Source organism: Drosophila obscura, unplaced genomic scaffold (assembly GCF_018151105.1).
Source record: "Drosophila obscura isolate BZ-5 IFL unplaced genomic scaffold, ASM1815110v1 contig_192, whole genome shotgun sequence".
NCBI classification, from domain to species: Eukaryota; Metazoa; Arthropoda; class Insecta; order Diptera; family Drosophilidae; genus Drosophila; species Drosophila obscura.
In genome coordinates, this window is record NW_024542781.1 from 4,536,006 (window position 1) to 4,604,088 (window position 68,083).

Sequence of the window (68,083 nt, forward strand, 5' to 3'; positions counted from 1 at the left end):
GCTTCTGGGACGCGACTCTACTTATACCCGTACTCAGTCAGTATATACATTTTTGAGCATGATTTTTTAGAATTTTAGAATTAAAAAAAAAATTTTACATTTTACATTTTTTTGCTACATTTGTTATCTACATCTCATCTACAATGTCTATTCTACATCTAACATGTAGATTGTACATGTACCATTTATATTCTACATCTCCTCCGCTAGGGGTTGCTCGCGCACTGAACGCGGCAGAGTGTGCGAGCGAGAAAGAGAATCAGTAGCGTCAGCAGCGCTGGAGAAGGAGAGGGAACCAACAGAAAATTAATTTCCTCATTTTGGCTATAATTATGATCCGATCTAGTTCAGATTCGGCAATCTGGTAGATATGGGCATTCTCTACTAGAGGTGTCAAACCATCGAGGGCACTATCGATAGTATCGATATTTTACTGCTAGCCTCTACTATCGACGGTTTTGCGACTATCATAATAGTATCGAGCTACAGTCGTTGCGCTTTTGATATGTTTGGATTGGCTGCTATAAAATACGAAGACACATTTGTAAAAAAAATCGAAGGGTGGCATCTAATTTGTACAATGGACAAGTTCCTAAAAGGCTTCAATGGTTTTTTAATAATTATTTCAGCCCTATACTATCACGATAGTATCAATTGTTTTTTTTTTCAAAACATTCAACGTAATATTCCTCGATTTTGATATTCCTTTTAATATTACTAGCTAGCTGGGACTCTCAGCCCTAAACAAATAATTTGATCCAATTCCTCAATGAATTTTGTTTAGGATTGGCTAATTTTCAAAACTATTTTTAATGGGATTGTTTAGATAATCGGGTTCAAAAATAAATATTTTACTTGATTTGTTTTGTCAAGTGTGACTGGAACCTCAGAAACGTCATTTTCAAAATATGCCGATGGCACGCCATAACATAAGGGCGAAAACTTAACATAACATAAGGCGAAATCATATCTAACAGGCCAAAAAAAACTCGTCAAAAAGGAAGAAGAAGAAAAAAACTCGTCAAAAAGGAAATAGAAGAAAAAAAGTCTCAAAAAGTGTAGTGTGGCTTGTCTGGACGGCCTAAAAGTATGTTTAGGGAATGGGATGGGCTGGCCAAACTGAAGGCGGACTTCTCTCACGGACCTTTGAGTGAAAGGCATGGACAGGGGAGGTAATTTCCCCAAAGTGGATCGGGTCGGAGAGAGTCGGGAGTTTCGATCGCGGCCTGAACGAGAGAATGAGGCAGGGGCAGTTCCCGAGGAGTATTGAGACAGTTTAGAAGTGCGCGCTCGAACAAAATTCAAGCTAGTGAAAGCAAAGAAAAGGGCGAAATATAAAAATCAAAACAGCCCATCAGCATACCGGCAGCGCCAGCAAACAACCGCGCGTTCAGCTAGACGCGCTTGCCCAGCTTCATCAGGCAGCGCTAGGCCGCCAACAACGGCATATAGCGGCTTTGATCGCAACGGCCGCGCTCGCCTTATTTTCATCATCAGGCAGAGAGCGCCCAAGCAGAAGCCAAAACTGCAGCTCTAAGACAACAACAGCGTCAGCGCGCCATCCACAGCGTCTGCGCGCCAACCACAGCGTCGGCGCACCAGCAACAGGGCAACGCACCAACAACAGAGTCGGCGCACCAGCAACAGTGGCAACGCACCAACAACAGCGTCAGCGCGCCATCCACAGCGTCAACGCACCAACAACAGAGTCGGCGCACCAGCAACAGTGGAAACGCACCAACAACAGCGTCCACGCACCAACAGTACCATCAGCCGCAACAGAGCAGGCGAACGCCGTAACGGCCCTTTAGTGTTTAGTTCAGCGCCTTCCGCGCAAGCGAGCTTAAATTCAAATTAAAGGGAGGGGAAAGTAAAGCGGGAAGGAGTATAGGCGTCAGGCAATGCTGTAGAGCGATCCAGCTATTCCCTCTCCCATCTAATTCCTTTATTCCCTCTCATACCTAATTCCTTCATTCCCTCATCCACCTTACCAACAACTCCCGCCAAGCTAAGCATAGCGTAGCTTGGAAGCATATCGCGAAAGCGAGAGAGCAAGACGCTGCATCGGTGCGGATGAGAGTAGGTGTAGAGAGAGCGAGTTAGCGCTCTCTTCGAGGTATTCGCTTTTATTTCTTTACAGCCGACGTCGAAGCGCTTCTACGTTGGAGAGGAATGAAGTGGGCATATAACTGCCACTAAAAGGTACCTGTAGTAATTTTCAGCCCTCTCATGCCCTATATCCGGCCTATGCCGTTCAATGCCTCAGAGTATCTTTTTCCTTACCACTCCCTCTCCCACATAGCTTAAGCAGCTGATCCAGCAGCTTGCGCTTGTAGCCATTACAGCGGGTTAACATTTAACATTTAACATTCAGTTTGCCTTTTACATTTTTTTTCTATGCTCGCTCATCGTTTACAGTACACATAACATAACATAACATAACATCACGTTACATTTACATTTAAGTTTTAGATATACTTTAGCGTCGTCTTTATAATGTTTAGTGGGGTCCCTAATGTTAGGTTTTTATGTTAATTAAATTAATAATGATTATGATGTGTTAGTGTTTTCAATGGGGAGCCATGCGTCGATTAATGTTGCTGTGTAGGTAGATCGTAGTGGCGTAAGGGATCATCAAAATTTTGGAAGTGGATAGGATGATCATGGTCGGGAGGGCGAAGCGCAAGCAGAACATCCGCTGCGAAGATGTGCGCCACTGTGAACTTGTCCGTCTTTGAGATGTGTGGTAGTGTACTATGTTTTGTGGATAGGGTCTTGTAGCACGTGAACAATAATTGTAGCTTTAATGTCAGCGAGCAAGGTATCGGCTCGAATTTTTATACCCCAACCCTTCTCTACCGAATTTGGAAGCCGGAACCAGCACGTGCTTTCGGGTCCGATACAACCCCCACCAGCTCGTCCGCATAGGTGGTATACTACAGTATCTATCTATATAATATTTAATTAAAGATCATAATTATTTGGCGCCCAACGTGGGGCACGAAGCTGTTGTAATGACAGGTCCATCCGGTATGCCCCGATCTCATTAATGTAAAAGTATACGTCCATAACATCTGACGATACATCTGTTTGACATTTACCTATCCACAATAGTAGACCCTCATTAAATAAGTACACGAGACTCGTACCCTTAGAATCGCAGTATAAGTTTTAGCTACCCGAGCTTTAACACTGCAAACAAAAAGGGGAGTTGATGCTAACTTGTTTTTTTTTGTTATTTAGATGTCGTTTATTGGTTTCTACGCGGACAACTGAGCTGTGGCCATCCCATCTTTTGACAATTAACACTGATAGCGTTGGCGTGTGTGTAGTTTGTAGCATTTTTTTTGTATCTAGTCTGTTTTACTTGAGTGTCAGTGTCACGGAAGTCCTTAAATCGACAGAACCAAATTGTTGCCGTTTGCCTTTTTGTATTCTGTGCGTGTGGGTTTCGTCAGTTATACGTAAACTCGTAATAGTAATAGTAAGATCAGTTCATTAAATGTTAGGTGTGATTCGTGAAGGTGTTTTTGTTAATATACGTTGTTATTGACAAGCCATCCTCACATGTAGATACACATACCGGAGGTACATACCTTTCCCATGGACGGATATAGGACAAGATTTATGTAGAGGACAGTAACGGCAACCGATTGCATGGCACCCAAATTATAGACTTTTTGATTGTTTCATATCTCTTTTTTTTTTGCGTTTAGCGTTTTTATTTTGTTCATTAGTACCATATATTTGTATTCCTATTAGTCATACCATAGATAGGCACAAAAAAGAAAAAGAAAAACCATTAGTTATGCCCCTCGCTCGAAGTACTGAGAATTTGTCCACATTGCAAGACACGGGAAAGATCTGTTTGATTTGCTCGGAAGGAATTGCCTTTCAAGCCCAATTGATAGTTTCTAGCTGTGGTCACGAGTTTCATAGAGCTTGCTTTTCCTCCCAAGCGGGGAGACCTAAAGTCTGCCCCGTGTGCTCCGGTGCTCAATTGAGTGCATCTCTGGAAAGTTTGACCTCTGACCTGCAGCCTTCTGGTTCAAATCAACGAGCTCCTACAGTTGCGCATTCATTATTGACGCGAGCACAGAGTAAGAGAAAGACGGAAGCCAATATGTCGAACCCAAATGTTCCACCTACGGCACAAGCCTCGACTGGTCCATCATGTGATAGTCAGATTTCAATGGTGGATAGCATGAAACAAGCTATTGCTGAGGCAATGGCAACGGCCATGGCACAGCAGACAGAGTTCTTGGCAGCGTCCATGATGCAGCAAACGGAAAGGTTAGCTCAAGCCATGAATACAGCCTTCCAACGAAATGCTCAACATGCAGCTTCTCCTGTTGAACCAATCCGAGAAGTCCCCCAGCAGCATATGTTTCAGCCAATTGATCCTAGAGCGCAGCATCCAGAACTGCAGCCCAACCAGCAGTCAGTACGAAGTGATAACCTATCACGCGGCACTTCGACGAGTTCGTTGAGGCCAGATAAGGTCACACAGATTATGACGAACTGGAAACTTCGGTTCACAGGAAAAGGTCCAATGGCAGTCGAAGATTTTATTTACAGGGTCGAAGCATTAGCGGCACAGACCTTGGAGGGAAACTTGGACTTGGTGGCACAGAATGTCAACAACCTCTTTGAGGGTATTGCCAGTGATTGGTATTGGCGGTACCACAAGAGTGTTACGAATGTCCAATGGCATGCCTTGTGTTCGGCATTAAGAGGCCAATTCATGGACGATCGTACCGATCGGGATATTCGATCAGAGATAGAGCAGCGTAAGCAGCGATCGAGCGAGTCTTTCGATGAGTTTCATAGAATCATAGCTGCATTGGCTGACAGGCTCTCACAGCCAATGTCCGAGCAGTCTATGGTAGAAACCTTACGGGCCAATCTTCTTCCCGAGATCCAGCTCGAAATTTTGTATGAGCCCTCAGCCTCTGTCACTCAACTGCGAAGACTGGTCAGGACAAGGGAGATTTTCATGAAAACCATAGGGAAATCGCAAGGGGCAGTACATCGGCCAGTGCAAAAACGCCAGGTATGTGCAGTACAGTGCCAGGTCGAGCAAATTTCGGACTCTGAAGGGTCCGAGGAAGATTTTGAGGTGGCAGCTATGGAACTGGTATGCTGGAATTGCACTGCCAAAGGGCATAGATACCAAGACTGCACAGCAGATAGACGCGTCTTCTGTTATGGGTGTGGCAAGGCAGAAACCTACAAGCCCAGTTGCAGCAAATGTAATGGCCAAAAGTCAAAAAACTACTTAGGGCGTGCAGAGCTGAAAAAGGCACGCAAACCAATGATTTCGAAGGGAACGATGACCGATTAATTGTTGTTTCCGGCAACCCAAACACCAGCCAAGACCACTTATCAATTGTCGATTCACCACCTACGCATATTGACTCTCAGGGAAGCAGCATGCCCCGCGGTAAATCACGCAGAAGTAAATTTACAAAAATTCAGAAGGCCGAACGCAAACTCCTTCTTTCAGCGATTGTAGGCCAACTTAGTGACCTACGACCTTACGCCCAAGTCCAAATACTGGACAAAATAGTCATTGGCCTGATGGACACGGGAGCCACCGTAAGTTGCATCGGGGGAAGCCTAGCAGCCGAGCTGCCAGCTTTAAATATGCCGTGTACTAAATTAGCCGCTACCATCCGGACGGCTGATGGGCAATCCCAACAAATCACAGGGCGCTTAACAACCGACGTGACCTTCCGAGAAGAACAGAAAAAGCTCACTTTTTACATAGTTCCCTCACTATCAGGGGATCTGTATTTGGGCATAGATTTTTGGAAGCATTTCAACCTTTTGCCAGAATTGTTTTTGCATAAGGGTCACGTGATTTCGGCACTAGAAGACCCGCTGACCCGACCTTTAACACCATCTCAGCAGCAATTGCTGCAAGAGGTTATTAGGGTTTTCCCGTCGTATGCTGAAAAAGGATTAGGTCGTACACAGGTGATCACACATTCCATAGAGGTTGGAGAGGCCAAGCCTATTAAGCAACGGCACTATGCCGTCTCACCAGCTACAGAAAGACTAATGTATGCAGAATTGGATCGAATGATCAAATTGGGGGTAATAGAAGAGTCCACCAGCGCATGGTCGTCACCTGTAGTTCTGGTGCAAAAGCCGGGGAAGGTGAGACTATGTATTGACAGCCGGAAACTAAACGAGGTAACGGTGAGGGATGCCTACCCAATGCCATTAATAGAGGGAATCCTAGGAAGGCTTCCAAAGGCGGAATTTATTACGAGCCTAGATTTGAAGGACGCCTTTTGGCAGATCCCTTTAGATCTAAAATCACGGGACAAAACAGCCTTTACAGTGCCAGGCAGACCCTTATATCAGTACTGTGTCATGCCGTTTGGTCTATCCAATTCTCCACAAACAATGTGCAGGCTGATGGACAAGGTAATCCCACCTGAGTTGCGCAACGAAGTCTTCGTATATTTAGATGACCTGTTGATCGTATCAGATACCTTCGAGCGACATTTGGAGGTTCTTACCGTGGTTGCAGGTACTTTAGATAGAGCGAAGCTGACCATTAATGTGGAAAAGAGCAAATTTTGTCTCGCCGAAGTCAAGTACTTAGGCCACATTATTGGTAATGGCACAATAAGCACAGACCCGACTAAAATATCAGCTATTGTTGACTTTCCGGCGCCACGTTCCTTAAAGCAGGTGCGTCGATTTTTGGGCCTGACCGGATGGTATAACAAATTTATCCGGAATTATGCAGCAGTGGCAGCCCCAATTACGGACACTCTTAGGAGCAATCGTAAGTTTGTGTGGACTAAAGAAGCCCAGGAAGCATTCGAAGTTTTGAAGAACCAGATGTGCACAGCACCTGTTCTGCACAGTGCTGACTTCGATAGGGCCTTTGCGATACATTGTGACGCAAGTAACACAGGCGTGGGGGCGGTGTTGATGCAGACAGATGCAGAGGGAAATGAGGTCCCTATTGCCTTTATGTCAAAAAAATTGAACCGTTGCCAAAGGAATTATACAGTCACGGAAAAAGAATGTTTAGCTGCGGTTCTTGCCGTGAAGAAGTTCAGGGCTTATGTTGAGGGACAAGAATTTTTAATTGTCACGGACCATGCTTCGCTCAAGTGGCTAATGTCTCAAACAGATCTGAGCTCCCGGTTGGCGCGGTGGGCCCTAAAGCTACAAGGCTTTAAGTTCAAAATCCACCACCGCAAGGGAAGTCTGAATGTGGTGCCAGATGCTCTATCTAGAACATTCACAGAGGATCTCTCACTTATTGAGATAGCCAGTCTGATAGATCTACAGGCCAAGGAGTTCGACGACGTAGATTATGTGGCCCTGAAGGAAAAACTGAAGTCCTCCAGCTGTCAGATATCGGACGTGCAGGTGAAAGATAGGTGCATCTATCGTCGAGCAGAGCACGCGGCGGACGAAAAATTATCGGACGACTCGTGCTGGAAGTTGTGGATACCCAAAGGATTGATTCCGGAATTATTAAAAAAGGCCCATGAAGATCCGTTAGCTTCACATTGCGGAATAGGCAAGATGCTGGAAAACTTAAGGCGTTATTACTATTGGCCCAATCTGGTGGTAGATGTAAAGGAATATGTAAATAATTGTGATGTTTGCAAGGCAACCAAACATCCTAACAAAACCTTAAGGCCAGCTTTGGGGAAATCAGGCTCTTCCGAACGGGTCTTTCAGCGCTTGTACGTAGACTTTTTAGGCCCATATCCGCGAAGTAGTTCAGGGAATATCGGACTGTTTATAGTAGTCGACCATGCGTCTAAATTTCCATTTTTGAAGCCAGTGCGGAAGTTTACAGCCGACGCCATAATCCCTTTTCTGGAGCAGGAAATTTTCCACTGCTATGGGATACCTGAAACGCTAGTGTCGGATAATGGGGTCCAGTTTAAGTCAATAGTGTTCAATGCTTTGCTGGAAAAATATAATGTCAATCACATGTATACAGCATTATATGCTCCCCAGGCCAATGCGTCCGAACGAGTAAATCGTTCTGTACTAGCGGCCATCAAGGCTTATATACACCCAAACCAAAAGAACTGGGATGAGAGACTCAGCAGCATCTGTTGTGCGCTACGCTCAAGTCTGCACTCAGCCATCAGGACCACCCCCTATAGGATGTTATTTGGACAGCACATGATAACCGATGGGAAGAGTTATCGAGTATTGAGGGAATTGGAATTACTAGAGGATAGGACGGTTCAGTTCAGCAAGGACGATTCCCTAGATCTAATCCGTCAGTCAGCCCGAAGCTCGATGCAAATGCAACACCAGCGTAACGAGCGAGCATATAACCTGCGCAGCAGAGAGGTGTCGTTTTACCCGGGACAGGAAGTGTTTAGGCGTAATTTCCAGCAGAGCAACTTTGTAAAGGGCTTTAGTGCCAAACTGGCGCCAGTGTTTGTGAAGGCAAGAATTAGACGTAAACTGGGGTCCGCTTATTATGAAGTCGAGGATCTACAAGGCCACCTCATTGGTAAATACCATGCCAAAGACCTGAAGCAGTGACGGATGTCTGACAAGCCTGGATCTCCCTTGGGTGAATTCTCTTCCCCGCAAGTGGGATCTTAGTGGGGGGGAAATTGTAGTGTGGCTTGTCTGGACGGCCTAAAAGTATGTTTAGGGAATGGGATGGGCTGTCCAAACTGAAGGCGGACTTCTCTCACGGACCTTTGAGTGAAAGGCATGGACAGGGGAGGTAATTTCCCCAAAGTGGATCGGGTCGGAGAGAGTCGGGAGTTTCGATCGCGGCCTGAACGAGAGAATGAGGCAGGGGCAGTTCCCGAGGAGTATTGAGACAGTTTAGAAGTGCGCGCTCGAACAAAATTCAAGCTAGTGAAAGCAAAGAAAAGGGCGAAATATAAAAATCAAAACAGCCCATCAGCATACCGGCAGCGCCAGCAAACAACCGCGCGTTCAGCTAGACGCGCTTGCCCAGCTTCATCAGGCAGCGCTAGGCCGCCAACAACGGCATATAGCGGCTTTGATCGCAACGGCCGCGCTCGCCTTATTTTCATCATCAGGCAGAGAGCGCCCAAGCAGAAGCCAAAACTGCAGCTCTAAGACAACAACAGCGTCAGCGCGCCATCCACAGCGTCTGCGCGCCAACCACAGCGTCGGCGCACCAGCAACAGGGCAACGCACCAACAACAGAGTCGGCGCACCAGCAACAGTGGCAACGCACCAACAACAGCGTCAGCGCGCCATCCACAGCGTCAACGCACCAACAACAGAGTCGGCGCACCAGCAACAGTGGAAACGCACCAACAACAGCGTCCACGCACCAACAGTACCATCAGCCGCAACAGAGCAGGCGAACGCCGTAACGGCCCTTTAGTGTTTAGTTCAGCGCCTTCCGCGCAAGCGAGCTTAAATTCAAATTAAAGGGAGGGGAAAGTAAAGCGGGAAGGAGTATAGGCGTCAGGCAATGCTGTAGAGCGATCCAGCTATTCCCTCTCCCATCTAATTCCTTTATTCCCTCTCATACCTAATTCCTTCATTCCCTCATCCACCTTACCAACAACTCCCGCCAAGCTAAGCATAGCGTAGCTTGGAAGCATATCGCGAAAGCGAGAGAGCAAGACGCTGCATCGGTGCGGATGAGAGTAGGTGTAGAGAGAGCGAGTTAGCGCTCTCTTCGAGGTATTCGCTTTTATTTCTTTACAGCCGACGTCGAAGCGCTTCTACGTTGGAGAGGAATGAAGTGGGCATATAACTGCCACTAAAAGGTACCTGTAGTAATTTTCAGCCCTCTCATGCCCTATATCCGGCCTATGCCGTTCAATGCCTCAGAGTATCTTTTCCTTACCACTCCCTCTCCCACATAGCTTAAGCAGCTGATCCAGCAGCTTGCGCTTGTAGCCATTACAGCGGGTTAACATTTAACATTTAACATTCAGTTTGCCTTTTACATTTTTTTTCTATGCTCGCTCATCGTTTACAGTACACATAACATAACATAACATAACATCACGTTACATTTACATTTAAGTTTTAGATATACTTTAGCGTCGTCTTTATAATGTTTAGTGGGGTCCCTAATGTTAGGTTTTTATGTTAATTAAATTAATAATGATTATGATGTGTTAGTGTTTTCAATGGGGAGCCATGCGTCGATTAATGTTGCTGTGTAGGTAGATCGTAGTGGCGTAAGGGATCATCAAAATTTTGGAAGTGGATAGGATGATCATGGTCGGGAGGGCGAAGCGCAAGCAGAACATCCGCTGCGAAGATGTGCGCCACTGTGAACTTGTCCGTCTTTGAGATGTGTGGTAGTGTACTATGTTTTGTGGATAGGGTCTTGTAGCACGTGAACAATAATTGTAGCTTTAATGTCAGCGAGCAAGGTATCGGCTCGAATTTTTATACCCCAACCCTTCTCTACCGAATTTGGAAGCCGGAACCAGCACGTGCTTGGGTCGGGCCAACCCTCCTCTAGCTCGTTCGCATAAGGGGAAAAAAAAAAAGAGAAGAAGAAGAGAGCGGGTGTATTTAGTTTTATATTTAGTTGAGGTTGAAAGAGCCACCTAGCGTCTTTTTTTTGCCTTTGCGAGCCCCTAGCGTCTTATTGTTGCTCCTCCCCCTTTTTTTTGCGGGGGGGAAACCCCCCCCCCCCCCCCCCATTTGGAAGCCGGAACCAGCACGTGGCGCTTTCGATTCAAGTTGGGAAAATTTTATTTACCTCCCATATTCGTTGGGTTTGGAGGGTTGATGCCATTTCAGTCTTGTCTTCTTCCTGACAGATCTGTTCCCCTATCCGGAAATCTATCCTGTTTTATGTTCGACTTGGCCTTTTTTAACATTTTTTGTTTTGCTAGAATATGCTTAAATTTTATCCAATATTAACAATGTGGCATCGCAATAATACATTCTCGAATGGCATATTGCATAAAGCCTAGTAATCAAATCCAAAAACTTTTTGCTAGCAAAAATCTGTCATATATTCTTCTAGCGGCCCAATATTTTATTGGCAAAGGAAATGGCAGCAAATGGCGAGCCTCCCTTGCCACTGCTGGCACCATCGTGAAGAAAACATGTTTTCAAAACAATATTTGTTTTATATTCATAAAAATTAATAATAATAATAAATTACAATATTCGTTTAATTGTCCTTCATATATCTGCCTTATCTTCATTATTTAAATATTTCATTTGGTTTTGTTTGTTCTAACCTGAACGCTGCAGCTATGCATGGAGGAGATCATGTGACTTATTTGAGCACATATGTCATCCGCTGGTGTTGGAATTCGGATTTCTTTGATGGGAACATGGACAAGGACATACATACATAAAGAAACCTTTGTCAAATATTCAACTCGGTATAAAAGATAAAATATGGCTTTTGATTTTACCAGTTGAACGACCCTAACCTTAAATCGGGAATTTCTCGGAACTGGCATTATAAACATTATAAAACGTAAAACGGGCTTAAAAACAGCACTTACAGAGGCGTGGGGGAAAATTACGCCATAGATCGCAGTAAAATTCGTCGAATCGATGAAAAAATTGCTGAAAATTGCTACAAACAATAAGAGGAACTTAGAATATATAAAATTATATTTTAAAATTAAAATAGAAACGAAAAGAAGTTGTTTAATTGGACAAAGGGCACTAATACCTTTGCGAAAAAGTTGTGCCGAGGACTAATAGACATCAATAAGAATAAATACGGACAAAAAAAAAAAAATTTATTTTTAGCTGTAATATTCAAATATTTCTTAAAGAACCTAACAACTGTACGAATAATTGATGTGCGTAAAAAAATTACTTTTGGCTTCAGTTAATTTGTATAAGGATAGCATAGTGGAAAATTAAAAGATTTTTTTTGTGAACTGATAGTAGAAATGTTGATCTTCGATACTTTTCTTGTTTAACTTAAACGTACGCCAAGTTATAGGTGTTCAAGCTAGAGTGATGAAGGTGTACGAATAATATGCGTGCTTATTCACAAACGCACCTCAATGCCAACGCTGGAAAAAGAGGATGGACATGTAGAACAGGTCAAGGATGAGGCATTTGTGCTACACCCACCGCAATCCCAAACGCATGAGGTCCAGCTTTTCCATATTGTAGATGAAGTCCTCATTCAGTATGAGTGTCATTGAGAACTCATCAATGTCCTGCTGCGTTAGCCACTGCTCCAACTGCTCGTCTACCTCGTGCAGACCAAAGTTGTGCTTGTTTAGCTGCCGCCTGGCATTCCCAGACACTGCTGGCCGTGCGCTGCCTGCTCCTGCTCCTGCTCCGCCTACTGCCGCTGCACTGGGACTCATTCTATGGCACTTTTTGTTGAATCCATTGATGGTGAGTCTACGGAAGGAGATTCTTTGGTTATAAATACATTTTAACGAAGTCTGAAACTCCCCACCTTAATCTCTTCCGGCCACCCATGTAAATGTGGGCCAGCTCCTGGTTTATGGTGTGCAATGCCCGCATGCTCTGGCGCTGCTGCTCCATCATCTGGCGCTGCTGCTCCATCATCTGGCGCTGCAGCTTGTGCTGGTTCTCACGGATGTCGCGCAGTATGCGCACATACTCCACAGAGCTGTGGAGTGCACCATCGTAGCCAGGGTCCGAGGGCAGTACGCCGCCAGAGCTGCTGGTGGGCAGGACTTTCTCCAAGCACTGTTGCTTCTCCTGACTGTCCGAGGAGCCGGCATGCTGCAGCGGTGAGGTCTGCACGCTCTCATCATCCTTCCCAGAGAGATCCTTATCCGCCAGATTGGCCCCCAGCTCCGGGGAGAAGATGGTGACGGCTGCCTGCACGGCGCGCTTCACGAGATTATCCAAGGCGAACATCCAATGCGGCTTGATGCAGTGGTACCTCAGCACACAGACGACTGCATCCTGAAAGGAGTACAGCGCCAAATGGAGGTGATCCGAGGCCAAGTGCTTCTCGTTCTCGTTCATAATGTAGTCCCTCAATCCGCGTATCAGCAGATCGCTCTTCCGAATGGCAATTGAATTCTGATCCGCATCGATTTTCTTGGACTCGTCCAATGCGAGCACTTTCGATAGAGTGGTGCGTCGCTGCGAGTCCTTTTTCAGCCTATAAGGCCATCCGTTTCGCTCGTCTCACTGATGCTAGTGCGCAGCGAGAGAGCAGAAATCCGGAAGAGTAAGCTCCAGCAGGCTGGGCAGCTCATCAATATCCACAGAAGATGTGTGAGTAACGCTAAAAGGGAGCATTACGCATCAGTTTGGCTGTGAATGGGAATTAGGGGTAGGGGACGGGGACTTACTCCAGTTCTGGTGTGGTGGGCGTATTGCAGGTAGTATTGTAGGTCAATGGAGGCGTCGTCTTGTGTATCAGGCGATCCGCTGGCACCGAAATGCTCCTCCCAAAGTCCGTATTAATGGGTAAAGCAGGTCTCGGTTTGCGTGGTTTGCTGTAGGAATCAAATAAAAATAATAAATCAAGGGAAAACTTCAGAGTTTATCCAAATAACTCACTCAGCCAGAAAGGGATCCTCCAGCAGCTGCGAGGCCGATGGTCTGTCCAACACGCTTATGGCAAAGCAACGCTGAATAAAGTTCTTGGCATTGGTGGACAGCTCTACGGGTATATTCGGATGCTTCTTGTAGTACCCGACCTTGAACATGGCCGCCTGGGCGCAGCCCAACTCAATGAAGGGCGGCTTGCCGGTGGCCATTTCCACGTTTGTGTAGCCAAACGACCAGATATCTGCCGCCATGCCATAGCCACGCACACCCTGATCAATCACCTCGGGCGCCATGTATTGGAGGGTGCCAGTGAATGTTTCCGTCATGGGATTGATGCGCGCCAGCCGCTTGGAGGTGCCAAAATCGGAGATCTTGACGACCCCACCAGCACATTGTCGCCCTTGATGTCGCAATGGACAATGTCCTGCTCACAACGTCCCGTCTCGTTTTGTATCAATATTTGCCACTTAACCACTATTTTTAAGCAAACTATCAACTCTATACCAAATGAGGATAAACATGTATTAACATTTTCGAAATCCCAAAAGACCATACGCACAAGTGCCGCGATGCTTGGCTAAAAAGCAAAGAATTCAAGACTTGGATTCGCAAAGATGACACAGCTGGCAGCTATTTCTCTCGAAATGTTATCATTGCCGGGGTCAAACGCAGAATGTTATAAATGGGTTAATCTGGTTAAGTCTAAATTAAGGAATTCAGTGAACCTATTAAGTATCTCACTTTACTAGACAAATTAGTAAATTACGTTTTTTTTAAGGTTTATTTCTTAAATTTTTCAGTGGCAGCCTGGGACCAGGGTTCCGTTGTGACATGAATCCAGGACGGATACTGGCGCTCGTACTTTTGCCTTTTTTCGAGAGAGACTTTGGCATCGATCGTGGAGTGGATGTTATGTTCTCTCCTCTCTTAGTTTGACGGCCCCTTCTAGTCACTCCTTCTGTTATTCGTTTTGGTATTAACTCCGTTAGCTTTACAGACTCTGCTGCTCTCCGTGGCTTCCCACCAAATACCCCATTTATTATTTTAATAAAAATTATACAATGTATCCAAAGCAATACAAAACCTTGGAGGATGAAATATTAAAGATCTATGTATCTAAAATAATAATTTATACCCGGCATTCGAAGAATTAGGTTAGGCGATGTATTGTTTTTAATTGTTATTGTTCTATTTGGAAATATTTCGAAATATTCCGTTATTGTTGAATTAAGTTTTTAAATTATTTTAAACACCCTAGAGATGAAACTTAAATCATATCAAACAATAAGTTCGATAAGTTAGATGATATGTTTGTTGAATGGAGCGGATCAAAATTTGCGACCAATAGTCGCGATGGTCTTGAAAAATAGACAAAAAATTGATCAAAAGTTTCGCCCCTTCTTGCTTTAATAACATCAAAATACTGAAGAATAATAACAATAATGAATAAATATGCGAGTAAAGTGATCAATATCTGTAAATAGAAATTATTTTTTATTAATAGTAATTATAGTCGATGCCATAATATAATGTATATACCTGTAGTAGTTAGCTTTGAAAGGCCCGGCCTTGTTTAATCCCATGAACTTGGCTTGCTCATCTGTCAGCTCCGTCAGGTGTGCTTCAAAAGTGGGCAGGTGCAGACTGGCTACGTATTCATCTGGTAAAAAATTCAAATTTAGGTTAGACAAGCATGTCTGAATGCAGGAAACACGCTAACTTACCCATTTTCTTTGGCAGCAAGTAAACGTCCGACTTGTATCTTCCAGGTGAAGAGTAAAGTTCTATCAGCGCAAGAGCCTGGGTGGAGGAAGCCACGGACACAACAAACGACGAAATGGTTGAGCAGGAGAGGTTTACAAGTCGACCCTCGGCCAGCAGGATAATCATTCTTTTGTCTGGCCAAATTATGTGGTCTACTTGGGAGCGCACTCGTTCCCAAATCAGTTCAGGCGTGTGTAAACTGTTCTGGAACCAAAAGAAATGATTTTGAATTGTCAATGGGAAATGCTTGTCGAACGTCATTCACCTACAACATCTATCTCGGAACTGGAATGGCCCATGTTGCAAAGAATGCAACCGTTCTTCATGCGATTCATGTTATCACGAGTAATAACGTTCTTATTGCCCGTGGCCGTGATGACCACATCTACGTCCCGAATGACTTCGCTGAGGCGCACCACCCTAAACCCGTCCATAGCCGCCTGAAGAGCGCATATCGGATCAACCTCGGTGACATAGACGATGCATCCTTGGCCTTTCAGTGATTGTGCACAGCCCTTGCCAACATCCCCGTAGCCGCAGATAACGACCTGCTTGCCTCCAAACATTATATCCGTGGTGCGCTTTAGACTGGTAGTACCATAACCATAAATAAGGAAATCCATCGATTGCAAGCTACACCCACCTGTCGAGAATGGAATCGCGGCAAGTGTAGAAGGTGTCAAACTTGTTCTTCGTAACCGAGTCGTTCACGTTGATTGCCGGGACGGTCAGTTTTCCGGCCTTTGATAGCATGTACAGCCGATGTACACCTGTCACGCTTTCCTCCACAATGCCCTTGATTGACTTGAAATATTCCGGATACTTCTTCAGCATCAAGTGTGTGGCATCGCCGCCGTCATCCAGGATCATATTCGGCTGCCAGCCCTCCTTGTGGATACACTTGTCCAGGCACCACCAGAAGTCTTCCTCGGTCTCGCCGTGCCAGGCGAAGATCGGCACTCCTGCCTCAGCCAACGCCGCAGCCACCGCGTTCTGGGTCGAGTAAATATTGCAGGCCGCCCAGCGGACGCTGGCCCCCAGCGCCACCAGGGTCTCAATGAGCACCGCCGTCTGGGCATTCACGTGTGTGCAGCCAACTATATTGGCATTCTTCAGTGGCTTCTCCTCGGCGGCACGCTTGCGCAGGGCCATAATGCCGGGCATTTCCGACTCTGCAATATCGATCTCCCTGCGTCCAAACGCACTCTTGCTAATATTCTTTATACAAAAATCGGTACTGCCGCTGGAGTTGCGCAGCCTGTTATCCTTTGGGGAAACTTCGTCCTCATCTGAACTGCCCGTGAAACAAGCTGATGGAAAATGTAATCAGAGATCATTTAGGTTAGGGGTGGACTTAAAAGAAACAACTTACTGGAGCTAAACGAGCAAGTGGACACATCGGAAAAACGTCGAGCTATAATGCTCGACTTCTTAACTGCAGTCTGTAAAAAAATGTGAAAATAATTACAGACAATGTATTTGAAGAAGTGAATTAATCAGAAGCTCAGATAGCTATCGTACACACAGTAGCGGACAAAATGAAATGTGGACATTCTAAAATAATTGAATTTTTTTGGTTTTATACAATTGTTGTATTTTTCTCAAAAGGCTTATTAAAAGCTTATTTAACCAAGCTAACAATATAAAAGAAAAGAAATATGTAAAAAGTTTAAACCCAAATGTCTTTGTTTTCAAAAGATTCCTTAAATAAAAAAATAGTGACTTTTGTATTCATTCTTATGTTTGTACAGAAAAATTCACTCTAATTTGTTGACGTAATAAAATTGATCTTGAAGAGTATATAATAAATAGGTGGAGTGATACTTTTTCCAACATCCTGTGTGTTTAAAAACTAATCTTCTACGGGAAAGCTTGGTATCTACTAGATTTCAGAAATTATACCATATTTTTATATTTTTTTAATAATAATATTTTCCGATCAAGTTTTCAGTCCCTGCTTTCATATAAAAACATTGATAATGTGCTAAAGATTATTGATCGGATTCATATCAGTACTATTTCCCGGCCAGTCCCACGTACTAATTCGCACCATTGCTAAATATTATTTTACCTAAAAACCGCATCGTTTTAAAAATCAAACTGTTTGAATAAATCACAACACAATTCAATAAAAAAGTCAAAAAAAATATTCCTGACCAATATTGCACTGTGACAAGGAGCAGAGCCGCCGTTTAGCTTTGGTTCTAATACCGATTCCAACCGACTAAATAAACTCCCTTCCTATATCTTATAACATTTTGAACCGATTCTCGACGCTCAAGCGTTTACGAATACGATCCTACTTTGAAGGCCCTGTTGTCATTTATTCTAAAAATAAAGCTAGACCTCTACAAATTTGCACAAATGCTCGTTGGACTTAACTAGAATTTCGAAAAAAAATGTTGTCTTTTTGACCACGCCTTCTTTCCGCCTCCGCCATTTATGAAGTATTTATTACACAAAATTGGTTTAAATCATTAATTATGATAAAAATACTTAAACAAAAGCTTGAGCTTAAAAATATATTTTATTGATTGATTGATTGTGATTTTATTTGAATCGCTCCAACATGCGATTGTATTTCAGTAAATGGTTGTTTACATAGGCAATAAATTGGCCTTCAGTCAGCTAGTTTTCATCAATTTTTTATAAAATATAACTTTTTACAGCGTCTGCTTCGCGTTTGTTGTTGATCCGAACCTCAAGCAGCGCTGCAAGAGTGAGCTCATAGGCACCTGCAAAATGCAATATTTCCCGAAAAGGGGCAAAAACGGGCCGAAAGCATTAATACCATTTGGTTCTATATTAATTGGTTAAAAACAGCTAACTTGAACCTTGGTGATTGGTACAAAAGTAATATTCTACAGAACACCCGTAACTTTGTTGGTATACAGCTAAAAATACACTCGAACAACACATGGGGAAATTCAATAACAACACATAACTATCTAAAAACATGTAAACAATAAATCTACTTTCAGTTAATATTTAGGATCGAGTCAACATTCAAGTTGCAAGTAGTTCAATGTTTTCCAACATTTTTTACAACTGAAAGCACCACTGAATCAGCTGATTTTGAAAGGGTATTCCTTAAAAATGTTCTAATATTAGTTTTGTTCTATCTTGTTATTAAGGAATCGAAAAATGAAAACCGCATTAAAATATTTAACACAAAAAAATTACATAACTGCCAAAATTTTCGACTTTTTTCCCATAGTGCATCGGTTAAACTTTAAAGTTAAATAACTTGAGTGTCCACATATCAAAAAATCCGGACAGGCAGAAAAATACACATTTTGTTGATTTTTGAAAACACACATATGTACTCGTACAAGTTACATAGGCCTAAGAAGTGTAGATAATATTCGTATGTACAGCTGCGGTGCCAATATGACTTTACAAATATCCTCAAAAAAAGAACTTACGAGCACTGCCCCATAATAATTTTAGTTATTTTAGAGACTACCTTATTTGCAAATTGTAAAAATAGAAAACAACTCATAATAAACCATCAACATTTTCAGAAAACAATTAAAATGTTGAAGTACCTCAAAAACGGGTCGGTCAAAATAATAGTTGTGCAACTTTTCATAAGAGACAAACGGTCTCACAACATTTTCTAAGAGTGGTCTTTATATAATATATTAACAACAGTAAGTTCAAAGCTAGTTTAAAGATTTATTTTAGTAGCCTATGCCAGCTCTACCGTCAGCTCGGCTTTGGCATGGAGCTAACTAAATTTTGGTAGCTTTCTACAGAAACCCTCCTCCAGGACCTTTGCAAAACGTCGCAAAGTTGATTGTGTTATTTATGAGACTTTTCCTTTCATATAGCATCATAAATTCTCTATTATATTTAGATCGGGTGATCAGTCCGACCATTGCCGAATAACTTTCTTGACTTTGAATAGCTAAACAACCAATAATATCTGGCATCTCAAAATATTACTTTCCTACTGAAACGAGCAGTTTAAGAACGAACCTAGAGTGTTTGCCACGCCCCATGACACCGGTACCAAATGACCAAAAACGAAACTAAAAAAGCTTGAAACTGTTCAATAAATCATTCTAGTTTTGTTTAACAACGAAAGTTAGCACTACTATTATTTTGACCGCATCAAAATGTTGATATTTATCGAAAAATCTCGAAATATAACGGAAAGAAATGGGACACGCTTGTATAACTTTATAATCAAGGAAAGAAACGCTTAATAGTTGTACGAGTAAAAAAACCAAATTCGATTGTTGAAGAAATCGCGTAAAAAATTAACAATATTCAAATCCATTAGTAGCACTGTACGTGTGACCCAGCGAAATCTGTGTATTAATTCTAAGAAAACCCAAGAGGGGAAAATATGTGAAGCCTGTCACTAATTGGCATCGCTTAGCATGCGAGCGATAATTCGTCACGCCAATTGACCCAGGGAGATGTGAAAACGATCGTCTAGATCGGATATCAATCGATTGCTTCCCAAGGTGTAAGTAAACAGACGCCATTTGGAGGCTACAAATGTTTACCTTATCTTGGGTATTCGTATCTATTATCAGTTGCTTCAATTTCTTTGACCGTATGGAATAAAAATGAACTTGTTTCCACATAGAAACTCGTATGTATTGTTTCAAACCGCACATTTGTTGTAATCTTTCAATTCATTCTTTTAGTGGGTTATTTTATAATTTTCCAAAGAAATTATTCAGGTCAGTCATCGTGAATTACGAACAGTTTATTCGCCCAGATGAGGTTATCATTGCTATTATTTAAAACAGTCTAATAAAACGATGACCTTGTGGAATTTTTTTGAGTTTGAAAGCCACAGATAATTTTTGGAAGGAGCGTACTAACAGCTTCGGGATGCTTGAGTTGTCCTACTCATTTCTTGCTGCTAATTTTCTGATTTTGTTTACCTTTCGAGTCGTCCGTCACGTGCTGTTTTCTGTTTAATCGTCAAGATCAGTTATTCAGACTCCGCTGTTGTTTATTCTTTATATGATACCACAAGAACTCGTTAGATAACTTTAATGCAATACTTGCCTTATCTGCCAAGCTCAGGTCAGCGAAAGTTGTCTCCGGCACTTTGGTCATTTCGAAGCCAACTAAACTGAAATGGAACAGCCAAAAACACAACAAAATTGCTTCAACGTCAAACATTTTTAAAAACTCTTCAAAGACCGAGAGATCGACCTTGGGCGACTTACATTTAGACAGATTCGAAACAGGTTATTTGCTTCTCTCGGACTCTGCGTCACGTTTGGGATTTGTTTGCTTTCTGTTTTCGATTTATTATATTCTGTGCCCCAAGAGACTGGCTCTAATCAACAACTGCAAGTGTTCGGTTTGGTTGTTGGGTTATATATGTACATATGTATGTATGTATGTAACTTAACCAGAATGGCTCGATTTAAAGTAAAGGCGGAGGTATAGCGTCAGCTCCAGTGGAGATCAGACGGCAGACTAGGTCGGGTTTACCCTCTGATCAATCGCACAGCACAGCGTTTGAATCTCAAACGAGATCGCAATGTTGGTCTCGAGCGCTTTACTACCGAGCTCTCTTTCTACGTATGTATTTGGGGCGTACAGCAATCTTGCTCGGCAGACGTCCTCACTCGGCTGGAGCAAACAATAAACTGATTCACATTCCCAGGTATATAGTGATCAGCACGATCGTATAGATATAAAGAAATAGTGCAAATAAAAAACAAAAACCGAAGCGAAGCAATGAGACGATGCGAGTGTCAGCACCAGCTCAAAGAAGAAAAATTCGTATGCAGCAACATGGGAATCTTATCATGGTTCCAGCTTTTATCGCATTCGCCCGTCGAGCTGTTAGATGGGCTAACCGAAGCCGAATCCACCCGTCGTCGTCATCCTCATCCGCGTCAAAGTCTTATCAAGATCCAAATTCGCTCATTGCCGTCCCGTCCAGATAAGCCAATTCAGCGTAGGCCAAGACAGAGAATAGAATGCCACTTTATGTGTGTTGTGTGTATTCATATTTATAAGTTCGTTTCCAACTCTAAAAAATTACCCTAAAGCTACATATATTAGAGATCACGAGTTTAGTGTTAGCTCTACTTTACCCTCAGGCATAATCTTTTCGATTACCGTTTCCATTAATTATAAACATTTGGAACGTTTTTTTAAAGATCACGTGACTGCAAATTAGGATACCGATAATTTTTTACATACGTAAACGGTAGAACAATTTTCCTGCTCCTGTCCAGCTCTCAGAAGTCTCAGAAGCCTTCATTGGCAACGTGCCCAAAAAAAAAAAAGAAAACTTAAAAAGAGCATTCGGATGGGATAAATGCTGACTCGCGTCTCACAATGCTGATGTTTGGTTCATGCTGGATATAATAATGATCCGATCTGATCCAGATACGTCAATCTGGTAGATATGGTCATTGTGGATCCACAGATTTAATAAATTTGGTTTCTCTATTTTTGATAGTCTCAGACGGTTAAGCATTCTGATATTGGACAAAAATTTATGAGGACATCTTAATTAGATTGCTCCCATATCCCAAATGATATTCCTTAGATGAATTTTTTGTCTATCGCTAAGCAAAATCAAACGTGGTTGCACAAGAAAATTTTAGTTGGAGGTTTACCCCAGAAAATACTAAACTTTTTAATGCAAATGACCTAATCAGGCTAAAAGTAACATAGGCCAGAAACTTAAGTAGCAGCCCTCATATATTTGAACTCAAATCCCTTAGAAACGTTGCCAGGATCTTATTGAATCAATGCCATGACGGTGCAAAGCGAGAAACTTAATAGATATGTATGTATTGCGAAATTATTATACATGTGTATGTACATAAATATATTCTGCATCAGCACTCATGGCCGTTATCACAATCTTCTGTGCTATCCAACTGCTAAAGGCGTAATAACAATTTTTTCACTCTCCCACGATTTTGAAAATAAAACTCAGAATAATGGGAGTGAACATATCTACCTTTAAAGCCCGAATAAAGAAAAAGATTTTCCGTTGCTGAGTCCCCTGGCACACACTCCTTCCTCGTCCAGTATTTGAAGCACTATTCGAAATTTGATCTAGTGTGATATCACAGTAGATATATCACAGCAAACAAAATTCACAAGACAGACAGATGGACATGGCTTTATCGACTTGGATCTTCAAGAATATTTATATATGTACAATGTACACAGTAGATGAATGTACTTTATGGGATCTAAAACATACATTTTCGAGATATTAATACTCCCATACTCTGTGAGCAAAAAATAATTTGCGAATTTAAGCAATTTTGGCCTCTTACAGTTGTTGGCTTCGATTTTGAGCCAATACATGTAGTCACAAAACTGTTCATCATACATGCTACATATATTATATTTGTCTGCTTTTTCTTAAATTCTTGGTGGTTCGATGAATGTGTAGATTCCAATTAATTTAAAAAAGAGCCAGCTGGTTTATTGTGAGACCGGGTTGGTCGTTAAAATCATTTCTTTCGTGCCGTTCCGCCATTTTTACAAAAGATACCCAATGAATTAATAGCGAACAATTTTATGGGATGTAAATGCGCTCTTTTAGCGTTGCCATAAACCACAAGAAAATTAATCAATCCGCCGAGATAGCATTACACCATCAACCCTACCCTCTCCAGGGGCGCTGTGAAAAGGATGCTTCATATGCGGGGGATGAATGTGATTGTTCCCCAAAATGGCCCGTAACCGAGGGATGAACTGTTCCTACGGTCTAATTGGTTGTTGCCGCCAATTCCAAGTATTACCTCAAAATAAAATGATCCGCAGCATTGTGCTGGAGAAACATTTTGTGTGCTGCCTGAAAGTGATGAAAGGACTTCGTGCTAAGACACAGTAACAAAAGGCTCCACTTAAAGGCAAGCATGTATTTTGTTTATTTATTACATTATCTTTGTGATCTCCTGCAACAGCATTTAATCTGGCATCAGCTGCACTCAAAATTATGAAATGAGGATTATAGGATCCATAACTCTCATAATTAATATACATAAGTCACATCATTAACAAAAACGCTCTTTCAGCGTATAAAGTCATATTTACAATGTACGGTACGCACTATTTACATTTAAAACTAATTTAAATCTATGTTGTATATACACAAAAGTCTATTTAATACCGTCACGGATCGGATGTGCGTACATATTGTACATAAATGTAGTTAAGCCCTTTACCGACAGCTTTCATATCGAGCCAACTCTCTCCATAAGATACCAGGGCAAAAACACTGTTGCTGCCACAACGGCAACACACGTGGCGCACAAAGCAATTGTCGTCGACAGATTTGATATTGAGAAGTGATCTTCCTTTTCCTCAAGCTCTTCATGTGGATGCTTTTCAAACTCCAGGACCTCGACATCAAACCGAAATCGAACTTTAGATTCTGGCGACTCCTTGCGCCAAACCAAATGTCCCGACGACTCGCGTCTCTCCAGGCTCCATTTCGGATCGTGGACTGCAAAAAAAAAATAGACATTGCGCTATTGATTAACAAGAAAGGATGTCTTTTTGATATTCTAACAGATTGATAGTTTCTAAGTTAGCAAATTAATAAATTCATCCGATTTGGAGGGTATTTTGGAGTGAAGTATGATTGATATAATAATAAAAGCCGCGAATGAACATACATAAATATGTATGTATGTGCGTATGTATATTTACATTTATTCCTTATAACTGTACGTGTGTCTGTTTTAATGACTGCTAGTCTCTCAGTTTTGCAGTAGGCCGCAACTTACCATGGATCATTCAATCTACTGTAAGCTGTATACATACATATGTACCTATACTATTTCAAATGTCGTCGATCGGATGGCTATACCACATAAGTTAGTATGGAAACGATTCGTGGAAAAACAAGATATTCGTGAGAAAAAGTCTTTCTTTTCTGGAGATAATTTAACTAAATTCTGAAATTATACAACTCAGCGAAAGGAATAACGAGAAGGAACGTGTGAATCGCTTCTGGGGACGCGACTCTACTTATACCCGTACTCAGTCAGCATATACATTTTTGAGCATATGATTTTTTAGAATTTTAGAACTAATACAAATATTTTACATTTTACATTTGTTTGCTACATCTGCTATCTACATCTACAATGTATATTATACATCTAACATGTAGATTGTACATGTTCTATTTAGATTCTACATCTCCTCCGCTAGGCGTTGCTCGCGCACTGAACGCGGCAGAGTGTGCGAGCGAGAAAGAGTATAGGTAGCTGGTCTCTAGCAGGAGGGGGCGGAAGAACCAACTGAAAATGAATTTCTTCATTCTGGCTATAATTATGATCCGATCTGATTCAGATTCGGCAATCTGGTAGATATGGTCATTCTCTGCGTTTTTTAATGCCTGCCAGAGATTTTCGTCCTTTGTGGGGGCGGGGCGAAATTTTGAAATACACTTGTAGCAGTGTGATATCACATGAGCCTTGAAACCAAATTTAGTTGCCCTTGCTCTTATAGTCTCTGAGATGTAGGCGCTCAACAAGACGGACAGACAGACAGACAGACAGACGGACAGACAGACATGGCTATATCGACTCGGCTATTGATGCTGATCAAGAATATATATACTTTATGGGGTCGAAACGTTTCCTTCTCTGCTTTACACACATCCACTTTTACCACAAATCTAATATACCCCTTAACTCTTTTTTGAGTACGGGTATAAAAATCGTATAACTATGAAGTGCATCCAATTTATACCTTGCAAAGACTGTGTATTTTGATACTTTGATGTTCAGAGTTAAATATTTAAATTTACCTGATCCAGTCATTATGCCTCTTTCACTTGGTGATATTGTTTAGAGTCTGAAAAAACACAAAAGTAATATTAACGAGGTGGAACGGTAATTACCGTTACTGATTATAATCAGTCAATCAAATTTTAAAATATTTTATCTGTTTCCATTCTTCCGCGTTCCTAATTCCGCTACATCTGTCTCTCTCTCTCTTGTTACACCAACACGCCGTTCTCGCTCGTTCCACCCTGGCAGAGGGCGCACACTGCACGAGGCACGAGGATGCCACAGATGTTCGTCCATTGCGGGGGCGTTAAGGGGCGTGGCAGAATTTTGAAACAAACTTGATTCAGTGTGATATCACATGAGTCTGGAGACAAAATTTGTTAGTTGGTGTAGTTAGATACATATCTATCTATGTATGTACTTGTTTATGTACATACATTGTACATGTGTCTAACTCAAAACGATATCATGAAAAGTATTTCGAGAAATGTGCTGCCCGATAACCTCAGGCAGTACCAGTGAGTTGATAGCCATGACAACGACAACTCACTCGTTCCAGCTGAAGTTCGTCCATCTCATTAGAATTTCCCGCACACTGTCAAGCTTTACCCAACAGGCGTCGATTGTGTGAAACAGTATTGAAATGTGACTTAACATATCAATGCCTGACCCTGTCCTTCACCGTTCAATTGTCTCCAATGAAAAAGTTACTGCCGATTGGGGCAGTGCCTAGAGCGAAGATAGTACATGAATTGAGCCCGTTTAGACTTTGAGTTGGTTGAAATTCCAACTTTTCCGTTTACTCACACAAGCAGGTCGAAAGACACCACCTGACTTTTAACACCCACTATACGAGGGTATATCGTTGCTATTAGCCTATTCATTTGACCGCCTAATAATTATTATTTAAAACGAAATGCGACTGAAATAAATATACAACGAAAATTGCCCAATTCTACATCATGAATTATGAATAAATAAATTCCTGGTGTAGACAAAACTAGCTAGTTAGGCTTTTCTTGTCTCAGATATATTGTTCAGTACATCAGTAAATATGTAAATAAAATTCTAAGGCCCAGGTATCTTTATGTTGAGGCACTAGAAGCTAGGGCCTAGAAATAAACGTTCATTCTTCTTTTGGTGCGACACTTGAAGCCACAACAATAAACAATTAATTACATAAAATGGACATTCTGCACAAGATCGAGTAAAAACGCGCAACAGGGTACATATCGTATATCGCAAGCAGGAAAAATACTTTCAATACTTTTATATACATACATACATACATACATATGTATGTAGGTATGTGCATACTTACATATATAAATCCAAATAAATTTTGATACAAACTAGGATGTTTATGTTGTTCAAGAATACATACGTATTTGTATGTATATTTGATGAGTATTAATGATCATCCTGGTTCAATACACAATATACCCTCTCTACTATACGAGCGATGGGTACACAACATAGTGGAATGTTTCTTCGTTTTCAATGTCATTTAGCATATATCACAAAGTGCTCGAACTTTGAAATAACATGGGAAGGTCATAGTGCGAAATTAGCATTCCAACGATGGGGTTGGCCTTGAATCTTGAATGCCAGCAAAACGAAAGCATAAAAACTCGACCTAGCTGCAATTGAATAGTACATCAAATTTTAAAACGATCAACAAGTAACAACAGCTGACGGCAGAACAAAATATGTAGATATGCAATGTTATTTATTTTTTACTCATCAACACAGAACACATCGACAACCTGCTTCTGGACTTTGCTCCACACAACGCGCTTTTGCACAGTGCAATTCCCTACAATTAATTCCTTTAAAATAATACGATGCTTACAATTACTTTTGATCGTCTTCCGATAACATAAAGCCATAAAAGAAACACACGCCACACAAATGAGTTCCTCTCTGGGGACCTATGTACATATAATGGGATTTTTTCATTTTTGCTGCTACCGCTCTCTGATAAGATTCGCAAAGAAAGAAACGACAACGTCAGCTCAACACTTTAATCAATGAACTCACTCAGTTGGCCGCTACATAGAGTAGACCACTCAGCTGATTGAGAGCTTTTGGCAGACGCCAGTCCGTTCCACTGCGAGCACTGGTACAGTAATCACTTGTTCTAGCTAACAGAAGAGTTTTGCTATGCGCAATTACAAAAAGCACATCTCACAAATTATTTAATAGCCAAAAAATATATATGTATGTATGTACATATACAAATATACATACATATGTACTGTAGCTTCACTCTTCACACATTGTTATTGTTTTTGGTTATGACAGTCAGAGATCCCGCGGACTCTGGACCACATTTACACCACCTGCTCCTATATTAATCACAACAGAATCAGAGTGCATGTCGCACAAGCCAATGTCCACTGTGCTTAAAACGCAGAAACAAAGGTCGAATGGTTGGGTTGCCACAAGTACAACTACTATACATTTCCTAGGCACTAAAATTCACTGGAGGTACACACAACACGCGCCACCGACAGATAAGAGCGGAAAGACCCTCGTTCGGTTAATTGATGTACATTGTACATATGTACATACGCCTAAAGTGTTTATGAATATTCTGGCATACGTCTATATGTATGTAAATATGTATGTGCATAGATCGAAAATCGTATGTTGTCAATTAATCAATACGTTTAATGTCAATGAATGTACAGGAGTACATGCCCCATGCCAATCGATTGTTCAAGGGTAGGAAAGTGGAGCCACTAGCAACCGAAAAGACAAACAACAATACTATTCTTTCTGCAACTTTTGTTTTTAAAAGTCGATGCTCAGCTGCAGTTTATGTAAAGCTCGACGTGTTTTTGTTATTACCGCCTTGAGTGATTTGAAAGCTCATCAGCGAGGCGAGGCCGAGCACCGATTGCGGATTGCGGATTAGTCACACAAAACAGACAAAACACACTCTGCCACCGGTGTACAGCGGACGTCGCTGTTGATCTTGCAAGCTCTTGCCGAGTGTGCCCGCGCCGAACTATTGAAGTCCATGTATGAAACCAGACTGCCGATACCGCTCCGGCTACATTCCGTCGCAGCGCCAACAGTAGCAACGGAACGGGAGCCGCCGGCCCGAGAGTCACTAGGGGGCTCGCCCTCGCCTCACACCATTGTGCTGTGCTTTTTGCTACTGCTCGTACCAACCAGAGTGGGGCCAACCAACTACAACTACCCCACCACTACCCCACTCGTTTCACTCATCTTTGAATGGAATATGCTTTTAGATGTGCATATTTTGATTTTTATTCGCCTTTTATCTCACTTTACGACTGTATAAATGTTCAACATAGTGTACATTAGTAATTGCTGAATCCGCAGCGACCATCGACAACGTGCAAGAAGTATTATTAATTATTATCATTACCAAATAAAGTACATATACATACATATGTACATAATACATATATGTTCATATATATATATAAGTATGTACATATGTATGTCTGGCTCCATAAAGTATATGTGAATATACATAGTATATTACTAGTCAGCATGAACCGCCGAATGGATAAATGCTTAATCATTTAGCAGCCATTGCAACGATCGGTAACCAGTCGAGTTTAAATTTGTAAGCAGGGTATGAACTATGCCCAAGCTAAATTGTCGTCAACCTTTTCGATCGCGTCTGATTTTAGAACATATTTAATAAATAAATACTTGCAACGGAGGGTATTATGATTTTGACAAATCAATTGTTCGCAACGCCGAGACTGAAAAATTTCTGGCAACCCCAGGCATTTGTGGATCAACTTAAATGTTAAATTGGTCTGTGTATTACATATACTTATATATGTATGTATGTACAAGTATTTTCATGAAAACAAATTCAATATACTCCCATACTACCCGTAATTGATTACCTGGTATAAAAATGGATATGACTCTGTACAAATGTAGTTCTTAGTTGGGCAGTGGAAATTAGTGAATAATTAAATCCACTAATTTCAACTGTCTTTCTAGTTTTAAATATTCCATTTAGGATTAAACAAAAGTCTCGTGATCTACATATGTACATATGTATGTATGTAGATAGTGAGGTGGACGATCAGCCATTTCGTTGTTGCTTTCCCTATTGGTCTCAATAATTAAAAGTAATGTGAAAAAATATTAATAGCTGACATACATAAATAAGTACATATGTATGTATATACATATGCAAACATTTTTAAAAACAATCGATCTGTGTGGGTATCAAAAGCTTTGGGCCCGATGCTGCCCTCCAGATCCGTTGTTTTTCAACAATTGAACATCACACAACTGTCGAATATATGTAGAGTAGGTTGTTGTCATGAAAAAGAGTAATTGAGACCAATTGATCCCTACGCCTACCGTAATTATCATACCCAGCCGATAAGGCTTGTGCAGCATCAACAAAGAGAAAACAATAGGTACTGTTCTCTGGGCTTTATTTGTCGCTGTGTGTTGAGTGATACTGTCTGATTGTACTTCCAGTCCGTAGTAATGACAGCTCTCTTTCCATACATATGTACATTCTTACACAAGTACGTAGAAGTATGTATGTGTGTACATATGTATGCATGTATGTATGTATGTACATATTATATTTTGTTTGCACTCTGAGCGGAAAGACTCAGATTATCTGCGCGGCGCGAGAATGAATTATCATTTTCCCTTCGTCTGCCCTGATCATTGGACCAAAATAAAAACCACCAGGGCGCTCGCGGAAGACTCATTATGAGCTCCAGACCCTGAATCCCAAGCAAAGAATAACATCGTAATCAGAGCATACATATGTACTTATATGTATTTAGTTATTCTGTACACTTCCCTGTTGTAAGTATCAAATAAAGTTATGTCCCGAGCATCGACATCTGAACGTTCTAACTCTGAAGACAGGTAGGTAGGTCCCTGCGCGTCAGCGAAGCAAATGATTTTTGTATCTTGGTCTCGCACCCTGACATAGCCACTCACAGAGTTGCTTGACCGAGGTGCTCAGGAACTGTGCCGATATTCAATCGCTGGAAAGCTTGAGCCTGCCCCACAGCTACGACTACAACGAGCGGAAGATGATTTCCCCAAACCCGTATTCCTTCAGCGGGAACGTGTCGAATAGCAGCTGTGCCAGCGAAGACGTTTCCTTCACCGACTGTATACTTGAGGACAATGGCCGTATTTCGTTGGCCTACGAAAATCTAAGAAGTATTCCACGGCGACTTGCAGACAAGTTTGCAGCGCAGACCAAGTGCCTCGATCTTAGTCATAATGACTTTCGCGATTTAAAATTTCTCTCCTTCTTCGAGGACCTGGACACACTGATCTTAGACAGAAATGTGAATTTGGACCTGAACACACTACCATATCTGCCAAGCCTTAATATATTGTGGTAAGTCTTCGTCATCTGCATTGAATTCGATAGCCACATCGACACTTTTTATCTTCTAGGATCAACAACTGCGATGTCTCAAACATAACCGACTGGATACACCGCATCGAACGTCACTGCCCAGCGCTGGAACAGCTATCGTGCATGGGAAACCCTGGAATCCGCAACGTCTTCGGCAGTCAGGGTGCCGAAATGGCTGTCGCCCGCGACTATATTCTTCAAGTATTACCCAATCTTAAATATCTTGACGGTGTGCCGGTGCCGGTATCCCAGAAAAACGGTAACGGAAGCCATTCTGCTCTCTCCCCATCCCAAGGGCAATGCCAAGACTCAACGAGCCACTCGGGCAGTGGGAAAATTTCCACACCGACACTCGCGTTCAAGAATCTCTTTCGACTCAAACAATCCCCGAAGCCACATGGTCCTGGTGGAGTGCGAAGCGAGCAGATGTTTGGAAACGGCTCCTCCACAAACTAACGTAACATTCGGTTCGGGAAGGGTACATATGTACATACAATATATGCATGTGATATTTAGCCATCCACGGAATTATCAGCGCTGCACTCATGGCTTCTCCCCCAGAATACTGCAGCCCTGGATTGCACCTACATAACAATGGATGCAATGAATGTGTACGAGTATATGATAATTGTCATGAACTAAATATGTACACATATGCTAATGTTAATAATGCACGAGCCAGCCCAGCAAAAATAATCTAGTGTCATAAAATGAATTTTACAATGCAGCGACTGAACCACATCAATAAATGTTCTTTATTAATGGCTGGGATTATTATATATATGTATATTCGTGCATTCACAATAATTTTTCATATTTTTTTTCATGGTAACTTTTTTATAACTTAAAGACCACGTTGTTCAATATCTAATCAGCACCTGTTTCGATTATGAATACTTCTTTGAAACGTACATAAAGAAGCTTTTCAGGCACCATTAAACGTACATATGTACATATGTATGTATGTATATTAGGCTGGTCCAAAATTTGATCAAACAATTTTTTTTTCAATCAGATCTGTTCTTTTTAGTTAATAAAATTATTTAACTTTTTTCAAATTTTTAGTTTAATGTTTTGGGGTTGCTACTCCGAAAAGAAAATAGACGTTTTTTTTTGTTAAATATATGTACATACAAAAAAAAAATTTAATTCGTTGGTTTTTTCAAATAATATTGAAATAAGGTACTTTTTTTTTTTTTTAGTTACTGTTAAAAATTTAACGACTGGTGAATATCAGGAAGTTCAGCTGAGGTTGATATATTTAGTAAACTTGTTCGCAAAAACTTTGTTTAATAAAAATAAAAATTTAAATATTACTATCAAACCAAAGATAACAAATTTTAAAGGGTGTTTAAATTAAAAAAAACAAACATATTTTTGGCTCAACCTAACCTAAGGGCAAGCAACTGCCCAACAATTCTTTATTTATATAATAATGATCCGATCTGAACCAGATCCAGAACCAAATTTGGTAGATATGGTCATTCTCAAAGATTCTGCGTTCTCGTATCTTTAAAATTGTGGATGCCACAGATTTTCGTCGTTTGCGCAATGGGGCGTGGCAAAATTGTAAAACAACCTTGATTCAGTGTGATATCACAAGGGTCTGGAAACGGAATTTTGGGTGCAGACAGACGGACGCAAGGACAGACAAACATGGCTTTATCGACTCGGCTATTGATGCTGATCAAGAATATATATACTTTATGGGGTCCGAAACGTTTCCTTCTGTGCGTTACGCAAATCCACTTCGACCATATCGCACATATATCATCACATATTTATATACTGACCGAGTACGGGTATAAAAGTAGAAACGCGGCCACATTAGCGACTTACAACTTTACTTCTCGTTTATAATAGATACATTTGTATGTACATATGTATGTATGGAGCTATCATAGGTCGAACATAAACGTTTTTATACCCAGGATTCAAAAAGGAGATGATAACTAGAGGCATCGTACTAGATCAAGTTTGTTTCAAATGTCTGAAACTTAGTTCCTAAGAGTGACAGACTCTCTCGGCCCGCTCCTTCTCACCGGTTTGTAAGGTAAATACACGAAGAGAGCGCACCACTCCGGTTCCCACCCACCGCATACTCACGTGCAGTGGCACTCGTAAAGTCACCTGCTATCCGTCATATCTTAAAAAATGTATTTATGGCAGGGAGAATGTGTACAATGTACAATGTGTATTTTGACTCTCTTTACTGTAACGTATGTAAATTGGATCAGATTACAGCTGCCATGGGTATAATCAAACGAATGTGAATATGAATAACCTTTTTTGTTACCAAAATTCAACCAGATTCAGTTTTTTTCATAGCTAACTGTATGGTATTTAAATCGGATACTATATGTATCATAAAGCTGAAGCAGGAGCGATCAACCTGCAAAGGTATTTAAATCTTCAGCCCACAAAGCTAGCATTTTTTTTTTATTTATGCTTTAAGCGCTTGTGTAAGCCGTATGCTATGTTGTTTACTATATTAATAAAAGGGGAACAAAAAAGTTGCAATAACATTTTTCTGATCTTTCCGCACAGTTTATTGCTGAACTATCTTCACGCAGTCAATTTAAGAGTGATTTGATGAGCAGGATTACCGAATTGCTAAACATGATAAATATTAGCTTGGATGCACTGTTTGACTAAATTCTAATTTACACCCGGTATTTTTTTTAATATTTATATTCTTTAATTGTTGAAAACTTATTTTGGAGAATATTTGGAATTTTTTTTAGACACGTTGCATAAATGAATCCACCAATAATTGCATCTTTGGGTCAATTTGACTTTATTTCCAAGTTTCCCAATGCTGCCTCCAATGAGAGAATTAATTTCTCATTGTTTTTGATCGAAGACTGCTTGGCGGTATGGGACGAAACTTGTTCCAGGGCCCACTGTGCCAGCTTTTGCGACTCTTTGCGCTTGGAACTTACTGCTTTAGAATTGGCCAAAAAGTTGCAGCTCAAATAAAGGCCATAGAGGGCACGCAAATTGTGAGGATTCAACTTAAGAGCCTGCGAATAGTACGTACGAGCTGCTTCAACATTCTCAACGCCACCCTGCAAGGAATACAACTTATTGTCCATGTGTTTTTATCGCAAATTATGGAAATAGCTCACCATAGTGTAACGTATCTCTGCGAGTCTCTGATGTATCAAATGGCTGTGGGGATTGTGCAGCAAAACTTCCTCCATGCAAAATGATGCCTTTCCGTACTCGCCCTCGGCCAGGTACATGCTGCACAGCTCGTGCCATGCTTCCTGATCGGACATGAACCTGCAAATACAAAAAATTAGCGTGAATTCCTTTCCACTGTATTATGCAGAAAGTGGTACTTTTTTAAATAATCGTTTAGTTCCTTGATGGCTTCCACTCGACGACCACGCGCCTTAAGTATAGCAATTTTCCGTTTCCGGGGCGCAGCATTTGTCTCATCTTTGGCTATTATGGCATCCAGCACTTCATCGGCCTCGTCATATTGTTCGAGTGCTTCATAACGCATAGCTTTGAACTTCATCACGCGCAGACTACCGGGAAACTCCAGGCTCAGCTGCTTGGTGCAATTAGTGGCAATATCGAATCGCGCCGTATCCAGTGCCGCTATTATCACCTGCTCCAGAATCAGATGTCGCTCATTGCCAGTTTTATGCACTTTGTCCTCGAGTACCGCGACCCAAAGCTGGACAACCTCCTCGCTATGTCGTCCGGTTTCCTCGCGCCACTTTCTAAACTGGTCTCGCACATCTGAAAAGAAATTGGATACGTTTTTACTTTGATTTTCCAGCAGATTTAATTTAAATATTCCTGTATAAAATGTCATTTATATGTGGGTACACATGAACATAGAAGAGACATGCTTAATTCAATTAAAGTCCGATAAAGCCCGATTACTAAACGAAGCACTCAAAACTTTACCTGACCAGCTCATTTCTTCGTAGTTCAGTGACATTTTTACTGAAACGGCTTTCTCAAAAGATAAAATTTAATTTAATTTTTTTTAATTTATGTCAATTGAGAATTGGACAGTGTGACCGCGGACTTATCGACAAAATATACCTTTTGGTCCTGATAAATATACCGAATATTCCCTATTTTCAAAATATACCGTAAATAGACCGATAGAAAACTATTTATTTTTACATTTTCGTTCGAACGAAAGTGACATATTTCACTCGGTTCCCAGTGTGGTCACTGTTTTGTTTCTTTACAAATGGGATCTGTTAAAATTTTAAATTTTGTTTTAATGGAAGGCCGTCATAAACACAAACTCTTATAATCTAAGAATAAAAAAAATTAGATCGTTTTGAGAGGGCAATCTCTTGCCATTTGGCACTATTACTTGGGACATAACATGGGAAATCTTACTTAAAATCTGTCGCTGAGCCTCTAGACTTTTTCCGAAGGGTTGCTTTGTCGGAATTGTGTTGGATGTTGACAGCTTTACATTAAAAACGTCAAACCAGTCGTTTACCAATTGAATGAAGTCTGCCGTTTCGGATGCGCTGCATACATCCAAGCCCAATGAATAACAGTGCTTTAAAGCACTGGCTGTGGTATTTGATAGCAGCTGAGCTGCCAGCTTGACTTTCTGTCTGCCTGCATAGCGCACGTTAAGGTGTTCATTCGTTACTTTCAACAAAACGGAAAGATCCGATGAGGAAGCGTAGTTCAAAGCTTGCCTCACGGCCTGCTGAGATATAACTTTCCCATTAGTCCAATGTGGATGCAGTCATTGGCTTATCAAAGTCAAAATATATCGGGTGCTTCCAAGACTTCCGCAATCCTTGTGCCATTGCGACTTTAACGTAGTCCGATGGCTCTTGCTCTGCTTCCAGAGAGTGACCGTTCCCGTAATTCGACGTGACTTTCATCTCGTCGAAATAAATTATACATATTTTGTCCTCCTCTTCCATGTCGACGTCATTTTCCATCAAGGAGATGACAAAATCTAAAATGCCCGGCTGTATTTCTACTGAGTGCAACCATCTGTCCAAAGTGGATAAGGATGGAAGTGGAAACCCCTTTTTGATCAATTGCTGATACGCCCGGGGACCAGCTGCATGGAGACAAATCGCATTGGACTCTTTTTCCGCCGTTATCAAGTTTTGGGACTTGCGATTTTGTGAAAATGGTATTAAGGGAGTTTCAAGGAGGAGCTTGTTCAAGGAGCTTATCATTTTTGCGTTGTAAATCAGAAACTTTCTTTTGCAAACGCAAATTTTCTAAGGCAAGTCCAGAATCAACAGCTTCTTGTCTGCAAATTACTCATATTAATAACCATAAAATTATAGCTGATATGTATACATACTCGGTTTGCGAGTTGAAATCAGAAACATTGTCACCACAAGCTGATGACCTGTGCTCGGTGAACACTTGTTTAGCTTCTAGCCTCTGCGGTGCGGCATTTGGCATCAGTCGTCTCCGTTTTTTTTTGCATTTTCAGACGAATTGTAAAAAAGTCCGAGTCCTTGAAATTTTTGCTACAAATTTTACTCGTATTCGTACTTGTAAATTTTACGCTGGTGCTCTTTGACCACAGCTCCCTTCTGCTTTTGTCTTGGTACTGAAATATTCCCTACCAAAGTTTTTGACCGGCATAGCATACAATATTTTGTGGACATGTTTATATCTAATAAGGAATTAAAGACATATATAAATAGTACACACAATTTATTAACTAAATGACGAGTTTATTCGTAAGAAATGAAGAAGACAATGAAAAGAATCTTGCGCTAGACAGCCTCTTTCAATAACGTTATATCCATGATCCATGATGTATATAAGGTGGTGTGGTTGAAGGGCAAGTTATAAATAGAATATAGAACATAGAATTTGATTAATTGCAGCGCATAAAAACAGTTTGTAAAGGATATAGCAACCCTCTAGTACCAGGCAACTAGTTCGATACCGGTGCCGAACTAGCTACCATTCTCATGTCCCTAGTTCCGCTTCGTTTCCCCGACAATGTATTTCAGCGGAGAATTTAACACATGCATGTCCTAGGGCGTAACCACCCCTGGGTTCCCGATCGATTACCAGTAGCTAGTTCCGACCTAGTTACCAGTAGATCGTCAGGAACTAGTTCCCGATCGATTACCCTTCGATTACACTAGTCAACACGATTTTTCCTCAAGGAACAAAACGAACTTTTTCTTAAAGATTTGGGGCTTAGAAATGGTTTGATGATATTTTTTTTTTCTATGGCAGAACTTTTTTTAAAGAATTTTTGAAAACTGGTATTTTTTTTAAAGCTTTTTCAGAGGTAACGCTTGTTTTTTTCACATAACTCTAGTATTTACGTCTGGTTGTTAAGAACTTTGCTATTTTGAAAAGGTAATTAAAACAGCTAGAAGTTGAGCCCAAATACTTTGTGATTACCGTCTGGGAAATATAAAGCATTGAAATGCAAAAATGATGATTTTCGTGGGGTATTTTTAACGAAATTTTGACTTTAAAAACTCAGAAAAGTCGAAAAAAAATTATATCTTGTGTTATCTACGACACTTGGAGCTAAAATTCGTTAACCAAACCTAAAATATGGAAAATGAACAAAAATCCTGAGGCGGGCCCAACTGCCAATTGGGAACAAAGGAACGCGATCAGGTACCAAATGTACAACCCTTGCTCGTTTGCTTTGTTCCCAATTGGCAGTTGGGCCCGCCGCCTTCAAAAAGGTATTTTTGTTCATTTTTTCCATTTTTTAGGTTTGGTTAACGAATTTTAGCTCCAAAGTCTCTCCATAGATTTTAATGAGCGATACCTTAAACGACGCCAAATTAACGCACCTATACACAAAAAAATAGAGGACACAAGATATAATTTTTTTTCGACTTTTCCTGAGTTTTTAAAGTCAAAATTTCGTTAAAAATACCCCACAAAAATCATAATTTTTGCATTTCAATGCTTTATATTTCCCAGACGGTAAGCTGAAATCACAAAGTATTTGGGCTCAACTTCTAGCTGTTTTAATTACCTTTTCAAAATAGCAAAGTTCTGTACAACCAGACGTAAGATATTAAAGTTATGTGAAAAAAAACTATCGCTACCTCTGAAAAAAGCTTAAAAAAAAATACCAGACTTCAAAAATTCTTCAAAAAAAAGTTCTGCCATAGAAAAAAAACCATAATTCTTTAAAAAATTTTAAAGCCCCATATCTATCAGAAAAAGTCGGTTTGGATCCTTGAGGAAAAAAAAAGTTCGGTTTTGTCGAGTAGTGTTACCAGCAGCTGGTTGACCAGCAGCTTGCTGGCTTTATAATAAATAAATTAAATACAAAATTGTGTTATATGAATGTTTAATTCAAAATTAAAATATATATTAAAATCTAGCCTAGCCTACACGGTCTCTAATTCATTTTTGGTTTGGTACACCTTTGCTTAAAAACTCGTTTTTTAACCCTCTGCATAGCTTTGCGCATCTCCGGTACGCATTTCCGGGGCTTCGTCTCCAGGAATACATTCTGCGATAATTACACTAGTCAACACGATTTTTCCTCAAGGAACAAAACGAACTTTTTCTTAAAGATTTGGGGCTTAGAAATGGTTTGATGATATTTTTTTATACCCGTACTCAAAAAAGAGTTAAGGGGTATATTAGATTTGTGGTAAAAGTGGATGTGTGTAACGCAGAGAAGGAAACGTTTCCGACCCCATAAAGTATATATATTCTTGATCAGCATCAATAGCCGAGTCGATATAGCCATGTCTGTCTGTCCGTCTGTCCGTCTGTCTGTCTGTCCGTCTGTCCGTCTGTCTGTCTGTCCGTCTTGTTGAGCGCCTAGATCTCAGAGACTATAAGAGCTAGGGGAACCAAATTTTGTTTCCAGACTCATGTGATATCACACTGCTACAAGTGTATTTCAAAATTTCGCCCCGCCCCCTTCCGCCCCCACAAAAGACGAAAATCTGTAGCAGGCACATTTTTAAAGATACGATAAAACTAAAAACGCAGTATCGTAGAGAATGACCATATCTACCAGATTGCCGAATTTAAATCAGATCGGATCATAATTATAGCCAGAATGAAGAAATTAATTTTCAGTTGCTTCCCCTCCCCCTCCCGCCGACAACGCAACGCATTTTCCTTCTCGCTCGCACACTCTGCCGCGTTCAGTGCGCGAGCAACCCCTAGCGGAGGAGATGTAGAATATGAATGGAACATGTACAATCTACATGTTAGATGTAGAATAGACATTGTATATGTAGATGTAGATAGCAGATGTAGCAAAAAAATGTCAAATTTTTTTTTTTTCTAAAATTCTAAAAAATTATAAGCTCAAAAATGTATATACTGACTGAGTACGGGTATAAGTAGAGTCGTGTCCCCAGAAACGACTCACACGTTCCTTCTCGTTTTTTCTATGGCAGAACTTTTTTTTGAAGAATTTTTGAAAACTGGTATTGGGAACCATTGGGAACAAAGGAACGCGATCAGGTACCAAATGTACAACCCTTGTTCGTTTGCTTTGTTCCCAATTGGCAGTTGGGCCCGCAACCTTCCAGAAGGTATTTTTTTTTTCATTTTTTCCATATTTTAGGTTTGGTTCACGAATTTTAGCTCCAAAGTCTCTCCATAGATTTTAATGAGCGATACCTTAAACGACGCCAAATTAACGCACCTATACAAAAAAAATAGAGGACACAAGATATCATTTTTTTTCGACTTTTCCTGAGTTTTTAAAGTCAAAATTTCGTAAAAAATACCGCACAAAAATCATCATGTTTGCATTTCAATGCTTTATATTTCCCAGACGGTAAGCTGTATTCACAAAGTGTTTGAGCTTAACTTCTAGCTGTTTTAATTATCTTTTTAAAATAGGATAAAATAAGATACTAGAGCTATGTGAAAAAAACTATCGCTACCTCTGAAAAAAGCTTAAAAAAAAAATACCAGACTTCAAAAATTCTTCAAAAAAAAGTTCTGCCATAGAAAAAAAACCATAATTCTTTAAAAAATTTTAAAGCCCCATATCTATCAGAAAAAGTCGGTTTGGATCCTTGAGGAAAAAAAAAGTTCGGTTTTGTCGAGTAGTGTTACCAGCAGCTGGTTGACCAGCAGCTTGCTGGCTTTATAATAAATAAATTAAATACAAAATTGTGTTATATGAATGTTTAATTCAAAATTAAAATATATATTAAAATCTAGCCTAGCCTACACGGTCTCTAATTCATTTTTGGTTTGGTACACCTTTGCTTAAAAACTCGTTTTTTAACCCTCTGCATAGCTTTGCGCATCTCCGGTACGCATTCCGGGGCTTCGTCTCCAGGAATACATTCTGCGATAATTACACTAGTCAACACGATTTTTCCTCAAGGAACAAAACGAACTTTTTCTTAAAGATTTGGGGCTTAGAAATGGTTTGATGATATTTTTTTATACCCGTACTCAAAAAAGAGTTAAGGGGTATATTAGATTTGTGGTAAAAGTGGATGTGTGTAACGCAGAGAAGGAAACGTTTCCGACCCCATAAAGTATATATATTCTTGATCAGCATCAATAGCCGAGTCGATATAGCCATGTCTGTCTGTCCGTCTGTCCGTCTGTCTGTCTGTCCGTCTGTCCGTCTGTCTGTCTGTCCGTCTTGTTGAGCGCCTAGATCTCAGAGACTATAAGAGCTAGGGGAACCAAATTTTGTTTCCAGACTCATGTGATATCACACTGCTACAAGTGTATTTCAAAATTTCGCCCCGCCCCCTTCCGCCCCCACAAAAGACGAAAATCTGTAGCAGGCACATTTTTAAAGATACGATAAAACTAAAAACGCAGTATCGTAGAGAATGACCATATCTACCAGATTGCCGAATTTAAATCAGATCGGATCATAATTATAGCCAGAATGAAGAAATTAATTTTCAGTTGCTTCCCCTCCCCCTCCCGCCGACAACGCAACGCATTTTCCTTCTCGCTCGCACACTCTGCCGCGTTCAGTGCGCGAGCAACCCCTAGCGGAGGAGATGTAGAATATGAATGGAACATGTACAATCTACATGTTAGATGTAGAATAGACATTGTATATGTAGATGTAGATAGCAGATGTAGCAAAAAAATGTCAAATTTTTTTTTTTCTAAAATTCTAAAAAATTATAAGCTCAAAAATGTATATACTGACTGAGTACGGGTATAAGTAGAGTCGTGTCCCCAGAAACGACTCACACGTTCCTTCTCGTTTTTTCTATGGCAGAACTTTTTTTTGAAGAATTTTTGAAAACTGGTATTGGGAACCATTGGGAACAAAGGAACGCGATCAGGTACCAAATGTACAACCCTTGTTCGTTTGCTTTGTTCCCAATTGGCAGTTGGGCCCGCAACCTTCCAGAAGGTATTTTTTTTTTCATTTTTTCCATATTTTAGGTTTGGTTAACGAATTTTAGCTCCAAAGTCTCTCCATAGATTTTAATGAGCGATACCTTAAACGACGCCAAATTAACGCACCTATACAAAAAAAATAGAGGACACAAGATATCATTTTTTTTCGACTTTTCCTGAGTTTTTAAAGTCAAAATTTCGTAAAAAATACCGCACAAAAATCATCATGTTTGCATTTCAATGCTTTATATTTCCCAGACGGTAAGCTGTATTCACAAAGTGTTTGAGCTTAACTTCTAGCTGTTTTAATTATCTTTTTAAAATAGGAGTTTTTTAAAATAAGATACTAGAGCTATGTGAAAAAAAGAAGCGCTACCTCTAAAAAAAGCTTAAAAAAAAAATACCAGACTTCAAAAATTCTTCAAAAAAAAGTTCTGCCATAGAAAAAAAACCATAATTCTTTACAAAATTTTAAATTCCCATATCTATCAGAAAAAGTCGGTTTGGATCCTTGAGGAAAAAAAAAGTTCGATTTTGTCGAGTAGTGTTATATGTTTAATTAAATTAAAATATAATAAACACTAGTAGTGTAATTGGTACTTTACCTAGCAATGCTCCATAAAAATCCGAGTGGCTCCTGAAGGCTTTCTTCCCTTGTACCCCATCCACATTATACGCCAGTACTATTTTTTTCGCTTAAAATGAATTTTAAGTTAACGGGAACTCCAGCTGGCTGTAAAATTGATTTTATTGTTGAAATCTGTAAACAGAAGTATTCAAAAAGAAGGATTCGAAAATGAACAGGTCATATTATTTAGAGTTTTAATTTACTTACATAAATGTCTGTATTGATTTTAACATTCTCCTCCATTTTCTTCAACTGAACAGAATTCATCTCCCCCTTCTCCTTTATAAGCTGTTTTATTAAAATAGTTTGATCAGCTTATATTTTTGCAAGGGCGTTCAATTGATCTGAAAGGAATTTTGGTATTAATTTTGCTAATACAAATATTAATCTTTATTAGTCTTACCACGAACAACGGCATTCTTCTGCTGTAGATTTTCTAAAAGTACATATTTAATGACGATTTATTTGGTTGAATTTCCTCATAAACTAATTCTTCCTGTTCTATCTGTATTCCAGTTTCTTCTAATTCTTTTTCTACCAATTTTGTTCCACTTTTATTTCAGTGCACGACGCTAACTTTTCAAGGTTCGATTCCCTGTCACTCTTTCGGAGTCTACGCAAATGCCTTTTGCTCATCATTTTATTCAAAATATGTAATGTCTTGTCACGTACCTGTTGTTTGGCGTTTAATTTATTAATTCGGAGGGTTATTTCTCACTTTTTAATTAAGTGAGAAGTGGAAAAAAATCAACGCACAAAGCAAACGCGCGGAGAACAAATGTATTTTGTTTGTGTACTTTTTTGTCTCTTGCATTCCACGATTGCAAGTACAGTACAGTAAAGTATCACGAATTACTTACCATTTTGGTGCGAGTTACATGTAGTAGCATCAGTAAAAACTAACTGAGTTCGCACTGTAGTCTAACTCTTTTTCGCGGTTTCTTCATAATTCCACGGTTTTACGGTTATTGGTCGACGTCGAAAACAAAGCGAGGGCGACTTCGTGTCTGTTTTTCTGTTTCGACTGGTCGCTGATCGCTTCCCGCGTAACTAGTTGCAGAACTAGTTGCGCGGTAATCGGCGCGGAGCTAATTCGAGAGATCAAGAAATACCCAAAAATATTAAGTCCGATCTTTTGCCTGAACATAAACTCCTTTGAAACAAAAACACAAACAATATAATATAAATAAAATACAAGACGGTGTTGGACACGTCTCTGGTCACACTGTGTTGTACAGTGCTATCATCGATATTTACTTGAAGCATCGATATGTCAATCCATCGCGTAAAAATCATCTCTAGTTGTTTATAAGGCAGCAGCCACATTCAAAATTTCAAGTTTATAAAACAAAAACTTGGTCTACAAAGCGGACAACTTTTGCTGCATGCTGTGAAGAAGCCGTCCATTGCTAGACGAAACCGTGGCGAGCGAGAAGCAAAAACAATGGGTCCTCCGCAATTAGGGCGCACATTTTTGGGCTTCGACTTGAGCACTCAGAAGGTAAAACGGTAGACACTGCCTACGTTGTATTTTGCGTTGCAGAGGCGTGTTGCTCGACTGCTTCTAATCCGTCTGCTTACGCATGCAGCTTCAAGCAAGCGCGTGTTATTGAGAGAGGTCAGACAGCATAGTGGCACACGAATCTCGTAACGGGCAGTTCTTATCAATGACCCCTAGCCGTTCTCTATAGCTTATCTGTAACCGCAATAATAGAGCTATAAGCGTTTGTATTTTTATGCCCGACGCAGATGTGGCCGGTTAACCACCCAAAGAAGTGGAAAGTCGTACAAAATGACGCAATCTTTGACACTAACTTGCCCTTAGAACCTAGTTAGATTCGATCGTTAGTTTTAAGGTGTGTCCAATGACTCTTTTCAGCTGAAAGCTGTTCTGCTGAACTGCAGCCTGAAAGTCGTTGCCTCGGCTGAGGTCAAATTCGACAGCGACTTGCCGGAGTTTCGAACCACTGGTGGAGCCAGCCCCGGACCCAACAAACATGAGTACTAGACTAGACTCCTAAATATGACCTATACATGACCTATTCGTCAGATTCTTTGTGCAGCCAGTGATGTGGGTGAAGGCAATGGACATTGTCTTGGACCGTTTGGTGATGCAGGAGGCCGATTTAAGCACCGTTGCAGCCATCAGTGGGTCGGGACAGCAGCATGGCTCCTTGTACTGGTCCAGGCACGGCATTTCAGCATTGCAAAATCTTGATCCCGAAAAGTTTCTCCACGCACAAATCGATGACTCGGCATTTGTGGTCAACCGCACGCCCATTTGGATGGATGCGTCCACCACCAAGCAATGCCTGGAGATGGAGACTGCCATTGGGGGGCACACCCAGATGGTTCAACTGACGGGCTCCAAGTGCTACGAACGATTTACGGGCCCTCAGATACGCAAGATCTACCAGCAGCGCACGCATGCCTACGAGGATTCCCAACGAATCTCACTGGTCAGCAGCTTTTTGGCCTCACTCTTTTTGGGAGCTGTGGCACCGATCGACTTCAGCGATGGCTCCGGTATGAACCTACTGGACATCCGCGAAAAAGCCTGGTCCAAGGCCTGTCTGAATGCATGTGCCCCTGACCTAGACGAGCGTCTTGGTCAGGCGGTTAGTGCCAATACGGTCCTTGGCAACGTTTCAGAATATTTTGTGAAGCGCTTCTGCTTTCCGGCCTCATGCACAGTCGTCGCTTGCACAGGAGACAATCCATCGGCCTTGGCAGGAATGCTACTGGACAATGCCTGGTTGAGTGTATCCCTTGGCACTAGCGACACTTTAATGATGAGTTTTGAAAAGCCGCCCATCTGGGAGGAGGGCCATGTGTTGTGTCATCCAACGCAGACGGACGAGTTCATGGGACTCTTATGGTAGGCCGTCCACCACTTATGGATCCAACGACACACTAATGTACATTTTCTCATTCAGTTTTAGAAATGGGTCTTTGGTCCGTGAGGCCATGAACAATGTGGAGGCTGGAGGAAATTGGGTAAAGTTCAACGAGCTGCTTGAGTCGACACCGCGGGGAAACTTTGGCAATATGGCCATGCACTTCAACGACATGGAAATTATTCCCAAGGCAAAGGGCACATTGCGATGGAACAAGGATTGTTTGCACAACTCCCCGGACGCTTCCAAGGGTGTAATTAAGTAAGCCATTGAATATTTAGATTAAGCAGCTGGACATATATTCTAAACATGTGACTTACCAATTCGTTCTGATTGAACAGATTTAGCTCACCTCAAATCGAAATTCGTGCCTTAATCGAGGGCCAAATGCTGCATCATCGAGCTGTTGCCGAAGACATGGGCTTTCAGTTTGGAACAGACACGAAAGTCCTTGCTACTGGCGGAGCGTCCATAAACCAGTCTATTCTGCAAGTTATCGCTGACGTGTTCAACGCGCCCGTCCATATTCAGGTAAACTCGTGTCTCCATTGCCCTTTGCAATGCTGCAATATTATTCAAATTGCCTTTTTTCAGACCGAGAGTGAGGCTGCCCTGATGGGGGCCGCTTACAGAGCATCGTATGCTCTGTATCGGCATGAGCTTGATCAAACGGTGCCTGCCCTCAGCTATCGCGACCATATCCTCAGCCTGACGTCCAACAATCTGCAGCTTGTCTGCGAACCACACAAGGACAGCGAAGCAATTTACGCACCAATGCTGGACCGATACCGCGACATGGCGGGCATCCTGCAGAGCGGAAACCTATGTGCGAACGGAATCCAAGGCCACATTTTGTACTCCAATGCATTCCCGACTTACTCTTTACTTTTATATTCCACCTGACACTAATAAGTAGGACTAAAGTGCAATTAACAAAATTCTGTGATCGAGAATTTATTAATTATTAAAAATGTATGAGAAACCATAACTAATCAATCTCTATACATGGAGCACAGAAGTCTCTGCACACAACTATGCTGGGGTGCGACCTACTCGTCCGATTTGTTCTCCGGGTCATAAGGCTTACTTCTTGCGGCCGCCGCGCTCCTTCACCTGCAAATGCACCGTCATCCCGTTCAGGAGATTGTAGAACGCCATCGAATTGCTGTCTTTGAAGAACATTCCCTGAAAATCGAGGCACATGTATATAATTCAGTCTACCCAAAATACAAAGGCTCAACGCTTACCTCGTAGAAGATTTTCTGCTTGGCCGGCGGCATGCCTGTTTCATCTTGCAGCTTGGCCTTGAGGTTAGCGATCGGGTCAGTGAGTGCCAGTGTTACAGCGATCATCTGTCCGTTTAACTTCCACTCGGACTTATCCGAGTTCGGCACATGAACCTGGATGGTGACGGGGCTCTGCAAGAAAGCGGAAAGGGCATACAATATTAACCATTTTTTCTTGGACCGTCCAGTGGTAACATGAAGCACCAAGATGAGTGTGTGCAAAGTCATTGAGAAGATGCGGCAGATGAAGCTGACCGAAAATGTAAATGGCTTACAAGTTCTTCTGTCTTAGAGTTTTAGACATGTGTCCAAGTAAAAATGGTAAGTAAAACAGACGGTAGCTGACCTTGTGCGTGGCAATGAATTCCGCTTCCGGGATTAGATTGTCCTCGGATCGCAATTTCTTTGTGGGCGGCTCATCCTCCACGGACATAAGATCGACAGGCGGTGCAGGTGAGATTTGCGAGGGTCCTCCAGTGGGCTGCATGTTCATATAGCCTCCGGTGCCAGGGCCAAAGGGAGTTTCTGCAAGAGAAACACGTTTATCCAGGATATTGGGTATTGTATATCATTTACTACATACGCATCATCAGAGGTCGCAGTTGCATCATCATGACCGGATTGGCCTGCGCCTGGGGCTGCTGGTGATGATGGGATGGATGCTGGTGGGTCTGGTGCTGCGGCGTTGATTGGTGCTGCTGCGGCGGATGATGATGGTGCAGATTGTGGTGCGCGTGGTGGCCACCTCCTTGATGGTGCTGACTCTGCCCATGGCTGTGCTGGGGCTTGGAAGACGGCTGCGGCGGAGCTGATAGCGTTGCTTTGTTTCCCACAGGCTTGGGGCCAATCTTCTCCTTTTCCTCATCTGGCAGCAGTCCCTTGACCTTGTGAATTTGATGGATTTGGTCCTCCAGAGTGATGTTTGCACGTGCTGCTCTAGTGGCGGCCTCCACACTGGAAGTGTGGCCGTCCCAGGTAACGCGATCATCCTTTTTGGTCTCTTCTTCGCCAAGTTTTTTTCCAATGACCGTTTCCTCGTCGCCAACACCAAAAATATCGGTACGCCGCTCTGCTAGCTGCTTCAGGCTTGCCTCGATGGCAGTACCAGCAGCAAAGACATTGTCCTGGTTGATTTTCTCGACAGTGTGCTTGTCCCGCTGTTCCACCCATCGCGGATCCAGTAGACCAATGCGCATGTGCTCCGACACCTTGGATGCCGGGATCTTTTCGCCAGTAATTGGAGAAATAAGGTACTCGTCCGTGGGCAAGGGCGCTGCCTTGGGTTGGGTGGCCTTAGGGTCGTACTTCTTGACCACAACCTTGTCGTGGGTCGGCGGCAGCATTGGGGCCACCGTGGGCTGCAGCTTGGCCGCAGGCGTGTCCTCGTCACTCGACGCTTCGTCCATGTCCTGCACCTGAGTATTGTCCCGTTTGGCGCCAACCGGCTGGCTGTACGAAGAAACGTTCTTCATTTGGATGCCGACTCTGTTCTCCATTTGCGAAAGCTTGAGGCCACTCTCCAAATGGCTAGCCACCTGTGAGTCGTCTTCTTCGTCGGACTCGATTTGCATTTCTATGTCTCCCTCCTCTTCCATGAGGCGCTCCTCCATAAGCACTCGGGCACCTACCTCGTCTGGATTTGTAGGCGGAGGAAAGTTGCCGGACTCGAATGGTTGATAATCCACGGTCTCTACAACTACAAAATCATGCCAGTCAATCTGGGCGTATGCCACACGCTCTCTCTCAATTTTTTCCTCTTCTCGACGCCTCTGCGCCTCCTGGTGGCGTTGCCAGTTGGCGCGGTATTTCACCTGCTCCAGTACCTGGTTCATGCTGCTACGCCCGGGGGCGCTCTCTGTGCGAAGCTTTCCGAGCAAATCCTTGGGCGGAATTAGCACTTTCGTATACTGCTCCAACAACTTTGTGAAGTACTGAAAGAGCGAGTGCTGAGGTCTCAGAAAATCAAATTGAAAGTTTCGCTGCTCCCGACTCATCAGATTGGTCAGAAACTGCCGCCCGTTGCGGGCCACAAACTGAGCAGTTAGCTTCACAATGTCTCTGAAAGGAATTCAAATATTAAGTAGGGTGCCATTGATTCTTGGTCGACAGTCACTCACAAGTCCAAAGCCGAAATCGAGGGGGGGTCAGCAATAAACTCAAACTCCTGTGGAGGCTCCTTGGGTACAAATTGCTGCTCCACCACTTGCTTCAAAAGTTCCTGCTGTCGCTGCTGGGCAGCACTAGTGACCGCCAGTTGTTTGACGGCTGTTATCCCGGCATCTGAAATAGGATTCACATAACATAACGCGTCGCAACTGAGTGGTGTCGTTTCTTACCATTTCCCTCTCGAAACTCGTTCACCTTGTGCCTATAGTAGGCGTGATAGGGATCTCCACCGTTCAAAAAGTTGAACTTTGGGTTGCCCAGCTCGTTTTGCCGAATGCGTGCCTCAAACTCGGGTCCATTGCGTGCCACAAAGCTTGCGGTCTTGTCAACGATATCTAATTTTTAAACTTTACTTACTGAGTATGTGGAAAACAAATTATACTGGCAATAACGTCAAAATATGTATGTATACTAAGACAAGTATAAATGGATAAAAAGGGTATTGCATTGTATTGTTTTGTAAAGGATGCTTCTAACTTCTGGTGGCGGATATATAATGCCAATAATTGGTCCGGACATTGGCTTCGATTGGTCATTTCCGAACTGCTCGTCGGTGGCTTCTGCATCTAGAGTTGGCATTGCAATTGGAAACTCTTTATTTTATTGATGAATTGATTAATTTGATTTGTTTTCAATTTATTTTGTACGTTTGTTTGGATGAAAATATGCTGCTTTTCGTGGAGATTAGAGATGGAAAATGGTCGATAGAAATCTGTTTTGAAACCATCATTTTCTCTATCGATGTTAGTCATATATATATCGCTAGCGTCCGAGTGTGACCAGGTGTACACACACTACGGTTATACTGGAGTGCAGTCAGCTGTGTTTTGATTAAAAATTAATACTGTTGACAATTCAAATTCAGAAAAGTAATGTAGTGGGTCGCACAGTTTAAACGGGGCTGACAAGACAGTGATGGACCAAATAAGTTGTCCAATGCAGAAGTGTGGAAGAATATTCCTCTAAAATACTATTAGGTGACCTTCGGAAGGAAGAATCAAGAAAGTTTGGAGTTGTTTCACAAGATAATTCGAGCCGATTCAGATGAAAGAACAGCCAAATCAATTGACTAAAAGGTTCAAATTGATTTCCTGGTCATGGCGTCAATTTGTTGGAGTGCGCGTGGGATAATTGTATTTTGTTATCTTCAAAAAGGTAGAATGGAGTAGCTTAACTCGCACTATAAACAGGAGCTATAATAATGTTCTAGAAAAAGTGTAGCGAACTAAAGGGATAATAGTTTTCACAAATTTTCTGGCTTTTCGTTGGTAGGCAGAGTACTTTTGGTATTACCCTCTTAAACATTATGGGTTATACATTATATACATATTTGCATATGTATGTATATAATAAACTGTTTGACCAAAAATTTATTAGATCGGATAGATACTTTTGTGCTACGAGTATACTAATGCTGGCAGCTGGGCAGCTGTAAGGGTGTTTATTCCGGATAGCTCTATCCAATTTGAACAATTTTCTACTAAGTGCCCTAGCGGGTGCCTTACAGTCGCAAGGCAAGTCGACTTTGTATTGCCGAGAGAGAATTCGCTCGCAGTCTGATTATGACGTTCATTGTGCCTGATAAATGATCGGCTCAGCGGTTCGAGCTTGTGGAAATTTTCATGTATTCAGTAGTATATGAGCCGCTCTCAACCGTTGACGTCTCAATCAAATGATCGGAATAGCTCTGAGTAGCTTCTTTTGAAACGCAGTTCGGGATACTTCCTTATCAGTCATTTGCTACGTGACTTATTACATGTACTTAATTATTATTATTAATTAAATTAAATTTATGTGCTGAACCGTGTTTTTGTAGGCGCATCTTGTGAATCACATAAAAACACATTTTTATTGTTTGAGGCATCCATTCTCAAACAAAGAACAGTGAAATGTGTCTAAACATCTACCTTTGCATGCTGACGATCGTAATAGGAACGTCAGTATCTTCATTGACTAATCGGCTGGAGCTTCCACATCGTAAGTCACAGAACTTGAGAAATATTTTCTGGCACCCAGACATCTAGAATTTTTTAATGTGTATTATTGGAACTTTGATTTGGTATTAGAACTACTATAGTTGTTTAAAAATATTAAAATTATATTGATTTACTTTTAATTCGTATAATCAATTTATACTACTTATAATGTAATATAAAAAAACAGACACAAGGGACTTCGACCCTATTTGTGTAAATACTAAGTATATTCGTATTTTGTCTTTCTTTAAAGACTTCTGTGACGCAGATCATGAATATATAAAAATATATAAAAAATATCGACTAGCCGATGTTCGTCAAGCGGCGTTGATTCGCAGTTCAAATTTCCCATAGACGAAGGACAATATTTATTGTCAATATGTATTCATGCATATCAATTCAACTGATAATGGGCGAATTCTCTTCGTTCGGATCATTTTGTTAAAATAAGATCTAACCCTGTTCCACTTGAAGCAGATTCACAGATGAGAATGAAAGCGGCTTTCCTGAGATGTTACATTTGACATGAGAGTGTGGACTGAAAATGTGCGATCAGTTGGAATACTTTATCTACATACATATGTATGTATGTATGTATGTACATACAAGAAGGAATTTGCGGTCTTAAAGCCGTACAATGCCATAGACAAATTTAAATACATTTTTTAAATGTCCACTTAATAAAAGGACTGACCTAGTGGAAAACTCTCAAGACGTTGTTCCGAAAAGTTAAGACGCCTTTGTGTATTAAGAATTTTCTTTTTTTTTATTGTCTTATTAACATTCCATAATATCTACGCACTTTCCGCGTGACGAGAAAGAGAAAGTCTGCATCATTCTATCATCCTCGTAGCTACTTAGGAAAACTGGTGCATGGCTGCAAATTATAATTTAGTTCGAAATGTCTGGTACAGCAAGAAAAATACAGGAAACCACTAAAATTTGTTGTCAGATCTTGTTAATTGGGTCCCCAAAATGCATGTGGCATTAGATGTACATATGTATACTCAGCATACCCACGTATATATGTATGTAGTCGAGCCCGTTATGGAGTCCGAAACGTCTGGTTTTAATGCATATCTAAATATGTATATACATATATGATACAGGCTTAATGTGATTTAACTCAATAACATGAGGAATATATTATTTTATATTGTATTTATGTTTGATTTAAAATTTTTTTTAGCACGACAAGCTTTAAGTCTGGATGTACAAGCGCAATTAGACGGGCTTTCATCAGAAAAATGGCAAGAGTTCGTAAGCTCTGGCCTGGACTCGATCAACAGACAGAAACGGTTCGTAAAAGTGCATTCGAAAATACAAAAGCATTTCAGAATAACCTCGGAAGATTTAATCACGCCAGAATCGCTATCACATACATATGTACATTTGTACATGTGTATGTATGTAACTGTCATTAAATAAGAGGAAGAAAGGAGAACTCAGTTTCCAAAAATAATCCAACTAATATAAGACCAAAATCCATTTCCGTTTTCCCGTCCGCCTGTTTATTTTCAAGCTGGTACCTCACCTTTGTAGTTATCTCTTTAGTTATGTCCTGCAAGTGTGTAATAAATAACAAATACGAGTCAATTCTCGACGTGTCATTTCAGACTGGAGGAAAATCTTCTCAGCTCAAAAATTACCGTCCAAAACGGAAGTCTCTCGCATGTGCAACTACTGGATACATTGCCCAACAGGGCGTCAAAGGAAGACAGTGAAATTGCCCTAAAGATTCTCAAGTCTAGCCTCTTCGTCTATAACACCCAGTGCCTGCCCCATGCCATTGAAGGGGACGAGTGTCGAGCGTATCTGGAAAACAAGCCCCTGCCTGAGGGCAGCGTTCTTCGATCCGAATGCCTTATGCTGCTGAAAAGCAAGAGGGATGGTCATCATGCCTTCAGGAGACTGCTTGACCACCACTACAAGAACGGATTCTATGAGGCACGTTTTGGAAGTTGGCGTCGACTAGCAATGACTTCACTTATATCCGTTGATGATTCCAGATTTTTACAGAGGATCGCCTGCCTACTGCATGGTCAATTAGTATGGGGCTTTATGAGCCCGACAACATTCAGAAGGCCGAACTGGCGCGTGACCACGAAAATGGAAACCTTAATTTGGGAATCGCGCAGTGGGCCCAGTTTTTGGAACACGATCTCAGCAAGCCCGTCTCACAATCGATGAGTAAGTTAAAATCCAGGACCGATTGGCGTTTGGCATAGATGGATGCTGAACTTCATAGTCTAGTTCCACAAAGGAGACTACGACTCTGAGTTTCAGCATCATCTAAAGAGTATTTCATTAAAAGATTTCTGTTTTCGCAGGCAATGGATCTCCGATAGAGTGCTGTAACCAGGATCAGAACAAGCTTCAACCAAGGCACTACCATCCGGCCTGTGCGCCAATAACATCCGAGGCCAGCGGGAAGTACGGCAGGGCAAACTGTCTCAACTATGTCAGGAGCGCCCTCGCGGTCGGCGGTTGCACCTTTGGCGGCGCTGAGCAGGTGCGTAAAATTTGATTCTTGGCTTGCATGTATGATTGATGTGCTGATTCGTATCCGCCAATAGCTCAACCAGGCCACAGGATACTTGGATTTGTCCCAACTATATGGCTTCACGCCTGATGACGAGAGGAAGATGAGAACATTCGTTCGCGGAACCCTGAAGTCAACATCGAACGGGGCACACCTAAATGACCTTCTACCGACGACCGCCGATACGGACGACAAAGGACACTCGTTCTGTGCGTGGGGGGCTAGTGCAAATGCAACATGTTTTGTGGCAGGCGACTCGCGGGTTAACAGCAGTCCCTACTCCATATTGGTTTACACAATCTTCATGCGAAACCACAACCGCCTTACCGCCGAGCTGATGAAGCGATATCCCAACTGGACCGATGAGCAGCTTTTCCAGTCGGCCAAGGCGGTAAATGTGGATATCTATAGGCGCGTGATCATGAGGGAGTGGCTGCCGGAAGTGCTCGGATCGCAACTGGCCGCAGAGGTACTAGCCACCCGTGAACCAATCAGTCGCCAAAGCGCTCCCGAGATATCCAACGAGTTCGGCGTGGCTGCCAGCCGCTTCTATTTCTCAATGCTACCCAGTGAGCTCCACAACCTGGCCAAAAATGGCGACGATGACTATGTTCGAAAGTAAGTTTCTTCAGTATATCACTGACTGCTTTACATTTGTACTTATGTGTCATTAATTTCCAGCCAAGTGCTGCCCTCTACTGACATTTTTGTGCTGAAGGACGAAATTTTCAGGCCCCGACTTTCGTACACGGCGAAAAAGCTAGACGAAATCCTGCATAGTGTGCTCAATCAGCGTGCCATGAAAATGGATTCCTCCTACGCGGGTGGTGTAAGTTATAACACACATCAATCGATTCAAAGCTCTAAGGCCTTGTCGCTTGTCGCCCTTCCAGGTCGTTTGGCACGAGAACACGAAACCAACCCATGCTGATATTCTAGCGTTCGATGTTCAGCGAGGCAGGGACCACGGCCTCCAGCCCTATTATAAGTACTTGGAAGTGTGCAGCCAGGTTGGACGAGTGACTGGATGGAGTGATTTCGAACAACTTATACCCAAAAATGTAGGCATAGTTTTAGTATTTGCATGAGGATATCGTCATCGCACTTACATACAAACAAATTGCTATCCTTCCTACAGTCAAATCTACATGAATAATTGTTGTCCATTGAAAGGTTTTGGATAAGCTGAAAAACATCTATGCCAATTGGACTGATGTGGACCTAATTGTGGGCGGTATCGCAGAACGAACTGTGAACGGAACTGTCGGTGCCACCTTTGGCTGCATCCTTTGTAGGCTATCGTACAATATAATACCCTGTTCGTATATGTTCTGTCCTTTAATCCATGTGTTCATTTCAGCCGAGCAATTTGCGAAGGTGCACCAGCGACATCTGCAAGAGCCAGATCTCCCGGCCTGGGCCGCCTCGTTGCTGGAGGAGTATCGGTACATGAACGGAAGCAAGCTCTTGTGCCTGAACTCAGAGTTGAGGGCTACGCCACAGAATATCTTTCAGTTGCCTTCCGCAAGGTCAGTGTATGTCGGTGGTGACGTCGCGCAGGCGCTTCTCCTGGTGCTCACAACAACAGAAACAACATTTGTCACCTGTTGGCTGAGCTGAGTCATAGCTGCAATGCGTGTACTTTGATTTAAATTGATATCTACCCGCAGTAATCACCTACCAATTACCTAATCATTGATTTTGTTCCCTTCTTCACAGCAATCTACTGATCGATTGCGACAATGTGGTCTAGCGGACGACGAAGAAAGAACCGGGCCCGAACACCAAGAAGATTTTACAATTGGCTTCCAAGCTCACATAATTTCTAAATAGTTTGATACTGATCGAGGACGCATACTCTTCCCGATGGCAAGGTTTTACCCTTGTTGCATATATATTTTAAATCCTAGCTGACAAAGGATCAATATCTTCCATCTAAAGTCACATTTCCATATGAGCGAATGTTCATTTTTTTGTGGTTTGTTTTGAAACAATAGTAAAAATATCCAAATGTAAAGAAAATGTAAGATCTCGGTCATAAAAGAGTCGTCACATGCCAGCAAGTGTCGTGATGGACGTGATGGAAAATTCGCACTCAGAGACACTTTTGTGGAATGGAAGATATCTTTTTTACTAATCAATTAAAATAAGTTTATCTGTATGCATGGCAAATATATTAGTACGAGTGTACCACGCTCTATGTTATCCAGACGGGGTGGGGTGCAGACCTTTCATTCTGTTTGCAGATATGCTAAAAATGTTTAAAGGAATTCGTAGCATTGATATCTAGCGCCGGCACCTGCTTATCTAACACTGACTCGTTGATTGGGTGTTTTGGGTTTCATGGGCGACTGCTGACCGTTTGATGCGATCACCTTGTGCGGCCGATACGGGGGCGCTCTGTGGTTCTTATTTCTGTTATTTTTCAGCAAGAACGGTCGGAGCGGAGCTGATAAGATTGCCAATAGTTCCAATGTGTATCAAGCGATACACAGTACAATCGCAGCACAGGCGACCGCAGAGATAAAACGAACTTTTGCTTTTGCTTTTGCCATTGCCATTGCTGGTCTCGAATCTCGAACATACACACAACTGAAGCAATTTCAGGCAATCAATTAATAGACGGGACGGTGTGCGTGGAGAGCCAGCCAGCTGATACCACGCCGACGCGTTGGTGTGTGGGCCCTGCCATAACCAGTTAGTTTGAGTTCGAATTTGATTCGCTGCGGGTCGAGAGTGGAAGTTTTGGCCAGGAGCATCGTAGGAAATCGTGTGAAGCCACAAGGTAACCTAACCAATCGCTCGTCCCGCGTGCCAGTATTCGTATCTTGACTCGTAAATCAAGATCCAGAATATGGGCCAAAGTCTGCTCTCCCCAGCAAACCCCTTTGGCGATACCATTGTTTATTTAGTATCTTGAGGATCTGATGTCATGCCAGCAGAAGTAATAAATCTGCAAAAGCTTTCACTAATTGCACGATAATCACAAACAAAATAATGACTATTTACTACTCATATTCTTCGATTCGGGTCTTTATGTAATGGGCTTTCATTAAAGATTGCTTCATGTGCCAGGAATTTCCTGGCGAGTGTGAGTGTGATAGCTGGAATTGTACAACAATCCAGCAAGGTGCAAAGCCAGTCGAAAAGTGGTGCTCAGTTTCTCTTATCTAATCGGAGCAGGCAGCCTACTCTGTCGTATGTCGTATATAGGCCCAGGCCTCAATTGAACCATATGAATCTATCCTATCCACATATGTACATACATATGTACATATGTGTATGTATTCATGTATGGTTTATATAAATAAGAATGCAAGAGAACGATCTTTCACTTACAATAGTTTCTCTTAACGCTTTGATTTCGCTTGTTGTGCCGCACGTAGGCAAAATGGTCAAAGCAGGCTACAGAACCTTGAAATATTTCCGGCCCATATCAGTTACGAATGGGTAAATATCCAGAGAGATAGGCCAGCAATTATTATAATATACAATAATAGAGAATAGATAAGTGGCTGACTCAGTCGGAACATTATTTGGTCCCTGCAATGCCACTCTCACCTGTGCACTGCATTGGACTCTACATTCTGTTGCATTTTCTGCAGGATGCCACGTAACGGCTATGAGAATGGAGTCCCATCCAAAGACCTGGCGAACGGTGACTATGATGAGATAAAGCCTACATATGCATTGGAGCACTTAGCCACTTTCAAGCTGAAAAATGAGGCGGAAACAAAGCAGCCAAAGGAGAAGATCAAACTGCTTATTGAACTGGACAAGACGGGGGGCATTTGGCCTCACAAGATGTTTATGAGCTTCAACGGCCAGTGGCTGGTGATGCTGGACAACGAAATGAGGGAGATTGAGAACTTCCCCGGCAGCCTGATCACGGAGCCCACCGCGTTTATTAGCGAGGATCCGCAGGAGGCCTACAACAACATCTTGATATTTTCGGTTCCTGGTATCTCGCTGGGCAATACCGAGATGCACATCTTCCAGGTGAGCACTGGAATCCCCTAATATATTTCCATGCTACATACTCCACATCTGCTGTAGGTGGCCGATGTGAGCTCTGTGAACTTGGTGGAAGATCTGCGAACGGTAAGCATAACACTCAGGCACACTGACAGTCGAAATTTTCTTGAAACGCTGCATTCCTATGGCTGTTGTAGCTGAGCAAGGGTACGCCCGTCACGATCGACCGGAACAAAACACCCATTCGCTTGCCCAAGCCCGATCGACCCGGTAACCAGCAACCCAAGGACCAGTACGGGATTGCGGCGGCCGTGGCCGGAATTGCTGCCGAGAAGAATGCGCTGGATCGCGGGCAAACCGAACGGGATGTCCAGGTGATTAACCACTGTTTTGAGGACATCGAGCGGTTCATGGCGAGGCTCCACTACGCGGCCGAGGCTCTGAACGAGCTCAAGTTGCGCAAGGAGCAGCACAATCCTCACGGAGAAGGTCTGCTCGTACTGCGGTCGCGTCCACCCATTGAGAGCGAGTTCCACGACATCCTGGCCAAAGTAAAACTAGCTCTTATCTACTCTGTCAAGCTGCAAAACCACTTCACAAAGAGCTCGGATCCGATCCACAACGTTTTCATTTCGCTGCAAACCATTGTGACTGTCTGCAACGACATCTACTTAGACGCCAAGCTGCCGGAAGGGGTCGTTAATCCGCTGCTGCGACGCGAAACCATTACCTTCCTCAGCGGAACGCTGGACTCAAACGAGAAGCAGCTGTGGCACAGTCTGGGACCCAACTGGACGGTGCCGAAAGATCAATTCAAGGACCACAAGAGTTCGTATCACCCTATTTTCTACGACGACTGGTCTCCGGACTGGGTTGTGGACGAAGAGGTGCAGTACCTTGCGCCCGCACTAAAGAAAACATCAACGCCCTCACCGATACCACTGCCTCCGAGTCCGGGCGGTAATCGCACCTGGCTGAATCGGTTGGAGAGCCGCAATGTCAAGATCGCGGAGGTGGCCTACAACAAGTCGGCTACCAACGACAAGGAGCTGAAAGTAACGAAGGGCGAATACTTGGAGGTATGCAATTCCAGTCCTCTCAGCTTCACCCCCGTCTATGGTAGTCAGTCAACGTAAACTCCTGCAACTCCCTCTCCATTCGCAGATAATTGACGACTCCCGCAATTGGTGGAAGGCGCGCAACTCCTACGGAAATATTGGATACGTGCCTAACACCGTGCTGACGCCGTATAACTTTGAGCACGGTGGTGTTTCCAACGGCCGCGACACGGAGTCATTGGCTTCAATGTCGCTGCAGGAGAACGGCGAGTCCAGTGAAGCCAACAATCCTCTGTACCGCAACACCATGACCTTATATGCGGCACCAACAGACCTGGAGCAACAGCAGCCAGTGGGCGGCGTGAAGGTCATGCCGCGATCGTACTCCATGCCCAATGTTCCCATTCCCCCACCAATGCCGCCGGCGGGCGAAAGCCAGCCAACAACTCCAAGTGGCACCCTCAAGCGCAACATGGCCGCGGCAGGAGCCCTGGCAGGTAAGTCCTTATATCCATTTCATGCTCGTAGCATTTACTTATAGTACGAGTATGTGGCTTCTGTCTCGCCTCACAGCGATGCGTGCGCGCAACGACTGCGATGCTGTGGATGATTCCTTCATTTTGCAGGACGATGTGAACGACGAACTGCGCCTCATGCTGCAGCAGCGGCAGAGGCGTAAGGACCTCGAAATCCTGAAGACGCCTGAAATATTCATTACCCAGCACTCCAAGCCCAGGGAGGTGGAGGAATGGCTGCGAGGCAAGGGCTTCTCCGACAACATAATCAAGCGTCTGCACTCCCTCAGCGGCGAGGAGATCTTCGCCCTCTCTCCGCACACCATCGAAAGCTACTTCGGGCAGCGGGAGAGTCGTCGTTTGATATCCCAGATCGTGCTGCAAAAGAACTTCTGCGAGGTGAGCATGGTAGCCCTCTCTCTCTCTCTCTGAGCCCGTCTTATTCAGTATTCTTCTCTGCCATTGCAGTACAAAACCATCCGCTCGTCAGAGCTATCCGCCAAGCTGGCTCGCGCTCGTCAAAAGGCTGACCAATCCAACGGCAATGGCAACGGCAACGGCAACCCCAACGAAGTTTTCTAATTACATATTTTGATTGGAATAGCCTTGGTGCACAGCGAACTGGACCGGTGCTCAGATGCGCTCTGGTTGTGCCATTTATTTATTTATGCATAGCAATCTTTCATCTATTTTAAAGTTTAAACAATCAATGTTTACTAAAAGCCATTAAAATATTTTAGAACCAAATGCATGAAAACTATCCTTGAGGGCCGATTAGCGCCTAGTTCTCAGAGAAACAGATAAAATAATCGAAATTCGACATAAATCATATTTCAGATATGTACATACATATATTCTGACTGAGTGCCGGGTATAAGAGTAGAGTCGCGGCAACTGCTGCGACTCACAACGTTCCCTCTCGTTGGATTTTATGAAATTGCATATAACAGACGAAGAAGCATTTGTTTGATGATACATATGTTTATATGTATATGTTTAATAGTAGCCATCAGGCTGTGAATACTTGGTTACCGGATACTAAGGTATATAGAGCTACTAACTTGTCTGTGGATACTTTTGTGACATCTAACCTAATGTTTCCTGCCGCTCCCAAAAATATAACTAGCCTAGTTTTTTTTGAAATATCTCGGAGAATTCGAGAGCTCATATTATTTACAGGTAACATAAACAAACGACAATTTAATTTTTAAATTAAAGATGGTGCCTGCTTATAGTGTAATCGAAAAATTCCGTTGATCTCTGATTTCATATTGGTAATTCAGTTTCTACTAATTTCATTTCGAAAGGTAATAACTTCCTTGGGCTGTTAAAACGGATGTTTTGAGTTAACCAAACTAGTCAACTAAATATAAAAAAAGTGTCCAGTCTTCGCTTATTACATTTGATTTGGACCGAAGTGCTGCTTACTGAGTGCGATGCTCCTCGTGCGAGCAGTTTGTCATTCATCTAACAACGCAAAAAGATACGCTCACTGATCACTGATTCATTTGGGAATGGGTTAAATCGCATGTTTCAAGGCTCGTCCGGTCGCCAGAACACATGGAGGTACGATTGTGTGTAGGTATCTTAATTGTAAAGTCACCATTTGGCATGTCAAGAAAGAGAGAGTTATTCGAGTTTGTCCAGTTGCAGCCGCTGTTCAATTGTTTTGTGGTACGAGTATCTGTAGTAGTAGGCTTGCCAATTATCACGAATTAATTTGGTAATTACGCGCTTTTTGCCCAAATTCATTTGCAGCGTGCAATCCGGTCCACAGGTTATTCAGGGTTTAATAAATGATCAAATTGATTCAATTACTCTCAAATTTATTGTTACCAGCGGAAACAAGTTTTGAGTGCTTTACAAGTTTTCTTACCCAACGTTTCGATGCCAAATATGTCTTTAGTAATTGCTTGCTTTTGACAAGACTTTTAAAAGAGACACGGTAAACAGTACTTTGCATCCCATCTGGGACATGCTGACCATTTCCAATGTGAATAAGCACCAACGGCAACGGCACAATCGATATATGCAGCCGCACACATCCGCATGAGCTCCTGGTTGTCGCTGACTTTCAGATCTGCAAGAACCACCTTGGCACCTTTTTTTTACTTTCTTGAACGGAAAATTCGGTTTCTTTTAGAGTTTCACAGCCAGACTTGCGAAGAATATTTAAAACGAATATGCACATACGAGTAGTAGGGATGGAATACAAGAAACAACGGGCTAACATGGAAAATCGTTTATTCAAATTCGAATTCATCGACTTCCATCGCGTTGATTTCCATCTGCTCTTCCAATAGACCGATCTGATCAGACACCGTAATGAAAAAAACGTATTTTTCCACGAAATGTGGTGTCCAGGTTATTGTCGATGTAATTGGATTGAAAAGTTCCAAGCGATGTACATTAGGCCCGAGGACGGTCCACATTTTTAATTAATGAAAACAATTAGCCATAACGACGGTCACGCAGAGCCAGCAGCAACAAGAGGTTTTGTAATGTTTTCGAAAGAAAATCTCCCTAGGTCACAGCTGGCGTCCCGTCCCATACGATGAGTCGCGTTACAAAAGTTTGCACTTAAAAAGGTCAGAGGCTCGCATGAGTGCTCCTGTCTATGTGTTCGTGTGTCTGCTTGGCAATACTTACAACCAATGGCGCTAAGCACACCGAGAAAGACATCGCTATGCGAATCCTAGCCAAAAACGACAACTGTCCGACATAAATTACATAAAGCATAAAACAGTTTTTTCAATACCGCGGTCTGGGGCTCACTACATTGTATGTTCAAACTGGAGCAGGGCAAAAAGTAAGCAAGCTTTTTGATTTACACACTGGTTCCCGTACTCGAAGCCACAGGTGAGCCGGTGCTCCACTCCGCCGCAGTGCCTGCTCTCGACTATGTCCAGGCCCAAACGGTGAATACGGTGAGGCTAACGCAAGCGCAGTTCGCCGCCGCCGCAGCCGCTGAAGCTGCTGGCGCCGACGCTGCTGCTGCTGTTGCTGCTGTGGATTCGGATTCGATATAAAAGGCCCAAAACCATCAGCAGCGCAGTTAGTTCGCCTTGGGCCTTGCCACAGTTAACCAAGCAAGCAAGCAACCAACCAACCAACCAAAGAACCGATCTGGTTCACCGCCACAAGCCATCCTCCACGTCCAGTCAACGGATTACCACTAGGCTCCACTACTGTTGGGCAGGTGGCAGGTGTGCATAAGTGCATAAGTATAACATAACTGTGACGAGAGGCAGCTGCTAATTAATGTGTGAATTGTATCCGAGCCAATAGTAATTGAGGAAAACCAACATAATCTGTAAAAGTCTGCTCTGCTCTGCTCTGCTCACCTTACCGTGGAATTCGCGGTTGCGCACTTCAAACTTGTGAATTGTAAAAACAGTGTTCAAATATATCTGAAGGAATATGCTTGGGCTCGAACGATAAAGTGGCAAGCGATACAAGTGAAAGAACGCAAAACTTAATCTTATAAAACAACCCGTTTAGTAACTGACTGTAAAAAGGATAAAAACAAATCCCATGGTGAGTGCGATTAAAACGAATTATGGAGTGCAGTGCCAAAATGAACAAGTGGAAAAGTTACAGCCAAATATGTACATACATAATATATATTATAATATATACATATAATATATATATATATAATATATATTACATATATTCAAACATTAGACAAATAAATTTTAAATCAGTTCTTATATGTGTACATATTTATATGTATATATGTACATATATGTATGTAGAACCCTTTGAAAGCCCGAAAACTCGAATCAAATCGGTTGGAAGTAAATGTCAATAGCACTCATAGACTTTGAATCATTTAGACCAGTTGCTTGCTTAGACGTTCACTGTCTGGTCTGTAAGCCGTTTTTGGGTTATTTGGTTCAATTGGTTGTTGCATCTGTCGATATGCCACACGGCTGTACATATATACATATGTACACACTTGTACGAGTATGTCTGCATGTATTTAAATGTCCGCATTAAGTTCACGTACTCGTATTTTGTAGCCACACGAAAAGGAACTCTTTAAAACGAATTAGGTTGAGAGGTGTTTTGTTAATTGTTGTCCCTAAATCAGATAATTATCATGCTGTACAGTCCCACAATGTGCTGCAGAGACCGGTTTCTTCGCTAGCAGTTGCTCATTTAAATATAAATTACGGTTAAATGTTGCTTGAAAATCCACTCCAACGTTACCAGTAAACAACTATTGCCACCGGTGTCAAACAATTGCGTTGAAAGTTACCAATCTTTTTATTAGACCTAACTATTTTTTTTGATATTCCATTTGATATTCCAAGCGAGTGACCTTCACGTTTCCGTTACTGGGCTATCGACAAAGCCTTTCAATCCCATAAAGTCACATCGTTCGCCTCAGTCCAGCCCCTTCCCCCAATAACAAACACTCTGAAGTAACTCAGAGCAGCGGCTCGTTCCCAAAAAATGCCGTCTGTTGGTCACGCCCATCATTCAGAGTCTGTGGCGACGACTTCAGTACTGGAGCATTGTTTAAATAAGTGCACAGAGACATCGACATATGCGATTGATTTATTCGACATTTTCAAATTGGACAGACCTTGTTTTATTCTTTTAATCTGTTTTCGTCTGATTGTGCCGTAGACGGTACACCTACATATGTATGTAGTTTCCCATGGGTTTTACTTTCTCTCTCAATCGGAATCTTAAGCCTGTTATGCAAACCCGTGCCAACATTAATGTAAAAGTTAATACATAAATCTGAATGTGTATACGAGTATATGTACATATGTATGTATGTATGCGCTTGTCCACACTTTGACGACTTGCCATTCACTTGGCTTTAACATTAATTTCTGGTGTTGCCTTTTAATTGAAAAACCCAGAGAAGGAAGCCACGAACGGTCTTTGGACTACAAGTATGTAAATTATGTTCGTATACATAATATTCAAACACTAAAGCCAATGTATGACATATCCGTGTTTCTTTGTTGATCCCATGCAATCACACATATGTATGTACATATTAATAATTAATAATAATTATTTAATTATTAATTAATATGATCCATGGAAGTTCAGTTTTGGGAATCAGCGTCATGCAGAGATCACCTAAAGTTAGTAAATTGGATCCAGCATAAGGTACTGTACTGCTGGAGTCTATTGCCTTTCCACAACTATGTAATTGGAAAAGAAGGGAGAAGGTTGTGAGAGGCGCTGGCGATACAGTCGAAAAATGCGAAAGCGAACATGTGGCTAACTTCGAAAATGACTAAATACTCGCTTAAATACTTTAAAATATTTTGAGAAATGGCATGCCGCATTAGCCAGGGTGTTAACTGGCAATTTCACATCAAGAGAAGTGGGCGTACAAACGAACTGGATAATCGTAACCGTAGCACGGACAGCACATGGTATAGGACTGGTTGCAAATCAAAGGCGTTGCAAGAAATTGAATTGCATTGCACTGCTCACGCCAAACAGGCCAGACAGACTGGCGCGTGAGCTGTGCACAGGCCAGGTGCGAGGGCGGGTGCTTTGTGTTCAAGAACCACGCCACGAGCGCAACCAATTAATGAATAACTTTAACTAATAAAATAATTTCATCATTAATTAAATTAAGCGTGTGTGGAATGTAGTTGGTGGCTGGCTACTGGCTTTTATCACATTTGCCATTTGTCTTACATCGGTTCACAAATCTTGAAATTAAATTGACTAGAAATTAATTGAATTTAAAAAAATGTATTAGAGGATACGTAATTTAAGAAATCCTCTTTCTGTTTAATATTAAATTTTCGCACGCAAGACACTTTTACATACATATGTATGTATATATAAAAATATATAAATATATTTTCGATATTCGTCATTCGTTCACAAATCGAAAACAAATTCAGATCGCGATAATCTCTTTGCTTTATTCAGGCCGAGCGGCAGTTAGCGAACTCCAAACACGAACCGAACTAACTGCAAGCTGAAGAAAGCGAATGACGCCTCGAGTCCAACCTGTTTGAGAGTTTCACTTTCAGTACTGTTTATCGTATGGATTCAGTGTCAAAGTCAAGGTCTTCACTATACCCCACATGCTTGTTGGCCAAAGCAAAGTCTGCAAAACGGTCAACGGCTATTGTCGGTAACAACATTATCCGTCCATAATTGGTCTCAATTACAACTTCACTTAGTCGGAACCCGTTGGTGGCGCCTGATTCATGAGACGTTCGTGGCGTCATCGACACGATCTGCTAAAGACATTTAAATGCAACTTGATCCATTTCATAACTAGCTTTGCTTGCCACAAATCGCTCAGACGATTGATAATCCGGGGATTAACTGGAAGGGAATTCGGGAAGGGAATTGCCAAGAAATTCGATAAAAGTGACCCGACATTGCTACATCATTCCGCATCCTACCAACGGAAAATCCGCCAACGTGATTTCTTGTCTCGCGTGCCCATGTGTTTTCTTCGCTTGCTTCCGTTATACATCTCTACATGCCCCTCCTGCGTGTTGGCTCTGCTCTGGTTGGCATTGTCACTGCCGTCGTGCTAACCGGACGCCACAATTGCGCGAAGACAGGCCATCATAATTACCTCAAATGTAATTGCACGAAACAATTGAAGTGAAGTGAAGTGAACTGAGGAGCAGTGTGCATTGGTCTTACCGCAGGTGCATGTTTCTGCTTACACTTTTACAATACACTTTTTGATAGTTATTATTCAAAACAAAGCAAAAATTGTAAGCCATCCGATTCCGTCGGAGGTGATCGTAACAGAAGATCGCGAATATGTAAGTGAAGTAGAAACAAAGATAACAAACAATACGGCCAGCCACACACCCAACCAAATCTTACTCCACTCCAAAAACTTAGAAACTTGCGTAGGGTTCAAGTACACAAGAGATCCAAAGCGTAATTCGAAACAAAATTACATATTTTGCAAAAGACTTTAAACTATGAAAAACTTAAACTTTAACAAATGAAAAAACGAGAAGGAACGCTTCTTTGGACGCGACTCTACTTTTTTACCCGTACTCAGTCAGTAAATTTGTTAGCTAATTACACTAGTCAACACGATTTTTCCTCAAGGAACAAACGAACTTTTCTTAAAGTGGGACTAGAATGGTTGTGTACAGGCAGCGAAGAGCGGCCGCCCCAACCAACCGCGGGAAACGCAGAAAAGATAAGAAACAGCTAGAGGACCAACACTGTATCAGCCCCAGAAAAAACATGAAATGCAAAATTATGATTTGTGGGTATTTTTTACGAATTCAGAAAAGTCGAAAATACTGTGCGGATGGTGCGGGCGCGAAGTATCGCTGTAAAATTTAGCTCCAAAGTCTCTCCATAGTTTTAACAGCGATACCTTAAACGCGCCATACGCCCTCCGCCCGCCCCCGCCCCCAGCACTGAATCCAAGTGCCAACCCACCAAAAAAATCCAGCAAACATAAAAAAGTCCCTGAAAAAAACCATAATCTAAAAAATTTAAAGCCCCATATCTATCAGAAAAGTCGGTTTGGATCCTTGAGGAAAAAAAAGTTCGGTTTGTCGAGTAGTGTAATTTATGTAGAATTTAAACAAAATTTTAAATTTTTTTTGCTTCATCTGTTATCTACATTTACAATTTACATTTACGATTCCACATCTAAAATGTAGATTCTACATACATACATCTTCTCCGCAAAGGTGGCGCATTGCACAGGGAAGAGTGCGTGCGAGCGAGAAAGAGAATGATAGCGTCATCAGCGCTGGAGGAGGTGGAGAAGCAACTGAAATTTCTGATTCATTTCTTTATTCTGGGTATAATAATGACCCGTTCTAATTCAGATTCAGCAATCTGGTAGATATGGGAATTCTCTACGACACTACGCTTTTACTTTTCTGGTATCTTCAAAATTGTGGCTGCCACAGATTTTCGTCCATTGTGGGGCACTTGTAGCAGTGTGATATCACATGAGTCTGGAAACAAATTTTGGTTTCTCTAGCTCTTATAGTCCCTGAGATCTAGGCGCTCATCAAGACGGACTGCTGATCAAGAAGTTATATACTTTATGGGGTCGGAAACGTTTCCTTCTCTGCGTGGCACACATCTACTTTTACCACAAATCTAATATACCCCTTTATTCTTTTTGAGAACGGTTATATTGAGTTTATTTCAGCTATTTTTATGTCCCAGCACATCACAGAATATTTACCATATTATGTAAATTTAGGTTGCCATTTCACCATGATTAATATATGGGAGTATCCACGTATTCACATAATATATCATTTAAATATTGCGCTATCCGTTAACTAAAAGCTGAGCTTCTAAAATCGTCCAGCTTAGAGACGTGGACCGATTGTACAAGCAATGTTTTGCAGTGCAAAATATGTATGTATCTGCTTTAAGTAAATTAAACTAAAATTTAGAAGCAACCATTGTTTTTTAAAAATACACTCGCATGGCTTTCCAGGCGTTTGCTAAATGTTTAAATTTCTCGGCAGACTCGTGTAAGCTACATGTACATATGTAGGCATTTGACGCATATATATACATACATCTTAATATAGGTGCATTTTATAAATGTACTACATTATATAATGAAAAGTAAAGGAAACCGATTTTGGTCCGTGGAACGCTGTTGTCGTGATATGTCAGGCTGAGTGGCGAAAGGCAAAAGCAACAATTATGTACAATCTTTACTGCCTTGGATCAAGAACGCCAACCTCGTATACGGGTGCCAGCTTTTAGTTTTGCGGTTTTCAATTGTAAATAAGCTGACAGGCACAATGGCAAGGGGTCTAACTGCCCGAGATCTCGACCCAGAGAATGCAGCGATAAGCTCAGGCGACGTCATTGCATTGGATGCAATACTTAGTCAATACTCACTAGTTTGATTAAAGGTTCTCATTTATTTTTGTAATTCAAACTTTTAGCTTAATAATAGGCCAACAAACAGTGGGTTAGATGTTCAGTTTGACGTCTTGAACAGCCTTCAAGGCGTCAGCGTAGCGGGCCAGCACAGGTTCCACTTCATCAGCAAGGAACTCGTCCACCTGATCGCTAGCCCGTCCAGTGAATGTCCGAGCATCCAGTATCTTGTCGAGCTGATTAAGTATAGGAGCAAAGTAAGGATCTTTGCGTACACGGTCCACCAGATCATTATCTTTTCCATGCTGCTTGACTTGGGCTCCGGCTTCCTGCGAGAGGACACGAATCTTCTCATGGCAAATCTGGCGATCGCCGCCAGCCTTAACCATAGCCATTATTATGTTTTCCGCTGACATGAAGGGCAACTCCTGGGAAATGTGTCGTTCAATAACCTTGGGATAAACCACTAGACCCTGAGATATATTGAGCAGTGTGAGAAGGGCGGCATCCGCGGACAAAAATGCCTCGGACAAGGTAATTCGCCTGTTGGCTGAATCGTCCAAAGTGCGCTCCAGCCATTGCGTTGCGTGTGTGTTGGCAGCGTTGCTGAACAGGGTTATGAGGTGGCGAGCCAATGCACAGCAGCGTTCCGAGCGCATGGGGTTCCGCTTGTAGGGCATAGCAGAAGACCCAATTTGAGTGCTTTCGAATGGCTCCTCCAGCTCCTTTCGCGAAGCCAGAATGCGCAGATCAGAACACATTTTGTGAATGCTAGTGCCAAGACTGGAGAGAGCAGCCACAACTTCCACGTCTACTTTCCTGGTATAGGTTTGGCCTGTGACTGCATACGCCTTTTGAAAGCCCGCCAGCTCGGTAACCAGTTGATCCAGTTGTTTCACCTTCTTCCCGTCGCCGTTAAATAATTGAAGAAATGAGGCCTGGGTGCCGGTAGTACCCTTCACTCCACGAAATCGCAGATCCTGCTGACAACGAGACAGCGCCCGTTCGTCCATTAGCAAGTCTTGAATCCAAAGGCATGCGCGCTTTCCCACAGTGGTTAACTGCGCCGGCTGCAGATGTGTAAATCCCAGCGTGGGTTGGTCCTTGTAGGTTTCTGCAAATTGCTTCAACCTCGACACCACAGATGCGATGCGAGGCAGCAGCAACTGGAGCGCGTCCCGCAGAACAATGAGGTCCGTGTTGTCGCCCACAAAACACGAGGTAGCCCCCAAATGAATGACGGGGGCGGCAGTGGGACACTGCTTGGCGAAGATGTGTACGTGCGCCATAACGTCATGCCTGGTGAGCCGCTCCTCCTCAGCAACCGCATCAAAATCGATGTTATGTATTTCCTTCTCCATTTCACTTATCTGCGCCTCACTTATCTCCAGACCCAGCGAGCTCTCAGCCTTCGCCAGCCATACCCAGAGCATCCGCCATGTCGAGAACTTATTTTGGTCGCTGAACAGAAACTGCATTT

General features: G+C 42.1%; 10 protein-coding genes, 1 long non-coding RNA gene and 1 pseudogene across 20 annotated transcripts in view; 5 read left to right on the plus strand and 7 right to left on the minus strand.

Annotated features, from left to right (window-relative positions):
* Positions 1-11,640: 11,640 nt before the first annotated feature.
* On the minus strand, positions 11,641-14,156 carry LOC111071093 (annotated as a pseudogene).
* Positions 14,157-14,650: 494 nt separating this feature from the next.
* LOC111071095 (adenosylhomocysteinase-like 2) lies at positions 14,651-20,864 on the minus strand. 2 transcript variants are annotated; one of them, XM_022362223.2, is made up of 9 exons: positions 20,628-20,864; positions 20,439-20,562; positions 20,275-20,341; positions 16,616-16,685; positions 15,887-16,553; positions 15,513-15,831; positions 15,204-15,447; positions 15,019-15,139; positions 14,653-14,953 (listed from the first exon to the last, which is right to left on the minus strand). In XM_022362223.2, exons 3-9 carry the CDS (start codon positions 20,323-20,325, stop codon positions 14,947-14,949), a joined length of 1,479 nt encoding a protein of 492 aa, XP_022217915.2. In that variant the 5' UTR covers positions 20,326-20,341; positions 20,439-20,562; positions 20,628-20,864; the 3' UTR covers positions 14,653-14,946. The 2 variants fall into 2 exon arrangements, with proteins under 2 accessions (XP_022217916.2, XP_022217915.2); XM_022362224.2 differs by having other exon boundaries at positions 14,651-14,953; positions 20,275-20,336; positions 20,439-20,864.
* Positions 20,865-23,102: 2,238 nt separating this feature from the next.
* Positions 23,103-28,054, minus strand: LOC111071106. Of its 4 annotated transcripts, none has more exons than XM_022362243.2 (3): positions 27,855-28,054; positions 25,019-25,065; positions 23,103-23,704 (listed from the first exon to the last, which is right to left on the minus strand). In XM_022362243.2, the coding sequence occupies exons 2-3, from the start codon at positions 25,029-25,031 to the stop codon at positions 23,433-23,435; spliced, it is 285 nt and encodes a 94-aa protein (XP_022217935.1). In that variant the 5' UTR covers positions 25,032-25,065; positions 27,855-28,054; the 3' UTR covers positions 23,103-23,432. The 4 variants fall into 4 exon arrangements, with proteins under 4 accessions (XP_022217935.1, XP_022217936.1, XP_022217938.1 ...); XM_022362244.2 differs by lacking the exon at positions 27,855-28,054 and adding an exon at positions 27,252-27,804; XM_022362246.2 differs by lacking the exon at positions 27,855-28,054 and adding an exon at positions 27,042-27,058.
* Positions 28,055-29,660: 1,606 nt separating this feature from the next.
* On the plus strand, positions 29,661-31,414 carry LOC111071068 (leucine-rich melanocyte differentiation-associated protein). 4 transcript variants are annotated; one of them, XM_022362182.2, is made up of 4 exons: positions 29,662-29,831; positions 29,891-29,894; positions 29,962-30,381; positions 30,441-31,414. In XM_022362182.2, the coding sequence occupies exons 3-4, from the start codon at positions 30,065-30,067 to the stop codon at positions 30,856-30,858; spliced, it is 735 nt and encodes a 244-aa protein (XP_022217874.1). In that variant the 5' UTR covers positions 29,662-29,831; positions 29,891-29,894; positions 29,962-30,064; the 3' UTR covers positions 30,859-31,414. The 4 variants fall into 4 exon arrangements, with proteins under 4 accessions (XP_022217871.1, XP_022217874.1, XP_022217872.1 ...); XM_022362179.2 differs by having other exon boundaries at positions 29,661-29,894; XM_022362180.2 differs by having other exon boundaries at positions 29,891-30,381.
* A 1,513-nt stretch (positions 31,415-32,927) lies between these two features.
* LOC111071064 (ER membrane protein complex subunit 2) lies at positions 32,928-34,457 on the minus strand. Its single transcript, XM_022362171.2, has 4 exons — positions 34,327-34,457; positions 33,747-34,155; positions 33,531-33,687; positions 32,928-33,470 (listed from the first exon to the last, which is right to left on the minus strand). The coding sequence occupies exons 1-4, from the start codon at positions 34,358-34,360 to the stop codon at positions 33,189-33,191; spliced, it is 882 nt and encodes a 293-aa protein (XP_022217863.1). The 5' UTR covers positions 34,361-34,457; the 3' UTR covers positions 32,928-33,188.
* A 5,062-nt stretch (positions 34,458-39,519) lies between these two features.
* Positions 39,520-42,154, minus strand: LOC111071079. Of its 2 annotated transcripts, none has more exons than XR_005967847.1 (5): positions 42,017-42,154; positions 41,748-41,957; positions 41,552-41,688; positions 41,322-41,476; positions 39,520-39,685 (listed from the first exon to the last, which is right to left on the minus strand). It is a non-coding gene; the product is annotated as an uncharacterized LOC111071079 (long non-coding RNA). The 2 variants fall into 2 exon arrangements; XR_002607450.2 differs by lacking the exon at positions 39,520-39,685 and adding an exon at positions 41,187-41,226 and having other exon boundaries at positions 42,017-42,153.
* Positions 42,155-42,631: 477 nt separating this feature from the next.
* Positions 42,632-45,229, plus strand: LOC111071078 (xylulose kinase). Its single transcript, XM_022362194.2, has 6 exons — positions 42,632-42,845; positions 43,224-43,345; positions 43,395-44,222; positions 44,281-44,502; positions 44,583-44,772; positions 44,836-45,229. The coding sequence occupies exons 1-6, from the start codon at positions 42,789-42,791 to the stop codon at positions 45,142-45,144; spliced, it is 1,728 nt and encodes a 575-aa protein (XP_022217886.2). The 5' UTR covers positions 42,632-42,788; the 3' UTR covers positions 45,145-45,229.
* Positions 45,177-48,391, minus strand: LOC111071077 (splicing factor 3A subunit 1). The gene is made up of 7 exons (XM_022362193.2): positions 48,164-48,391; positions 47,864-48,028; positions 47,645-47,807; positions 46,111-47,585; positions 45,874-46,052; positions 45,489-45,659; positions 45,177-45,426 (listed from the first exon to the last, which is right to left on the minus strand). The coding sequence occupies exons 1-7, from the start codon at positions 48,270-48,272 to the stop codon at positions 45,325-45,327; spliced, it is 2,364 nt and encodes a 787-aa protein (XP_022217885.2). The 5' UTR covers positions 48,273-48,391; the 3' UTR covers positions 45,177-45,324.
* A 934-nt stretch (positions 48,392-49,325) lies between these two features.
* Positions 49,326-54,401, plus strand: LOC111071073 (peroxidase). The gene is made up of 12 exons (XM_022362189.2): positions 49,326-49,451; positions 49,510-49,670; positions 50,859-50,967; positions 51,286-51,616; positions 51,679-51,859; positions 52,000-52,181; positions 52,246-52,829; positions 52,893-53,040; positions 53,105-53,272; positions 53,385-53,502; positions 53,572-53,740; positions 53,931-54,401. Exons 2-12 carry the CDS (start codon positions 49,583-49,585, stop codon positions 53,962-53,964), a joined length of 2,112 nt encoding a protein of 703 aa, XP_022217881.2. The 5' UTR covers positions 49,326-49,451; positions 49,510-49,582; the 3' UTR covers positions 53,965-54,401.
* A 444-nt stretch (positions 54,402-54,845) lies between these two features.
* On the plus strand, positions 54,846-58,500 carry LOC111071072 (epidermal growth factor receptor kinase substrate 8). 2 transcript variants are annotated; one of them, XM_022362188.2, is made up of 7 exons: positions 54,846-54,996; positions 55,817-56,210; positions 56,268-56,312; positions 56,384-57,265; positions 57,351-57,741; positions 57,818-58,158; positions 58,228-58,499. In XM_022362188.2, exons 2-7 carry the CDS (start codon positions 55,818-55,820, stop codon positions 58,339-58,341), a joined length of 2,166 nt encoding a protein of 721 aa, XP_022217880.1. In that variant the 5' UTR covers positions 54,846-54,996; position 55,817; the 3' UTR covers positions 58,342-58,499. The 2 variants fall into 2 exon arrangements, with proteins under 2 accessions (XP_022217880.1, XP_022217879.1); XM_022362187.2 differs by lacking the exon at positions 54,846-54,996 and adding an exon at positions 55,569-55,661 and having other exon boundaries at positions 58,228-58,500.
* Positions 58,501-60,826: 2,326 nt separating this feature from the next.
* Positions 60,827-68,083, plus strand: part of LOC111071070 (peroxidase) — a 15,065-nt gene continuing 7,808 nt past the window's right edge. Inside the window, exon 1 of the mRNA XM_022362184.2 lies at positions 60,827-61,296. Coding sequence (XP_022217876.1) covers positions 61,294-61,296 — 3 coding nt within the window. The 5' untranslated portion in view covers positions 60,827-61,293. The remainder of the gene's footprint in view (positions 61,297-68,083) is intronic.
* The window catches only part of LOC111071071 (adenylosuccinate lyase), a 1,812-nt gene continuing 342 nt past the window's right edge, over positions 66,614-68,083 (minus strand). The window contains exon 1 of the mRNA XM_022362186.2: positions 66,614-68,083. This exon is cut by the window's right edge and continues 342 nt beyond it. Coding sequence (XP_022217878.2) covers positions 66,696-68,083 — 1,388 coding nt within the window. The 3' untranslated portion in view covers positions 66,614-66,695.

Bases quoted from the DNA above. Each gene is read 5' to 3' on its own strand.
- LOC111071095 (XM_022362224.2), bottom strand. From the start codon at position 20,325: ATGACCAAAGTGCCGGAGACAACTTTCGCTGACCTGAGCTTGGCAGAT. The intron at 15,832-15,886 runs GTGGGTGTAGCT...TGGTACTACCAG, and splicing joins CGCGATTCCATTCTCGACAG to TCTAAAGCGCACCACGGATA. The intron at 15,448-15,512 runs GTAGGTGAATGA...TTTTGGTTCCAG, and splicing joins CCAGTTCCGAGATAGATGTT to AACAGTTTACACACGCCTGA.
- LOC111071068 (XM_022362179.2), top strand. From the start codon at position 29,851: ATGTCCCGAGCATCGACATCTGAACGTTCTAACTCTGAAGACAG. The intron at 29,895-29,961 runs GTAGGTAGGTCC...ACCCTGACATAG, and splicing joins CGTTCTAACTCTGAAGACAG to CCACTCACAGAGTTGCTTGA. The intron at 30,382-30,440 runs GTAAGTCTTCGT...TTTATCTTCTAG, and splicing joins CCAAGCCTTAATATATTGTG to GATCAACAACTGCGATGTCT.
- LOC111071064 (XM_022362171.2), bottom strand. From the start codon at position 34,360: ATGTCACTGAACTACGAAGAAATGAGCTGGTCAG. The intron at 33,688-33,746 runs GTACCACTTTCT...TTGTATTTGCAG, and splicing joins CTAAACGATTATTTAAAAAA to GTTCATGTCCGATCAGGAAG. The intron at 33,471-33,530 runs GTGAGCTATTTC...TATTCCTTGCAG, and splicing joins CAGAGATACGTTACACTATG to GGTGGCGTTGAGAATGTTGA.
- LOC111071078 (XM_022362194.2), top strand. From the start codon at position 42,789: ATGGGTCCTCCGCAATTAGGGCGCACATTTTTGGGCTTCGACTTGAGC. The intron at 42,846-43,223 runs GTAAAACGGTAG...GACTCTTTTCAG, and splicing joins TCGACTTGAGCACTCAGAAG to CTGAAAGCTGTTCTGCTGAA. The intron at 44,223-44,280 runs GTAGGCCGTCCA...TTTCTCATTCAG, and splicing joins GAGTTCATGGGACTCTTATG to TTTTAGAAATGGGTCTTTGG.
- LOC111071077 (XM_022362193.2), bottom strand. From the start codon at position 48,272: ATGCCAACTCTAGATGCAGAAGCCACCGACGAGCAGTTCGGAAATGAC. The intron at 46,053-46,110 runs GTATGTAGTAAA...TTTCTCTTGCAG, and splicing joins ACTGCGACCTCTGATGATGC to AAACTCCCTTTGGCCCTGGC. The intron at 45,660-45,873 runs GTCAGCTACCGT...GCTTTCTTGCAG, and splicing joins AATTCATTGCCACGCACAAG to AGCCCCGTCACCATCCAGGT.
- LOC111071073 (XM_022362189.2), top strand. From the start codon at position 49,583: ATGTGTCTAAACATCTACCTTTGCATGCTGACGATCGTAATAGGAACG. The intron at 51,617-51,678 runs GCACGTTTTGGA...TGATGATTCCAG, and splicing joins ACAAGAACGGATTCTATGAG to ATTTTTACAGAGGATCGCCT. The intron at 53,503-53,571 runs GTAGGCTATCGT...TGTTCATTTCAG, and splicing joins CACCTTTGGCTGCATCCTTT to CCGAGCAATTTGCGAAGGTG.
- LOC111071072 (XM_022362187.2), top strand. From the start codon at position 55,603: ATGGTCAAAGCAGGCTACAGAACCTTGAAATATTTCCGGCCCATATCA. The intron at 55,662-55,816 runs GTAAATATCCAG...CATTTTCTGCAG, and splicing joins CCCATATCAGTTACGAATGG to GATGCCACGTAACGGCTATG. The intron at 57,742-57,817 runs GTAAGTCCTTAT...CTCGCCTCACAG, and splicing joins CGCGGCAGGAGCCCTGGCAG to CGATGCGTGCGCGCAACGAC.